At 39.6% G+C, this 71120-nt stretch overlaps 5 protein-coding genes across 7 annotated transcripts; 3 read left to right on the plus strand and 2 right to left on the minus strand.

Moving 5' to 3' along the window:
- The first annotated feature begins 3416 nt into the window (after nucleotides 1-3416).
- On the plus strand, nucleotides 3417-7069 carry LOC116040999 (vesicular inhibitory amino acid transporter-like). The gene is made up of 2 exons (XM_031286772.2): nucleotides 3417-4239; nucleotides 5042-7069. The coding sequence occupies exons 1-2, from the start codon at nucleotides 3859-3861 to the stop codon at nucleotides 6227-6229; spliced, it is 1569 nt and encodes a 522-aa protein (XP_031142632.1). The 5' UTR covers nucleotides 3417-3858; the 3' UTR covers nucleotides 6230-7069.
- A 613-nt stretch (nucleotides 7070-7682) lies between these two features.
- Nucleotides 7683-15844, plus strand: bpifcl (BPI fold containing family C, like). Its single transcript, XM_031286400.2, has 16 exons — nucleotides 7683-7852; nucleotides 8016-8128; nucleotides 8316-8427; nucleotides 8560-8691; nucleotides 9883-10038; nucleotides 10125-10188; nucleotides 10331-10391; nucleotides 10554-10645; nucleotides 10858-11034; nucleotides 11553-11612; nucleotides 12749-12916; nucleotides 13485-13552; nucleotides 13644-13686; nucleotides 13789-13849; nucleotides 14934-15010; nucleotides 15159-15844. The coding sequence occupies exons 2-16, from the start codon at nucleotides 8029-8031 to the stop codon at nucleotides 15198-15200; spliced, it is 1413 nt and encodes a 470-aa protein (XP_031142260.1). The 5' UTR covers nucleotides 7683-7852; nucleotides 8016-8028; the 3' UTR covers nucleotides 15201-15844.
- A 249-nt stretch (nucleotides 15845-16093) lies between these two features.
- On the minus strand, nucleotides 16094-22757 carry LOC116040771 (PRELI domain containing protein 3B). Its single transcript, XM_031286401.2, has 6 exons — nucleotides 22506-22757; nucleotides 21329-21497; nucleotides 20812-20901; nucleotides 18608-18678; nucleotides 18257-18359; nucleotides 16094-18146 (listed from the first exon to the last, which is right to left on the minus strand). The coding sequence occupies exons 1-6, from the start codon at nucleotides 22535-22537 to the stop codon at nucleotides 18030-18032; spliced, it is 582 nt and encodes a 193-aa protein (XP_031142261.1). The 5' UTR covers nucleotides 22538-22757; the 3' UTR covers nucleotides 16094-18029.
- Nucleotides 22758-23054: 297 nt separating this feature from the next.
- Nucleotides 23055-24848, plus strand: atp5f1e (ATP synthase F1 subunit epsilon). Its single transcript, XM_031286145.2, has 3 exons — nucleotides 23055-23263; nucleotides 23613-23737; nucleotides 24671-24848. Coding segments are annotated over exons 1-3 (159 nt in total). The 5' UTR covers nucleotides 23055-23231; the 3' UTR covers nucleotides 24673-24848.
- A 908-nt stretch (nucleotides 24849-25756) lies between these two features.
- si:dkey-11f4.7 (piezo-type mechanosensitive ion channel component 2) lies at nucleotides 25757-57956 on the minus strand. 3 transcript variants are annotated; one of them, XM_031286140.2, is made up of 45 exons: nucleotides 57808-57956; nucleotides 57181-57447; nucleotides 56288-56396; nucleotides 55971-56092; nucleotides 55178-55237; nucleotides 54139-54287; nucleotides 53829-53993; nucleotides 52625-52666; nucleotides 52328-52360; nucleotides 51502-51614; nucleotides 51064-51239; nucleotides 50595-50771; nucleotides 50316-50480; nucleotides 49561-49761; nucleotides 49260-49464; nucleotides 48169-48270; nucleotides 47892-48057; nucleotides 44775-45018; nucleotides 44553-44649; nucleotides 42936-43095; nucleotides 41646-41735; nucleotides 41374-41462; nucleotides 39965-40030; nucleotides 39599-39711; nucleotides 39319-39439; nucleotides 38360-38434; nucleotides 37357-37523; nucleotides 36671-36870; nucleotides 35794-35955; nucleotides 35103-35438; nucleotides 34700-34958; nucleotides 33228-33416; nucleotides 32892-33099; nucleotides 32577-32709; nucleotides 32286-32433; nucleotides 31970-32184; nucleotides 31213-31371; nucleotides 30869-31016; nucleotides 30255-30443; nucleotides 28496-28588; nucleotides 27703-27872; nucleotides 26939-27055; nucleotides 26557-26636; nucleotides 26134-26359; nucleotides 25757-26012 (listed from the first exon to the last, which is right to left on the minus strand). In XM_031286140.2, exons 2-45 carry the CDS (start codon nucleotides 57379-57381, stop codon nucleotides 25757-25759), a joined length of 6696 nt encoding a protein of 2231 aa, XP_031142000.1. In that variant the 5' UTR covers nucleotides 57382-57447; nucleotides 57808-57956. The 3 variants fall into 3 exon arrangements, 2 of the variants coding, with proteins under 2 accessions (XP_031142000.1, XP_035864213.1); XR_004102724.2 differs by having other exon boundaries at nucleotides 25778-26012; nucleotides 26561-26636; XM_036008320.1 differs by lacking the exon at nucleotides 57808-57956 and having other exon boundaries at nucleotides 57181-57490.
- Nucleotides 57957-71120: the final 13164 nt, after the last annotated feature.

Here is a 71120-nt window from a genome sequence, read left to right on the forward strand (position 1 = left end):
TACATTCTTTTGTTTTGTTTATTTATAATAGCCTATCACCTTGGTTTCCTTTAAGCATGGCCTAGCAGGACTTTTTCACAGCAGACATTTTGATTTGTCACATTGGGAAAAGCATAGGTGTTACTAATAACAGAAATGATGGCTCAGTTCTATTCAAGAGAGTCATGACAGTGAGCCAGCATGCACAACAGCAGGACCCTGAAACTGAAGCAACTAAACGGAATTCATTTATCATTTTATCATTTATACCTGTTCTTTTTCTGCTGTGACAAATCAAAGTGTCTGCTGTGAAAAATGTAGGAAGACATTTTAAAACTAAATTCAGCTTACATGTGCACCAGCGATCCTGCAAAATGTTATTCTATTTTTTTTTTTTTATTATTTCTTTGGTGCATTTCAGCCTTTAATGGAAATAACAGCTAGATACAAAAGGTGAGAGAGAGGGGGATGACATGCTGTAAATCATCTCAGGTTGGACTTGAACCCTAGACCTTCTGCGTCAAGGAATACTCCTCTATATATGTGCCTATTCTACCAACTGAGCTAACCCAGCCACGCGTTATTCTATTTAACCTATACAGTAGGTGGCGCAACCATGAATCAGTGGTCAGGAGTCTGATTTGCTTGAAATGTTCTATTCATTCAGTAATAGGTACTCTCCAAACAGCCAATCATCATTATCTGATGCAGATCCGGATGCAGATGTGCATATAAAAATTATATTTAAAAAAATGGATTCCTCACGACTGTGTGCCTTGGAAACGTGCAACCTGACTGTTCTGTAGTTTGTATTTTGCCTTTTCTTTTGTCACTCACTATAGACAGACAAAAGGTTTAGTATTGGCTTAAATGTTTTAATTCTGCTTCTAACCAGGCAGTCAAGGCTTTCAGACACAAACAGCCTAACAAGTAACCTATGCTGAGAAAAAAAATCTCTTTTTGCTAAAATCTCAACATACACACACATGCACACACCCTGTCCAATTATTGTGACCATGGCAACTATCAGAGATTATTGCTTCCAGTCAGCACTGCACGGCTGTAAGCCCCTCCATATCTCAGGCCTCCACACACACGCACGCACACACACACACACACACACACACACATTAATCCTTCTCTTTGTAGCCGTAGAAGCTAAAACGGTCGCCCCAGCAACCAATCTTAAAGCCCTTTAAAAGAAAAAAGGCAAACTAAAAATCCATTTTGTCATGAGGAAGTAGAAATGCATCTATCGTGTTGAATAGAATTCAATATTGAGTTTATTATATTTCAGATTTGCAAACCTATTTTATATTTGTGCAGCAGTATTTCTTTCTACATGTCTTTCTTTCACATTTCTCCATATAGATGTAGAAGCAGTAGACCAATTTTTTTTTCAGATTTAGGGTGAGGCAGAATAGCATGTGTGTGTGTGTGTGTGTGTGTGTGTGTGTGTGTGTGTGTGTGTGTGTGCGTGCGTGCGTGCGTGCGTGCGTGTGTGTGTGTGTATGCGCGCGCGCTCGTGCGTGCGTGTGTGTGTGTGTGTGTGTGTGTGTGTGTGTGTGTGTGTGTGTGTGTGTGTGTGTGTGTGTGTGTGTGTGACATTTGCAGCCAATCCTCTGTCCCAGCGTTAGCCCAGGGATTGTGCATGTGATGGGGGAGGGAGAGATGCCTCAAGGACTCTTCCTATTTCTGTCCTACACACACACACACACACACACACACAGACATTGATGACACACACACACAAACAAACACTATGTTGGCCTGAGCACAAATGGCAGCTGGCAAAGCAGCCCAAGCCAAGCATGAAAATATGAGGAACTTTCTCTGTCCTCTGGCTGGTTTCTGAATTTAGACCTCTCATCCAGGTTGCATTTTTTTGTTTTGCAATGCTGCTCGTAAACTATTGTCTTGGATTTACCATACTTGTCTTTGTGTGACAATTTCAATCAGCCTTGAAAAAAAAATCAACTATGTTTGCTTTATCCGTAATTAACAGAAACGTTCAATTTTCTTCTTTTTTTTTTAAGATCGAAAATCGCGGTGAGATAAATGCCTTGATTTTTCAGCCTTCCTGCCACAGCGGGTTACATTCAGCAGGCTGCAAAAATGTGATGACACTTTTGCTCAGCCGTGTCACTGCAGATTATGGAGGCAAAGACGAAGTGCTTCGTATTCTTGAGGATCAGAGCTGAAGTGGAGAAGAAATAACCTAACTCCCTCCCGAGATTGTTTTCACTGTGCAGCTATTTAGTAAATGTAGCCCACTACAAGACAATAACTAATATAGCTATTAGATAAAGTGCATGGTGTGTTAAATGGGCGGACTCTTATTTTTTCACTCTTTAATTCTGGGAAAGAAAAAAAGGCCAAGGAGTAGTCTGACCTGTTTTGTCTTTTGTATCTCAGGAGCTGTCCGTGGTGCTGTCTGTGCTCTGCACCATGGCAGCTGCACGATACGTTCATCATATCAGCAACGAGTTGCATCCCTTCACAGCCTGCTGAACATGCTCATCTGGAATCAAGCTGTTAAATGAGCTAGAAACTTGAAATCTGTACACGTATGCGTTCGTGAGAAATTCAAGCACACAGGTCTGAATAAATAGTGCAATTATTTAAATGTTTTCATACGGCCTATTTTGTATAGAAATACTTGAATTGTTTTTGACGTCTGTTTTTAAAATGAAAATGTGTGAGAACAATAATAAAACAATATTGGAAGATGCATTACAACATTTTATGTTGGGAAAAGGTTACATGTATATTTTAGAAAGACAATGACATCATTCCTTAAAAAGATTAGCCTACCCGTGGAATATTAGGCCTTTTATCTTACGGAAAATACGACTCTCGAATAGGCCTATGTGATTGCACGCTATCTCGGAGTGTAGGATATGCTGCAGTCCGCGTGCTTCATTTCACAAATGTAATTTGCTTTCACATGTTAAAACACAGTTGAGAATGTCAGGCGGAACAGGTAAAACAATTTCTAACGAAAGAAATTAGATCATTGTTGCACTAATAGGCATATGGCGTTAATTGTATTTGCGGCATATATCGCAGATACAGCTGCAGATAAATGTAAATAATTATAAATATATTTTTCTAATTCAATAAATCTTAATAAGTTGACGCAGGGGTCTTGTTAGATATTTATTAAGCTGCATCACGCGCGTTGTTTGTTGATGTCAGTGCCTCTCCACCTGTTGACAGAAAGCAGGTGAAATGTTTGATCTCTTCATTCATGCATAATGTCACGAGCAATTCTACTTAAATGACCTGTCCGTTTTCTTTTCGTGATCACTCTGCCGGTGAATTAAAGTCTCTCTCTCTCTCTCTCTCTCTCTCTCTCTCTCTCTCTCTCTCTCTCTCTGCCATCCGTGACAGTTCTGCTGTGCGCGAGATGTTGCACTGGCACTCTATGCGCGGACACGTGCACGCTCCTCTCTCTCTCTCTTCTCTTTCGGTGATGCAGTCATAGATTCCAGCACTCGCGCTGTCACCAACAAGACCCCCAACTGACAAAAAAAATGCTAAATTGTCTTTTTTAACGACAAATGAGGACACATTTTCGTTTTTGTCTCTGTTTTTTGGGCGGTTCCTCATTGAGGCAGATGCCAGGGAGTGTTTTTCGAGGGAGTAATATGGATGGGCAAACCAAGAAAAGCGGCTGAGGATTGTTAACGGTTTGGGTGAAACGGTTGCCTTTAGAGGGCTGGTTACTTTGCGACGACATCGAAGAGGAAACAGGCATGACTTTACAGTAGCAGTTATAAAAAAACAAAAACAAATCATCACCCTGCACGCATCTGCCTCTGCTTTTTACTCAGCAATAACATTTTCTGTTGAAGAACGTATTTTACTCGGGTAAAGATGGCTCACCTAATACGACACAAGATCACCAACAAGCTGACCAATGCGGCCCACACGGTGTCCAACAAATCTCAGGCCAAGGTCAGTGGGGTGTTCGCCCGAATGGGCTTCCAGGCCGCGACGGACGAGGAGGGTTTGGGTTTCGCCGAGTGCGACGACTTGGATTATGATTACAGGCAAGGGATGAAAATGGATGTTATTCAAGGAGAAGAGGAAGGGGGGCCCACGGAGGGAGAGGGGGAGCTGGATGGAGACAGCCACTACCAGAGAGACGGCACCGGACCCAGGCCCTCGACCCTGAAGATTGGAGGCTCTCTGGATGAGGATAAGCCAAAAATCACGTCATGGGAAGCTGGCTGGAACGTCACCAATGCCATTCAGGTACACTGTGATTACTGTCATCTTGCATGAGTGCATGCAAAAAATACCATGTGCTGCACGGTTCAGGCCTGCAACTGGTCCAAAAGTCACCTTGAAGATTTTCATATTTATATTTTAGATTTTATCTAGAGTAGGCTGGTCTGGGGATGCGCAGAATTTCAGTCCAAGATATGAATAAAGCAATATGTTCAATATTGTCGAAACAATTATGTTGAGCTTTAAATGTAGGCTATTTAAAAGTGCTAAATGTTACCATAATTAAATGCAGGCTTCACTGTGTATTTCATGGTTTTGAGAGTGAATTCATTGCAGCCAATGGGTGTTAGAATTTATTTATTCAAATCTTTTTATCAGTGGAGCTGCAGGCAGGGCCTGTGCGACTTTGATAGCCCTGAGGCTGAATAGCGCCCACGTGCTTATCAGCGTCTCCATCAAATTTAAATTGTGATCAAATTAATTTAAAATTTCGTTTTTTAAATTGTCTTTTTAATGCCTTAATTCGAAGTCTATAGCCGATGAGCGAACGAAAGGCCTTTTTCAAGGGCGAGGCGAATGAGAAAATAATTGTGAGGCAGACATTGGAAATTAATCAGCTGGGATAAATCAAACACTTAGGCTATGCATTGCATTGTTATCTTAATGTGCAAAAAAAAATAATAATAATAAAAATAAAGTGTTTTGTTCCTGTTATTGTGTAAGATGTGAGCTGTGTGAGCCAGTCATTGCATGCCTGGGCTGGCTCTGCCTGTCACTGCGATGTGGGCCTCGTCCATCACCCCTCAATGCGCTTCTCTGTCCGCAGGGTATGTTCGTCCTCGGCCTGCCGTACGCCATCCTCCACGGTGGCTACCTCGGTCTCTTCCTCATTATCTTCGCGGCTGTGGTGTGCTGCTACACAGGGAAAATCCTCATCGCGTGTCTGTACGAGGAGAACGAGGACGGCATAAAGGTGCGCGTGAGGGACACCTACGTGGACATCGCCAATGCCTGCTGCGCGCCCCGCTTCCCAGCGCTGGGCGGGCACATTGTGAACGTGGCTCAGATCATCGAGCTGGTCATGACCTGTATTCTTTACGTTGTGGTCAGCGGCAACCTGATGGTCAACAGTTTCCCGGGGTTCCCCGTCTCCCAGAAAGCTTGGTCTGTGGTGGCCACGGTCGCGCTCCTGCCTTGCGCGTTCCTGAAGAACCTCAAGGCCGTGTCCAAGTTCAGCATGCTCTGCACTCTGGCGCACTTCGTCATCAACATCCTCGTGGTGGCCTACTGCCTCTCCAGGGCACGCGACTGGGCCTGGGACAAGGTCAAGTTTTACATCGATGTGAAGAAGTTCCCCATTTCAATTGGCATCATCGTGTTCAGCTACACCTCCCAGATCTTCCTCCCCTCCCTGGAGGGAAACATGCAGAAGCCCAACGAGTTCCACTGTATGATGGAGTGGACTCACATCGCAGCCTGCGTCCTCAAGGGCCTCTTCGCTCTCGTGGCCTACTTGACTTGGGCAGACGCCACCAAAGAGGTCATCACGGATAACCTGCCTTCAACCATCCGGGCCGTGGTCAACCTCTTCCTCGTCGCCAAGGCGCTGCTGTCTTACCCGCTGCCGTTTTTTGCTGCAGTTGAGGTTCTGGAGAAAAGTTTTTTCCAGGACGGCGGGAGAGCCCTCTTCCCTGACTGCTACGGGCCTACTGGGCAGTTGAAATCATGGGGTCTGGGCCTTCGAATTGCCCTGGTAGTCTTCACCTTGCTTATGGCCGTCTTTGTCCCCCATTTCGCCCTCCTTATGGGTTTAACTGGGAGCCTCACCGGCGCTGGCCTATGTTTCCTCCTGCCAAGCCTCTTCCACCTGAAGCTCCAGTGGAGGAATCTCCTGTGGCACCACGTCTTCTTCGACGTTGCCATTTTTGTTATCGGGGGCATATGCGCCATATCTGGCCTAATTCACTCGGTTGAAGGGCTCATAGAGGCGTATAGGTACAATATCCACGAATGAGAGCTTCAGAGATGACCTTTTTCGAATGGTGATGATGATGTCCTAAAATGCCGCACTCTGGCAGGTTGTCGTGACGCAGACCTTATCAAAACATCATGTTAACCACTTGACAAATAAGCTCATGGGGAGGATTATTTGTGTGAAATGTAGCCTACATCTTTTATTTTGCCTTCGTGATAATGTGCAATAATAAACTCTACAGTCATAGTGTAAAGTAGTCATTCCAGAAAACATGGTTCATTAACTGGACAGAGGAACATAACCTCCGCATGGAAGGGGGTGATTAAATATGCGGGCATTAACCAGCCTGCCCAGGTATCAGTCTTCATGCAAAGTTGTCAAAGATCCAGTGAAAATGTCCGCCATGGGTCTTACTGTCAGTGTGTACGTGTTTATATCTGGGGAATTAAATATGTGAAAAACAATGAAGTGAATATGTTATTATTGGTTTTTGAGCTGCTCATTAATCCCACTTCAGACAAAATACAAGGCACCCATCAGATCATATAGTGCTCTGTGGATTATAATAAACCATGAATAACTAATGTGTAGTTGTTTGAACAGATTTTTTTTTTTTAAACTTATTTTGTGTTTTATCTTCCATCTTATGCCTATAGTAGTCCTCATTGGCTCGTTTGTTTTCTTGGTGTTTCAAGTGTCATTCTGGATGAAGTGAATTTAAAGTGCAAGCAAGTGGGTCCTAATTGTGTTATATGAAAAATGTCCATCTGATAATATTCTCTTCCTATTGAACTTGTTAATTGTGATTTAATGGTGTGTGAGACAAAGAGTATTTGTTGAATTAAGAGATAAATAAATCAAATATTTTATGGCTGGTGATTCTAATGTTTCCTTGAAATGTAGCCAGGGATGACTGAGAAGCCTTAACCAATTTTACTTTCTCTTTTATTTTTGTTGTTCTGGTCTCTGTTTAACTTCCTCTTAAAAAGGTTAATTAGGCTTCCCCTTTCTTAAAAGTGATAGCATGCAGCTACATTTGCCTTTTTAAACAATTCATGACAGGGTGCGGAGTCCTCCAAAAAAGCATATAGCAGACTGCGTGAAAACCTGGCACTGTTGATATCAACGATATCATCGTAGTCAGATTGGCACCTCCAAGCACACCTATGACTTCAGAATGTCAGTCAGCAGATCCTTTTCACTTCCTTTTTTCTGTTAGTCAGCCATGACAGGCATTTATTCTAAGTATAAGGATGTTGTTCAAAAAACATATTTCTTATAAAATTAATTATTAATTATCAATCTACCTTCGAAAACACTGATAATGGCTATTGTACTTCAGACTGTATGCATATGTATTCCAACACTGTATCTCCTATGACATTGACTCTGTTTAGAATGTGTTTTTCTACACACTAACAATTATTTGATTAATGCAGACAGAGCAAACAATAGTTTCCTCTTTTTCACACACAAACACACACACACACAAACCAATGCAGCAGTCTTATTCAAGGTTATAGTCAGAGCTCAGGAAGTTTCACTTCTCAGTACAACAGGAAGCTGCAGAAGACTAAATGGCAAAGAAACAGTAAAGACGCTTGTTCAGGAGCTGACATTCAACTTGGCAAATACCGTACACTTCATCCTGCAGTATTTCAGGTATGCTACATAATATCACTACGACAAGTTTACTGAGAATAACGTTTTATTATAATTTATATTTTACACTAAAATGTGAATGCCTCAGTAGTTCTTTGACTGTGCAGTTGTGTCAAGACATTCATGCTAAGATGTTGTATTTGGTGTATTGCTTGCACCACAGGGGACCCAGGAAAATGCTTCCACCTGTGATAGTAATGTTCATGCTCGTCTCTTTTACCTGTGGAGAAAATCCTGCAATTCAAGTCACCCTGACTGACAAAGGACTTCAGTACGGTAAGGCTATGTGAGATGGTGTTATTCACTCAGTTAAGTTTATTTAAACACAAATGAACTGCTTCATGGGGTGTTAGATTGCTTTGTAGCTACATTAGTCTTTTCCTAAAGAACCCAACAAAAGTCTACATGAGACATGTTTCATTAACAACTGTTTAAAACTGTACACATGTGCTGTTCGTCCCAGGAAAGAATGTAGGTACAGGATGGGTTCAGGAGAAGCTGCCGCTTGTCACTCTTCCTGACATCAATGGTAAAATCGGCTACGGCATCATTGTCATAGACTACACACTAACAGGGTAGGATTACATTTGACATTCTTGAATATGGAGGTGTCTTTTCTTTAACAGGCTACTTGATTTAATTTATTAAACAATTTAGCATTACTGTGTCCTCACACCTATCTACATTTTGCTCCCCATTTGCACTAGCATCACCATAACAAAGTGTGACCTGCCAGAGCCATCTGTTCAGTTCTATCAGGACATCGGAGGATTCAAGACATCCATCTCTGGCCTCAGTGTGGCATTAACTGGCGGGTGGTTGACAAACTTTGGCATAATGTGAGTTTTCCCAGATCTCTGCCCTACATGTAAACTCCTGTTCAATCAAGGTCTTTAGTGATATTTGTCAGGTTTTCCATTTGGGCAAAAGACAAATCTTCAGCACCTGAAATAATCTAATTATCCTAAAGTGAGTACTTAGGTTACTTCAGTTTGAAATGTTGAAAGAGAACTTTACATTAAGGCTAAATGAGGAAGTGATATTAAAATTCAAAATACCCTTTGTGCTTTGTCTGATGTCAATTAGAGAAGTGTGTTTCTTTCAAAAGGTATCATGTCAATGTTTCCATTGCCGTATTGTTTAACTCCTGTGCTCTTGTGTAGAACATCATTGGCTATTTTCTTACAGATGAGAAATCCACCTGTTCACTTATGCCACACGTCCTCCTTGCTTTTTACAGTAAATTAAAGTTGAAGACTTATAGACCGACTTATAAGTCACAAAATAATCATTACACTGTAGTGTAGTAGTGTATAGTGTAGTGTGAGTCAGATTAGTTAGGTGGTGTTAGCAATGTAGACAGTGATCAGTGGTGTGTGTGATCAATATACCATGCATCTTAAAAACTGGCACAAAATGTGTTGCGCACATTCACACTCCAAAAGGAAGAAACTAGTGATTTTGGTATCTTCCTTTTCTTTCGCCCAGCACCATGAGACCACTTTGGGTATCAATATATAACTACACTGTCCCAGTTCATGTTGAGTGTGAAAGTAACAGCTAACTGGGGATATTATTAGGCCAGTTTGAACATGCAGTTTATATCAAAGTATATAGAATTAAGGAATAAAGTGAACAAGGTATATGGACTACAAAACTATGGCCATTTTTTAATTGGCATTTGAATGTAACTTTTTTTTACTCCAGATTTATTATTTGGTCACTAATGATTGAAGTGTTAGTAAGTTGCTATGCCAGCAATGATACATTGCCATTTAAATGTACTGTAAACAAGAAAGCAAGGGAGGGAAACAACACAAAAGAAAAAACAAACAGGGAATATTACTTTCATAATAAAGGTAGATTTTGCAGGTGTTATTTAAAATGCATAATATGTTGTAACTTGGACAAGTCACTGAGGTTAGTCTGCTGATTTCATGTGTTTATGTGTATGTACACACACATGCAGGGGCATTGGAGATGTATGTTGCATGTATAAATGTTCACCAATTTGTACTCTGTCTTTTCAGACATGACGGGGGATCATTCAACATGGCTATATTTAATATGGATTTGACCTCTGTAGTGGAGCTGGGGAAAGATGCTAACGGGCATCTGTCCATCACCAGTGTCCACTGTGATGCTCAGATTGGAGATGAGAACATACAATTTCACGGTGGAGCTAGGTACAGTAGAACAGAGATATTACGAGAGAAGAGAAGGGGTGATACTGATGCCGTGATATAAGCCTTGCCTTTTTATTTGTCAATAGTTGGATGTTCCAGAAGTTTGTGGATTATTTCAAGGGGCATATCAAGGGCGAAATAGAGGGCACAGTAAGTGTTTCTCTATATCTTTGTCACATTTATCAGTGGATGCTCTGTATATGCTGTATGGTCATCAGATCAGGTAAAACCTATTGTACAGAGTTTTAGTGGTGAGCATTGCAGGATATTTGCCTTGTTGTTTCCTCCATAGATCTGCCCTTATGTGAAGGAATCCATTGAAACCTTGGAGTACCACCTACAGGCCATGAACGGTATTGAAGAAGTCTACATCTAATATAACAATAAAATAGAATGTAGGCCCTGCATGTTCATAGCAGTTACATAGTCTTTACTTTAAGCCAAAACTAGCACTAACAGTCAGTGGAATCTATAAATAGATAATTCAGTCTACAAATGATTTCTACTCTTATCAGTTTCCTTTGATGTGGCTGAAGCCTTGACTTTTGACCTCTCTCTCACCGGCGTACCCCTCATTAATGCTTCAAGTATGAATCTGGGTCTTAAGGTAAGAAACACACAATCTACAATCTACTGTGCAAGTCCCCTGACATTTGGCAACATCATGTATAAACACACACCTATACGTTTGTCCAACCCGCTTTGGCAACCATCATCTATAATGAGGGCTTGTGCCAAAACCTGTGAAAAGAAATTATAACAACAACAACAATTGATCAAAAGCTGTAATTGATCATTTGCAACTCTCTTTATTTAAAGGGAGAGTTGAAAGATATCAAAACTCACACAGACCCCCCCTTTGAGGCCCAGCCTTTCACCCTGCCTGAGCAGCCTGGCTACATGTTGTCAATGGGCCTGTCTGAATTCACTCTGAACTCTGCCTCATATGGACTCTACTCAGCTGGATGGCTTAAGGCCCTAATCACTGACAGCATGGTAAGTGCACCTGAAACTCAAGCATTGATCAAAGTTACAAAAAAAAGTTAGGTAAGGTTACATCTTCATCATTCTTTATCAACATTGTTTTTAATCACTTTTGACCTGTTTGTGGGCATTTGCCCTTTAATGATGATTAATGAGTGTAGCACCTTGGTTGAGATGGGTGTATCTTCACGTAGCCAACGCCCCTTTTACGCACAATCACACCTGTTGATGATTCTTATTAAGGGCTTCATTGCCCATTCTCTCCAAGGACTCTGATGAAGATGTAACCTTACATCGAAACGTTAGTCACTGTTATGCACCTTAAAAACTAAAACTATAAAGTAAGAAGACAATTGTGTTGCACCAGCAATTCTTTTTTTTACTTTACACTGTTTTGTCCTGCCTTGGTTGCACCGGATTAATGTGGTCTGCAGAAGTGCAGAGAACTCACTCTTTTTTTACTCAAGCATTGATCACTTTCTGCCCTAATACTATGTCTGTGTTTAAGAAATGTTGTTTCATTGTCTCAGATACCTTCACACTTCCCTGTGCACCTAAATACCAGCTCAATGGGGCCTTACATTCCTCAGGTATGTGTCAATCTGTATCAAGGCAACACTGACGAGTTTTATTAACTCACAGTATGAATAGGTTTATGTCAGTCAGCATGCATCTAGTGTCACAGATCGGGATCAACTCAGTTTTCTTTCTTAAAATGTGGCTTCTATAGGGAGTAAATGTGTTAAATAAAAAATGCAGGGCACATTGTATCTGAGAATTAAGTTCTTTTATAGGTATGATTATTTAACATTTGATTTGCTGTTTGCATTATATTATACTTATGATATCAACATTTATCAACTGACTAGGTGAAAAAGTTGCTGTAATGCCAAAGCCACCAAGAACACCCAACTCTGCTAAAACTGCATTTATATTTAGTATTCAGAAAGCAGTGCTGCTTCTAAAATGTATTATCATACCTCTAAAACACATCAAATCTATTTACATTCATGGAATCGTTATATTATGTAAAAAGCATATATAATGTCAATTACATTCAGTGATCAAAAATGACATTTGGTGTTTAAACACTGTCATTCACACTGTTATGTGCCATATTCCTCTTTATCTTGACCTGAGTTACTGATTACTTGCACTTGTTAAACTGACATGTTCCTCCCGTACTAGTCTACTTTGCAACCAGCGCTCAAATTAGGATGTCCCATTGACGGGACACTAAAACTTGGGACACAAAGATACAGTGTCTGGGACAATTCCCGGACAGTAGAGAAACTCATTACAAATGCAATTATTACTGTATGTGTCATGGAATACATATTTTAATTACTATCAAAGACTGTGATGCAGAGAAGGCAGTCACCAAGAAAAGTGTTTTTGCAGAATATTATGATGTCACAGTGAAGTTGACCTTTGACTTTTTTTTTTATATAAAATGGCGCAGAGGAATACAAAATCATTGTGTTTGATTCTTTGGGTCAAAGTGGTCTACAAATAGTCAACCCGGTTGGGATCTAAATCGTGGCTGCACATAGACCCTGTAAAAGAAATGAAACTACATTTTTATTTAGCATGTGTCTATTTTAAACTTCCAGATAATTTCAACTGTTCACAACAATTCACTCTGTACTGTTCATGAAAACATGTTCTTTAAGTTGTCATAATAATACAGTAATTAATGTTTACCACCCCCTTTTTCATACTGCAGCTTCCCAAGATGTTTCCTGGTCTGCTAATGAATCTGCAGATTTATGCCAGAGAGTTGCCGATGTTTTCCTTCCATCCCGGTGTTGTTAAACTGGGCTTTCAGGGCGCTGCTAAAGCTTTCGCCATCCAGCCAAATGGTACCCAGACCCCACTGTTCAAACTCAATGTTGTGAGTACTTTTGTGTTCTCAATATGCAAGTGTCTTTGTTTTTACTATGTATGTCAAAAATGCATCAAAGTAGTTGTAGTGGATATTAAATAAGTATATTAACACCTTATAGGAGCCTAGTATGGTGTTATATTTGTGCCGTAACACATTTTTTGCAAGCACATCAATTTTATTTTGTAGAGAAATTTTTAGAACTCAAAGAATCATTTCATTTGAGCAAACACAATTCTAGACAAAATGAATACATGCAGGTGTTTGTGTGTTCTGGACAACAAGTCACTTCATTGTAATGTTGATGTCATCATTCAGTCCAGTGTAGATTACATTAGTCATCTGGTACAACTAAGAAGCTGTGCACTGTCCCTGGGAAATAAACAATAAATAAATAAATACAATTATATATCAAGCAACAATGCTAAACATTTCCTGGTTCCAGTTCTCAAATGGGAGATTTCTGACATGCCATAGACTAAACAATGAATTGATCAACTAGGAAAAACAACTGACAGTTTAATGGTAATTAAAATAATGATTGGTTGCAGCTGTAATTTAAACCTCTTTCTTTCAGGACTCAGAATTCAGCGGTAAAGTGCAGATTGTTGGTGGAAGACTGAACGGCTCCATATCATTGGATAAGTGAGCATCACCACGTTTTAAAACACACACCTGTGCATGAGTTCACAAACTCAAACTTAAAGTAATAATGATATTTCCTTCTTATAAACAGTTATACACTGACGCTGGCGGCGAGTGAAGTGGGAGCTTTTAAGGTGCATAACTAAATCACATATGTTAGTCACAGGCAGCCTTATGTGTGCACAAACTGAGGAGAATCAAACAGTGACTGTATGGAATCACGTTTCTCTTTGCAGACTGATGCTTTAGAACGCTTTACGAGGGCGGGGATGATGATGGCCTTATCAAAACTGAACGGTAAGTCACAGTTACATGTTTTTGCGTTCAGTTTTCTGAGAGCGTGACATGAAAGATTAGTAGCTCCACTCCAGTCATCACTATTGCTCCGAAGATATATTAAAGCAGCCATATTATGCTCATTTTCAGGTTCATAATTGTATTTTAAGGTTGTACCAGAATAGGTTTACATGGTTTAATTTTCAAAAAACACCATATTTGTGTTGTACTGCAGTGCTCTCTCTCACTGCTGCAGATCCTCTTTTCACCTGGTCTCTGTTTTAGCTACAGAGTGAGACCTCTTTTCTTCTTCTTCTTCTTCTGTACTATCTTTGATTGCACTGCACATGTGCAGTAGCTCAGATGTAGATCATGTCAGCTAGCTAGCTCCATAGACAGTAAAAGAAAGGCTGTTTCTACAACTTTGCTCAGTTACAAGGCAGGATTAGCTGGGAGACTTCTAAATGAGGGCGCACATGGAAGTAGTTCCTTTTGTAGATTATGGTGAACTTGTGTGTGTTGTAGCAGTGCTTTGCTATTGAGAACGAGGTAGCATGCTAGCGTTAGCATTAGCGTTAGCATGCTAACGAGCTAATGGTTGCGGTTAGCCTGCTCGTTTCGGCTTGTGACGTCACAAGCCCTGCCGATTTTGAACAGCTCACCCAGAGACTGAAGGCAGGACACATTCAGAAACCGTATCTCACTCTAAACAGCATGGATGGATTTTTTTCAAAGTTTGTATGTGTGTGGAAGCACCAGAGACACAACATAACACCCCAAATCCCAGAAAAAGTGATTTTTTCATAATATGGGCACTTTGTTTTTTTTCTTCTTCTGTCTGCTTTGCTCGAGGACATCTGTACAGAAATTGGCAGTGTAGGCTTGTTTTATTATTCCACTCATCTTGGGGCAACTAAATGCTTATAATGTTCACCATGAATCTATTTGTTATCTTCATCACAATAAACTACAGTAACACAGAGGAATACAACACATTTTGATCTTTAGAATATGCCCATACAATACTGTACTGATCCAACATACTGAACATAATGTATGTGTGCTCTACATTGTCCTTGTTTTGACATATACGTTTCTGTTTCAGGATCACTGCGCAAAGGTGTTGATTTACCCAGAATGAGACACGCACAGCTGGTTAACACAGTTCTGAGTGTGAAAGAGGTCAGTGTTAGTGAAAATATTACATAATAGTAGTTATTACGTAATATTATATTATATTATATAGTTAGGTTAATGTTTGCCTTTTGGAGGACATCTTAATTAGAGCAGAAAGTGTTGTTGGGCTGACCATTGTCTTTATTCCTAACAGGGATTCATAGCCGTCTTTTCAGATGCTCAGGTGCTGATCTGATAGACGGAGGCTTCAACTGACAAACATCGATGCTCTTCATCTCAGTTAGGATTCTTAAACTTTAAACAAGTAAACAACCTGGATTTGTTTACATCTACAGCCTTCACGTCAACAGTGATTAAGCCTGCAGTTCATTTTTTAGAAATGCTTATAAAGTGGTATTCAGCCTCAAATCATTTAGCCTTAATGTAAAGTTCTAACCTTTTTTAACACAATGTACTAACATTAAATATATTTTTGTGTGTGTGCATTCCGACATAGCTAATTAAAGGGGTTGAAAATCTTATACATAATTTCCACTAATAGTAAATTTGATTTTAAAGCCACTTTTTATAGGATTTGTATTTCATTATTTTGTCTTTCAAATTCCTCTCATGGCTCAAGGTTTTGTTTGTAGAAAAATTAGACATGGTCTATTACAGCATGCTATAACAAATGGGCCATTGTTCATACTACCACCAGAGGGCACCACATTTGAAATATACAGAAATGTGTAGAAATACAGGGTTAGGATTCTACAGAACAGCAGTACTGCATGGGGAAATAATTAAAATGTTATGCAATCTTTGACCCCCAGGAATAAGAATCTTCTTTTATCTGCATTTTTCATTTAAGAACCAATTTAGTGGTATTGTGAAATAAATGAAATATAAATGTTTTTGTTTTATACATTTCTCACATAGCTATCATGGTAGACTCATCAATAACTGCCAGGAGCCAATTACCTGTTACAATAAATAAATGCTTCAGAGAAATATTACCAATTGAACTTAATGCCTCTCCTTGCACACTGGACAGGTTGCTTAAAAGGGTCCACTTTTTTAGGTTTGGGAAAAACACCTCCAGAGTTCAAGGGGATGTTTTACTTTTTACAAAACAGCATAACCACCATATTCATGAAACAATTACATCTCTTTATTTTGAAACTTTTCATTCTTTAGATTCTGTTACATGTTCACATTCTTGGAATGTTAACACCACCAAAATATAAATAAGCCTATTTACAGCCACTATTCCTAAAATGTTCCCCATAGAAAAACATCACTTTCCAGTCATACGAGACACTGAGGATACGGACTGGCAAATGGGTCAGTTAGGCAGCAGACCGGACTTAAACGAGCTGAACATAAGTTAAATTATGAAATAGCTTTTTAAAATGAAGCAGGTGTGACTATGAGATCTATTTAACTAATTGAGACAATCACAGTCGAGCAGGATACCAACTGCTGAGCATCTCGGAGGACCATTAACAGATACTTTGAATTAGCTTTCGTTGTACCACAAACCCTATTGATGTAAACTTTAGTTTGCAAACCGGTTTAAATGTTACGAGAAGAAAAGGGAAGAACGAAGAGTTATAAAGTTATGTTTTCATCTCAATGTGGTCTTTATGAAGGAAACAAACTGGGAAACTGAACCAAAGTCAACTATGTAGCAGAGAGTCCAATGTGGGATAATGCAATGTAGCATAAAAATACCACAAGCTAACCGATTTTAAAATCAATTTAGGAGCCTTTGTCAATGTTCACTAATATACTATAAATAACACCATCTATAGACAGTACGAAAATAAATGGACAGAGCATACAGAGTGGGTTTGTTCATGATCATAGAAGTGTTTTGGGGTATTAAATCTGTAGTTATTTTAATCTTCCCATTTTATGTTGGCACACCGATTCTGAACATAACCCTGCAGAGCTCCTCCTGTAACACTTGTGAATGTTCACAACACATCAAAACACCGTGGTCAAATGCCTACATGTTGCACAGTACTCATACACTTATTTTGCAGCTGTGCACTTTTTAAGGACTTCCTGCCTTTTAAGTGTATTTAAGTACACATGCTGAAAATAAGTTAATATTCAAGTTTGCACATTCTTATATTTTAACACTTAACTTTATAGCACATCATTAGTTTAAGAGAAAATACTAACAAAGGCAAGAGAGACTTTAAGAAATCAAGTCATTTGTACCCAGAACAAGACCAGAACATCTGAAGACCAGTCCACCATGCTGGTAGACTTCCACCAGATGGAACACAAAATCTAATTTTAAGTCGGTTGTACCAGATTTGGACAAATACAATTTGTTACAGCACCGTGTAACTACACCCACAAACTGGCTTTCCTGTCTTGCGACTTCACCTGAACTGTGATTCCTCTGAGCTGCGCCACTTTTCACTACTAACTGATCGGACTGCAGCTCGCCGTAAATCCACCTGTGAGAAAGTCCAGGTGGGACAAAAACCAACAGACTCAGGGCAGTGGAGAATAGAAGGCTCGAGCTTTGATATCACAAGACAACTGAAGCAGAGTTAACTTTCATACTTTGTTGCAGCCTGTTCGCATTGATTTTTTTTTTTTTAAATATAAATATTTTGGTCAGTTCTGTTGTACAAATCAAGGTCAGCTAATCCAGGAAAATGTTAGTGGTAAAGTGACTTCATTTTAGGATTTAGATTTTGACTTCAACATGCTTGCAAGGATTTGGAAACAATAAAAAGAGATGAAAAGTTCAAGATGAAGGGGAGAAAGAAGTAATTGATGAGATGATGTGAAGGCACAGTGTAAATTTTAAAAGAGCTTTAACATCACAAGACCGAGTCCTATGAGCTTCAAGTGCAATGTTTTTTTTTTTTAAACTGTCAGCAGCGGTGAGCATCAAACTCGTTGACGCAGACTGCTGAGGAGGGACAAACACACATACAAACAAACGTAGGGCCAAAGGATGGGGCTGTGGTTATTAGGGTGTGCTGGCAGATTAGGTGAGAGGAAGTCTGAGAGGTCCATCGGTTCATGATGGTGGAGAAAGCAGCGGGGGAGGCTGGGATCATTTGTCTGCAACAGCGGCCGCCATTGGAGCGCGTATAGTACCACGAGCGGTTGCCGCCAACTCCTCGATTTCTGTGTTTAATCGTCTGATGACCCACTCCATTGCCTCCCGACCCTGAGATAGACCGATGGGAGAACATTAGAAAACATAATGTGTAGTGACGGGCATATTGTTATGAAAATATATCACGATAAGGGTAATCGGGAGATTTTCAGGAGCTTCACCTTCCCAGCGTTGACAGAGATGGTCTTGGCCATGAGACCTTCGAGGTAGCTGCTCAGACTGATACCTTTCACACTGATCAGAGCCTCTTGTGTCAGCACCGTCCTGAACACACAGTCATACAAAGGTCACAGTCAGCACAATGTTAAATCTGTTTTGAAGCCATTTTATAATCTTCCAAATAAAACTACAAAACACTTTTGCAGACAAAAGGCATCAATCATTTTTAGCTAATAAACTTCAAACCAAAATACACATTGAAGGACAGAACTGGAAAAAAATAATTCTGACAATAATCATAGTAAATATCACAAGTGACATTTGACATTTATAAAAGAAAATCAGTCATTTACTTTTCAGGATCCTGCGGATGTGGCTTGTACGTCAACTTCTCGTCCACAGATACCAGGTTAGTGAAGGAGATCTGGATAGACAAAATAAAGTGCGCATCAGTCTTTGTCTCGGGCTTAAAATATTGACATTGTCTACAGGCGTTACAGTAACAGCAAATTAATAGGCTTATAATATCACTGCACTGCATAATGGAATGTAGCAGCATGCACCGCTCCAAATTGAAGTGTGATTGTATCGGATGCACTTATAAAAAAGGGGGGAAACTCATACCCTTACTAAATAGTCTCTCTTAATTTGACAAAATGAACGCGTTTTGTGTGAAACGCATTCGTTTTTGAGCAAAGTAAATATAAAACTTCTGTTTTTGTCTTATTATAGTGTACTTGTTTTTTGTGGGCAAAAACAAATGCATTTCAGATGAAATAAAAAGATGATAAACTATTTATCTGTGAGTGCTGGAGTTTTGTTTCTTTTATAATATTACTGCCCATCTAGGACACGAGTAGATCCGACTATAATTACATTTGTGAGTTTTATTAAATGTATGTGTTGCTTAAAAATATAATGGGGGGGGGTTATACATGGCATGCGTGACAATTTTAGCCATATTCTTTCAGCTGCAACCCCTGTGAGATTGGGGGCAAATAAAGATAAAACTTAAAGACGTAATTCAAAGCAGTAAGTAGGCTTTCTTTTATATCTTATAAGTATAACAAGTACATTGCTTTAGTCCTTTAACCAGTCTCTGTTGTCTGTACACACACACACACACACACACACACACACACACACACACACTTCTATGAATGGTGATGCCCTTATCTAAGAGAATTAATTGGTCAGTAGGCGGTGCTTTATGCAGGTTGATCCGTTGTCTTGAACATAATCTGTTGTTCAGCACAAGTTAACGCGTTTATCCCAGTTAAAAAGTGAACCAGCGTAACCCAGGGTTAACCCTGAAGTTACCTCACCAACCCCAAATCCTGCTTCGTAGTAGAGGCCCCCAGGTCATGTGTACGTAAAGACATTACACAAGTCAAACTTTTGTCAAAGAAATGTGTAGCGTAGGTAAATGGATTTCTAAATAAGCAATTCACCGAAACCGATACATTGTTGCTACTAACATTAAACAAACTTTAACAATCAGGAAGTAAAAGGTCAGAAGGCTGGTATGTGAATGGCTACTTCATTATAGTCAGGTGATGTGGCTGACTGAGGAAACGACTACAGCTTAAGAGGACTTAATCAGTGGACCGTTTTAACAGATATAAAAGCTCCACTAGAAACACTACCTGAAAAGTCCACAGATACAATGATATGTTGTTAACCAAAACAATTTCCCAACCATACATGATAAAGAAGAGTCTATGAATTTGTTAATTAACGAGGAAAATATTATTTATGTTCTTAAAAATGTGAACGGAGCTGCTGTCGGACAGCCTCATTTGTAAGTGCGTCCCCAGAGAGACGCTCAAGACACAGCAGCTTAACTTAATTGTGATTATGTCAGAAGCTTATGGTTTAGTTCTGTTTCCTCTGTTAGTTAGTTTTGCTGCTGAAAAGTCCTGATGATATCAGCTGCAGTGTAATTACTGCACGCATGGAAACGTTTACAAGCAGCCTCTCTAATCGTTAAAGTAAACCCTCATACACTAATACAATACATCATTTAAAAAGCAACGCAGCCTACAGGCACTGCCCAGGGGCAGGCAAATGTCCATGTGGGTCTCTAAATCTGAGAAAATAATTCATTCAGGTGGGTGCAGGGTGGATGGTTTTAAACCTACACGTGGATTTGGATTAAAGAGCCGATCCATGCATCAATAATAGATAGTGCGTTTGTGTAGGCTATATAATACTGCATATATTTGTATAGTTCTTTTCATACAAACATTTGTAGTGTTTTGCATTAAAATAGCCTATCAAGGCTATTTATATAGCCATACTGTGTATGTAGCCTATAGTATAAATATATAAATATGTACGTGTGTGTGTGTGTGTGTGTGTGTGTAAAATACAAATAAAAAAGTACAACATCCGTACAAAAAAAATAGATACGGAAGAGTCTGTGTATTTGTTTTCTGTCCTACTAAATACTGGCACTCACGCTACTGTACCTAAGATAAAGTATCACTCTGTATCACTTCAGCAGTTCTTACTGAAAGTGTATTTATTAACAATGCTCCCTGTCAACACTACTTACATTTGTAGATTTTAGCTCAAAGCTCTTCTCTTTGGGGTCCACCACTGAATGTTCCTGAACATAAGTGCACGTTCTTGTTACCCCGATGATCTGCAAGAAAGAAAAAAAAAATCCTTACATTAAGCTGTTTAAGATAAGTCAGGCACAAAACTTTTGCTAAAAAGTGGGATGTAAGGAATCTTAAATTAACATCCGTGTTGATGTTGAGACCTGTCTTAATATCTCACAGAACAAGAATGAAAAGTATTGTCTTGTATTTCTTTCCTATGCCTATACAGAGTATTTTAACTATGGAGTCATGTGTTTTGAATTGATTTAGCTTGAGAGGGACAGCAGGTCCAACAATCAAATCTGGGCAGACAATTTATTTATATCGGCAATCGGAGGAGGTCAAATCATAAACGCTGTCATGATGATCACAGATCAGGGCATGCGCAGTTCATCTCGAACAAGCCCATTATCGATCAAAATTAAAGCATCACTGCAGCTTAAGCATTTCTCTCATCATCTAACTTACAGACTTGGCCATAGAGGGGAGCCCCCACTCTGTGCTGAGCAGTCGTGTGCTGTGTAACCGTCCCTCTGTGTCCACGCTTCTGTCCAGAACATCCACACCAAACACACCGGGGTTCATGGGGTTGGGGTACTTTTGCATTGCTGCCTTGGTCACCGTCTCCCATGGGTGGCTGTTAAAACCAACAGTAACTTTAGAAACAGCAAGCTCCTTAAGGCCAGTTTACACTCTGGCAAGGCCCTGCAGATTGTCAATGTTAGCAAAAATCTGAAATATTTCCATTATATTACATGTGGTTATGTCTGAACTTTGTCTGGACCCACCAATAAAAAAAATTGCAAACTGTCAATATTAAAGAGTGGTGCTCTCTCTCTGAGAGTCTGACAGTCACACTGACAGGAGGAGGAACGCCCCCTCCTCCTGTCAGTGGTGATCATCTTTCATCATCATCATCAGGGATTTTAAGTAGAAACTTCTGGAAATGGACAAACATGTTCGGACCATTGTTATAAGCGTATTACAGTCTGATGGGCAAACATAAACAAACAATAGACAGATCATTGTATTTTCATCGCAGGGACTGTCGTCTTCAGCCAGACACTGTTATGTAACTTATCGCTCATGATGATCGCGGTACATAATATAAAATTCAGCGGCAGATTTTGTCCCAGCGATTAAGACTAGACGCATGGGAACCACACGAATCCTTTTCCCTTATAGTAACTCGTAGCTGAAACGTTTAAATAACCTTTAACTTGTAATATGACGCACACGGTTGAGCAACATCTGATAGCCAACGGTAAGTTTAAGGCTAACAGCGAAAAGCTAGCTAGCTAGCTAGCTAAAGCAGTTTACTTCTAGGGCACCAAAACCAACAAGTGTAACGTTAGATAGCTAGCTATTTGTTGAAAGAACTTAGAACATAAGGCGAATAGAGGTCACATTTACTAAATGTGGTCACTAACATAAACGACAAACAGTTAGGTAACTTAGCCTCAGGATCTTTGTTTGAAGTTACCGTTAACTTATGTGCAACCTTATCAGCTAAGGAGGCTAACGTTAGCAGCTGCGCCCCAGCGGACATTACGGGAAACCCACAAAAACTTATCACACGAAAGGAAACCAGTTACTAAACAGACAAACGTGTATACGACATCATCACGAACAGAACGCTACTCACTCGAAAATGTGCTCTGACGCCCAGATCTTCATTTTGTTAGGCTTTTCTGTCAAGGCTCGGGAGCCGGCCGAGCGCCTAATAACAGCGTGACAGAGGTTAGGAAGGAAGGAGCAGCTGAAGGAGAAAACCTTTAATGGACGACACTCCCCTGGTGGCAGAGACAAGTGCTGCACTCTGACATCCAGAACATGTTTAATTTATTCACAGCTGTTACAGTACCAGTTATTTTACAACAATTACAAATAAATTGACAAATTCAAAGTAATTCAAAGTCTAATGATACCAAAAGGTGGACCTGTAAAATAGCATAGATGCAGGACTAAGTGACATCATACTACCAACAAACCAACAAACCAGATATAGTAAAAAAAAATCATTAAATCACCCAGGTCAAGCATCCAAATCAATAATTATTTAAAAAACAAACAAACAAAAAAAAACAGACAGACAATATTATTAGCTACATGCCCAATTTCCCCCCAACGTCTTTTTAATCTATTTTTTTTTTTTTTTAACTTATCAAATATGGTATGATGTGCATTTACAATCAACCGACTGCAGATATATCACCAAACACAAAAAAGAAACACTGGGGGCGGGACAAGCGACCGCGAAAGCTGTCAATCATGATAAAGTACCGTTCTGGGTGGGAAAACGACCATCGTATCTCAAATTACGTCATCACGCACATATCCGACCTGTCCTTGAAGCCACAACACAGGCAAGATGGTCGCATACTGGAGACAGGCAGGCCTCAGGTAAAAATTATATACAAATGTAGCTATATCTTCATAGGTAGCTTTGTGGTCAGTGCTGACTAGGTTTTTGCAAATACGTATTTGTTGTTATAACGGAATACTTACACAAAGTCCTTGTTATTCCGTCGATTAAATCGCTCAGGGGGCGATATACAGCTAGCTAGCTAACCCATGCTTTTAACTTACAGCGCCAACGTTAAGTTAGCTGATAACCGTCCAAGATGTGACTGTTTCTGATAATGCATGTGATACATTGTTTGTTGTTAAAAAAAACAGTTGGTTTTTTCACTGTCAGTATTGTTTGTCCTTTAGCTTTAGCATGCGGCTAACAAGTGTGTCCTCTCTGCAGCTACATCCGCTTCTCCGCTATCTGTGCTAGCGTGGTGCGGGCTGCGATGAAGCCGCAGTTCAAAGCCGAAGCATTAAAGGCCGCAGAAGCCAACGTCAAAGTCCTGAAACCCAAAGCAACTGCATGTAAGTTAATCAAATATTATAAGTTACCAGCACTCGAGAGAAACTCTGATCACATTAGCACATAAATGCATCATCCCCTGACTTGTTTCAAGGAGAGGCAGCTGTGACATTGAGTGGTGACAGAGTGCAGGTTTTCAGCGGTGGGAGAAATATTCCGAGCATTTAGATAGCAATAAAAGAACAGAAGAATTATCAGCTACATTTATATACATTTAGTATGTAAGTATCAACAGTGACCTTACTTATTTAGCAGAATGTCCTAGTTTAGAGTGCTGTATTGTTAAATAGGAATAGTATTTCATGTAAGCAGCCTTTTATTTTGTACCTAATCAAGGTGGAGATCATTTGTACAGTAACTAATTCATGTACTATTGAGTAGTTACATCTGCAATGCATCATCTTTTCTAGATGAGTTTTCTGGAAACATGAATGACACGTTTTGTATGCAAAATGTTAATCTCCAAAGTACTTAATAATTAGTTGATTGCAGGTTTTGGTTTGAATGAAACTGGCACACAGCAGTCCTTGGTACATGGTTACCTGTCAACCAAAATTTGTGTAAAAGTATTCTAGATCAATGATCCCTATACCTTTTTCATACCTTCTAAACTGATGCACAATACTTAACTGACCCCATGTATGGTGTATGGAGATGGCGTTTTATGATGTTGCACCACTGTAGGTGTCTGCACATTACTGCTGCTCATAACCCATTTTTGCACCCCTACTGTGCAAAGTTGGACTTTGGGAGTCTTTCCAATTTTTCGTCATCCAAATTAATATCACAAGTTGAAAGTTTACTGTCCAAGTGGACAAACTCTAAACCTGTAGTTACTGATATGAATAATTCTCTTGTTCTGTTTGGCATGCAATATAATTTTCATGAGGACATTTTCAGTAATGTTTTTATCCTTTTTCTCTATTTCCCTCCAGGATTTGAGAACAAGATGTAGATAGTTTTTCCTTGAGTTGTGAGGTCCTGTCACTGTCCTGTCCTGCACACCGTGGAGAAGAGAAAAAGGATCACATCAAGATGACCTGAATGAAATTGCAGTTATTTTCCCTTTCATTTGTTATTAAAATTGTATTAAAGATGGATATCGTAAATACATTTTGTTCCCTTGTTGAATATAGTATTCACAGCACTGCAGAACGAGACACTGAAACATTTTTGTCTGTGACAACAATTTTATTTTGGTATAAATGAATCAGTGCAGTAGTCTACATAGTCATATACAGAACCATGGTATTTACAGAGGTATGTGTGTTGATCCATGAGTAAATCGGTAGTTTGTTGACTTCATTGATCCTGATATAATCTAAAGTTGGGGGAATAGGGTGTTGTGTACAGTACATACACCGGTAAAAACCTGAATCCAAAACTATTAGAAATGCATGCATTGCCCAGTGGGCTGGAAATCATATAAACTATAGCAAATAACTGGCAGGCACTTAATTTGTTTAACTGCAGTTCACATTACTTGGTGTTGTCTGGTTTAGTGCCTTCTAAATTACTGTAAAATGTCATTGTTGGTATTCTGAATGATAGAGGCAAATAATAGAAAATTACTCATTTTGCTTTTTGCTAGAAGTTGAAGTGTCCGTAACAATAACATAAGTGTCAGACAAGTAAATCTCACATTGATGACCTCTTTGAAACTAATCAAAAAAATCAGGGATCATGTTTTTGTCGGTATGAATACTAGTAAAGGTATCATGAAAACTATGATTCATTTTTATATAAGCCCTGACTGCTTTAGAAGAATTCTCTGCTTGCCCTTTCCATGAAGGTCAGAGCTCAAGATAAGTAGTCAGAAAGGGACCCAAACTTCAGCAGGGTTCTTGATTACAACTGGATCATTAATCACAAGTTCCCCCTGCTGAATGAAATGACTACTGCACCAAATATTATTTGCTCTAATACATACATTTTGAGTGATGGTAGTTGAGTGTGGACACATCCACAGGCGGTGTTTCACCCTCCACGTCCCATACTAACAGATGGTATGCCACCAAACACTAGCTGTCTTTTTTCTCTCTGGTCATCTTGATCATGGTCTCCGGCGATCGGTAGAGGAAGATGAGTTTCTCAAACAGCGTCTCCTCCAGCTCCATCTCTCCCGTCTCTCGGACCACGAAAATGTCCGTGCAGAGCTTCAGGACCCGGTCCACACATGGGAGGTCCTCAAACATGATGGACCTGGAGATCCCGTTGAAGAACTCCCTGACAAACTTTCCGATGACCAGCACCACTGACATGTACAGGCCTACGATGCTGTGGTGAAGAGAAGAGGAGCAGAGAGAGTGGACAATTAGTCTCTGTGAGAGAAATACAACAGCTGAGTAGGTGGGAGAGTTTTACCGTCATAATGCAGGCGAGATGTCCTGTTACCTACCCATGTCCAGCCAGAAAGCCCAGACTGGAGGGGCTAACTTTATCACTGAATACCACTATCTCTATGCTGTGACACTTGTGGTTGGAGAAGGCGAGAACTGGGGAGCACTCTTCCACCACCCACCACTGGCCTGCCTTTTTCTCTGACCCTCCGTTGACCTGCTGAAGTTTGACTGACATGGGCCTGAAGAAAGCCAGCGCCTGGAGGTCTGGGCGGTCTGAGTGCTCTGAGGAAAGACATGCTGGGATTAAATTAAACTGCATGTTTTAAACAAGAGATGGGTACAGGACAGATCACTCGGATAAGATCGGCAGGTGATCCTTAACCAAGATGGATTCCTTTGGATATTTTAAGTACAATGCTGTTATAATTTATAAAAGAAAAATCTGTAGTATGGTCAATTTATAATAAACTGTGACTAACCTACTTTCATCCTTGTTGCCATTTTGGACTCTGGTCCTTTGGGACCCCTGAGGAACTTAGGCAGCAGAGAATGAATGAGCCTAAAGGAAAGAATAACATAGTTTAACACCTTTTGAGCTCAAGTGGAGAAAATACTCCTGCGATGTTGCACAATGCATGTCTGGATTGCAAAATGAGAAATAGTTTATGACAAACATTATTTCAGCTCATGTAGTGCCATGCTTACTAAAGTATTTTTAGAGTTGATGTTTGTTTTATTTAATTCTCCAACATTAACATCTCTAGTATAGACAGAAATTGTATTTCAACACCAGAAGAAGACAAGCAGTTATAGTACAACCAAGTAAAAACCAACTGGTTGTGTGTGTTAACGGCAACTCACACAGGTTTGCTGCTGTTGCCATTGAGCATGTGGACTATCCCTTCCCTCAAGGCCTCGTCCTCAAACTTCACAGTGTGTTCTCCCACCGTCTCTACAACCATTGATATGGACGCATTCCTGAGAAGGGAAGGAGAGCAGCGTTAAGTTAACAGTTTGTTCAGTGCTATATGCATCTGTGCAAAATGCAGCCAAATGATTTTAAAATGGAGTTACCGAACAGTTTAATTAAGAGATCTGCATAAAGCATTGAACGTCTCAGATCTCTTTATTAATTTCAAATTAAACTTGATACATTTTTGAATCCCCAAGAAATGAATATGACATTATATAAATGTAATGCACAGATACAGATGCTCTATGTGTAACTGTACATCCATTCACACATAATGGAGTCTGTATCTTAATGAGTTGAAGTACTTTTAAGAAAATTTTTTTTTTTTAATATGTAAAAGAAATGAAGAGCTCACAAACTGAGCAAAATACAAAGAAAAATAAATAAATAAAAACAGAAATTCATAAAAAAATACATTTATCAGTGCTTGTCCATACTTGGGAATGTATTTCAAGCCAGTACACCCATGAAAACCCACAAAGACATAAGCCCACTGGATCTGCATTGCACTATGACACACACACACACACACACACACACACACACACACACACACACACACACACACACACACACACACACACACACACACACACACACACACACACACACACACACACACACACACACACACACACACACACAGACAGACCTGAGCAGTGTCCAGCGTAAGGTCATGTATATATGAGAGGAGTTGCTGAGCTCCTGGATCATGGCAGCTCGACTGGCCGGGCTGATGCTCCACAGCAGACTGGCATCACTCTTGATCTTAGCGACAACAATATCGTCCGCCTCATAGTTCATTATGAACTGCATGGCGGACTGGGAGAGAGAGCAATATTGTGTTTTATCAGTGTTGTAAAATGAATTGAAGCCTCATCTCTCTATTTATGTGTCTGTTTCTTTTCTCAATGTCTTTTATATCTTATGTAAAGCATTTTGAATTGCCTTGTTGTTAAAAGGTGCATTATTGTTGTTAAAAGGTGCATTACTAATAAACTTGCCTTGCCTATGCATCATAACCATTTGTCCACCAGGAGGCTCCAAAACAATAACTTCTGTATGCATCATACTGCAACTCTTGACATCCTGACATCCACATTAAAATACTGAATACTAATATTCAACATACACTAACACTTGAGCTTCCTGGTGTCCCAACACAATAAACATGATGTAGTATAGCAGTTATGCTACCCTTTAATTTGGAGAAACAAAAAACATTCTCACAAAAATCATTAAAAAACATATATAGATAAGAAAAGACACAAGTATATATCTACATGCATACAAAGAGAATAAGAGGTGCTCCTATCATGGCCATAGGCAGTAATTGGTTAAGACAATTATTGCTTTGACATATACAATAGAAACATGATACAGTTTTATTAATTATTGTCTCCATTACTGGTGCTCTCAGTTTTGTGTTTACAGTCAAATCTTACTGGATGGGTTGCATAGATTTTGGTGAGTCGGTTGAATCCAGCTTCTGTGTACGGAACCAAGTTCTGCTCCTGGGCGCTCATGGTGAACAGAGGCTGTGGAAACACACTCGAGAGTAAAACATTTATATTACACGTACACTAGAGATGAACAATGACTAGCGCCTGAACTGCACAGTTAGAGGGCAAGTTAATCACTGGTATAAACCATGATGGTACTGCAGGGAAGTGGTTGTTCAGGTCGCTGTCTTTGGCTCTAGTGATGGCAATGTCGGTCAGTCAGTCGCTCGGTCTGCTCCTTTGGTCTAGACTGAAATATATTAACAACTACTGGATGAATTGCCATGCAATTTTGTTCAGACATTCATGGTCCCCAGAGGATGTATCCTACTGACTTTGGTGATCCTCTGACTCATCCTCTAGTGCAGAGATCTTCAACAGGGGATCCGGGGCCCCTAGGGGATCCTCAGAGTTACTGCAGGGGGGCCTCCAAATTATTGTTATTTTTTTTTAAAGTTTTTTTCAGTACAGAAAAATACTTTGCACATCTATAACGTGAGACAGGTGTCTCGAAAGGGGATAAGTAGGTCAAAAGTTGCAAAGAAACTTGCAAAAAATGTCTAGTTATAGTAATTAAATAGTAGGAAACATTTTCGGTACTAGACCATTATCTGGCAAAATCAATGAAGGGAGTTGCTTTGCAACTTTTGAAAGTTTAAAAAAAAAATTAAAATGTCTTAACATGAATCCAACATATTATTATAAATCAGCCTATTTGTAAAAAAAAAAAAAAAAAGACATTGATGATAGGCTTACTGGCCTATAGGTAATGTAGTCACTAAGATCCACAGATACAATTCATCCTAAGGATTCACTGTCACATGTTTAACACTAAAACATGATTTATAAAATCATACCAACAATTATTTTAATAGCTTAGTTTTCTATGCACTAAAAATGTATGTATTAAAGCTTTAGGCTTTTATTGTAGGCCCAGTTTAATATGCAACTAAATTTGATAAAATATGTAGTAGGGGGTCCCTGCTCCGTCCCTCTCTCAGATAATAGGTCCTTGGCTTAAAAAACTTTGAAGACCCCTGCTCCAGTGCCACCACGAAGTTAAAATTTGTGGTTTTGAGTGAGATTATTTAATAACTATTGGATGGATTATCATGAAACGGCATTTCGTAAGAACATTCAAGTTCCCCTGAGTATTCATCTAGCACCATCATCTGGTCAAAATGTCAGTTTGTCCAACACTTTGGTTTATAACTAAAAAAAACTCATTACATTCCCATTAGCCTCAGCTTTACTTTGTGTTTAGAGCTAATTAACCAATGTTAGCATACTAACACGCTAAAATAAGATGGTGACCATGTTAGACATTACACTTGCTAAACATTAGCATTGTTATTGTCATTGTAAGCATGTTGATGTTAGCATTTAGCTCAAAGCAGTAAAACCTAATGAGATACAAGCATGGCTGTAGACTCTTAGGAAGAAGGATTAGGGCAAAAGAAAAAGTGGTTGTCTTGTTAAATGATGGTGATGTGTAATACTGGTGACTTTTATCCACAAGACACCACACCTGCATTTCTTTTACTGTAGCACTTCAAGTAAGAGACTTTGTAGTTTCACCTTTTACAAGCAAAAAATATTCACTGAATATTAGCAGCCAGCTAGCTACAGTGTTTTAGAACATAAGCATACAAACACTAAAAGTTGAAAGTTAGCACACAGTTTAATGTACTCCCATCCTGACCTCATATCCTGCGATGCTAAGCTGGATGGAGACGTCCACCGGCCGATTGGTCACTCCGGCTGCTGACTGCACCAGTGACATGAAGAGGAGCGGGAACCAGATGATGCCGATGAGAGCAAAGATAATGAATCCTCCCATCCCGTATTTCACCACCTTCTTCTTCTTCTGCCCTGGAGGGTGGGGGTATTTCTGGAAGAATTACAATTAAATTACTCAGACTAGACTCAGACTTAGTTCTCAGACTATTAAATCTAAATTTAAAAAATTGCATATTTTGTCTGACCAGCAGTCATAAATTAAAATGTGTTTAATCGATACCTCCTCTTATTTTAGAAGCTCTAAGCAGAATGAATTCAGCATTCTTACCTGATAAATGACTAAAATGATTAACATTAACTGGTCAGAAGAATAGTCATTAATAAATGATCTGTCGATAAGGTAAGGTGGGGAGAACATGGATGAGTATAGGAGTAAGAATACAAGTGTTATTGTCATTTGTAAAGCCCAAGGCAGATAATTAAGTACTTAATGCACCTTTCATATTATTTAAATAAAACTGTGGTACTGTAGTAATAGCGCAGCAGGCAGTATGTGTACTACACGCTCTCAATTACTTTCTCGGACTCCCTCCAGCACTTGAGGATGAATATATTTGCATAGATGTCTTCAACACAAATCCAACTGGAGAGAGACAGAGTGGTGTCAGTCCAAACCCAATCCATCACCGCTCTCAACTCTGTCAGGAAGGGAACTAAACGAAACCTGGAGGAGGATAATTTATTAGGAAATTAGGAAATTTATATATTTTTATTTTGTAATATGCACCATAAAAACTATTCTAAAAATGAAATACCAGACAGAAAAGAAATTATACTTTAACACTCAATCACAAGTGTAGAACGTGTGTCTTGTTAGTGGAGATATTTGTATTTATCAAAACCAGTAAATGTTTTCTTACCCTTGGAAGAGGAAGAGGTTCAAGTAATTGTAGTTCTTGGTGAGGAAGTTGCCCAGGATGCGGTTTGGGTAGCCACATTTGATCTGGTAGGCAGACAGGCCGAAGTAGATGCACTTTACAAAGTACCAGAGCTGAGCAACAGGGTTCCTGTTGAACCTCCTGTGGAGCAAAAAAGACATGCTGAGAGAAGGAGATATCCATGAAATTATCTAAGATTTTTAGCATGTCTTTCTTCTTTTTTCCCCTCAATGATTTTTGATTCAAATTCTAAAAAGAGAGTCTTATAATACTATAACCATAACTGGAATTAGGGATGGATGTTTTATTAGATCAATGTGTGCGTGGGTTCGTTTTGTCAAGTTAATATATTTCAAAACAGTCTAGATCAATTGATCGATTTACTATCCTGAAATTGAATAGAAGATGGTAATGAGGACGAAAACATGCACACTCAATGTGAGCTTTCATAATGTTTCATGAAAAAAATTTGATCTGTTTTTGCCCATTCTTTGATATTACTTTTGGAAATAATTTTCTATCTAGTCTTTTCTATCACACAAGTTTTTATAAAGCCTGTAGAGTAGGATAATTAGTTGTCTTGTACTGTACTGTATTTTAAACACTTATACTTCTTTTGATCTCTGTCTCCTTGTAGTCACTCTTTATTATTCTTTAAATTGTTAACTCCACAGTCTAGGATGAGTTTATTTAACGACTGAGTGAACAAATGAGGAGAATAATAAACTTAGTTGATGACCTCTCTGTGACCCCGGGGAGGATGAAGAACATCCAGAAGTGTATGCCGAACACCAGCACCACCTGGAAAACACACTTTCCCAGCAGGGACTTCTTCAGGTATAGGGCCCGGTCTACTATCATGGTGCCGAACTGCATGAGCAGCATGACCAGGAAGGCCTCTGGAACCTGGTCCTCTGACAGAGACTCTGTGATGTCGGCTGCTGCAGAATATTTCTACAGAGAGACAAAGACCAACGTGATTGTGTTTGTGATTGTGTGATTGCATTTTAAGTGTGCATACTGTTGGTGTGATTAGAGGCAGGGCAGACTCTTACCCCAAAAGCCCAGTATCCATATATAGTGACAATGAAGTTGACTACATCGATGAGAAACATGAGAGCGTAGACGTCACACACAGGACTGTAGTCTGGGTGGATGATGTCATAGAAAAACTGTCTTATGGGTAGGTAAATGTTAAGCGCGCTGTAGAAAAAAAACAGAATATACAGCATCAAAACACACTTTTCTCCAAGCTGTCAGATTCACAAGCTCTATATTTTAGATTGTTAAGGGGAAATAATCTGTAATATAATGGTAAAATGTGAGCTTTGTCTGCAACAACGCACACTTCTACGATGGCAGCTTTGGCCTGTAGCATCCACTCTTTGATCTGCTGTCTGATCCTCTGCTTCCTGGTCAGCGGAGCCTTGTTTTGTTGCCGTCTCTTCTTCTTGCTGTGCTGCTTCTTGGACTTCACCTCTCCGGTAAAAAAAAGATGAAACGTGAAATGTTAGGTATGGTGATTAATGTCATACAGCAACTATCAGTGACAAAAAAAAAGAACAAAAGACAACAGACAAGAAAGAAGAAGTAGAAGTCTCCCATCCAAACGGTTGGGTCAGACTTGAATCAAAATATATCAAGCTCTTCTGAATATTCACCATCAGATTCTGCTGAGTCGCCTCTCTTTCGTCTACAGAATATGGAGGTGGTGGAGGCTTGGAGAGGGAGGAACTTCAGCCGACGTTGAGTTTTCTCTTTGCTGCCCATCTTATCTCCTCCTGTCATCTTGTTCTTGTCAACTTTCCTCTTCATTTTCTTGAAAAAATCAGGCATCTCAACTTCTTTGTTGTCCCATAGCCCATGGCACTGTGTAGTCACGGACACAAACAGAATTTTAACTTGCAAAACTAGATGCATGGCGACAATGCTGGTGGTTCCTTATCAGACATACAGGTGGGTGTATTTGAATGAGCAGGGTGACTTTTCATGGTTACCTTGAGAATAGACCGATGGAAGAACAGAGCGAGCAGCTGAATGAGGTCGAAGAGGACGTAGCCGTCTTTCTTCTCCACCCCAAGGATGTTTGGGAGGGCGAAGGGCCGCTCGGCGTTGATGCCTCGGTACGCAGACGTGGTCCAGGGGAAGAAACCAAACTGGAAAAAGTACTTCACCACGACAGTCAGCTGAGAGAAACAGAGAAGAGAGTTCTGGATTATGCATCAGCTGGAACCATAAATAAACATCAGACATTTTCTCCAGAAATAATTTATGGTCTTTTTTCTGTACTAGGTGACATCACTTGAGGCAATTCATCAGACTTCACTCAAAAGGCTTTATACTGCAAGTATGCAGTAGGACTTCCAGAGACCTGTAAAACCAGTGGGGTAGGACTACATTAACCATACAGAATTTTTATGGGGGGACATCCACCATCTATCAACTTGACTCAGAAATGTTATCAATGTGTGGCCCGGTTGGTTCAGTGGGTAGAGCAGGCGCACATATATTTAGAGGTTTATGCCTCGACGCAGAGGTCCAGGGTTCGACTCCGACCTGTGATAATTTCCTGCATGTCTTCCCCCTCTCTCTCCCCTTTCTCACCTATCCTGTCCATTAAAGGCGGAAAAAGCCCAAAAATAATCTTTAAAAAAAAGAAACGTTATCAATGTCAGCATTTCTTAAAAAAACATTAATTTTAAGGGGTCATAAAAGAAAAAAAAGAAAAACATGTTACCGTCATATCTGTTTAAGAGTAATAAACACTTTGGGTTAATTTGCAAACACAATTACAGAAGATGTTTCCTCATGATGTCGCCTTTCGTTAAGCCCTTTGGTGTTTTTTTTTGGTGAGTTTAAATCAACTAAACATAAACATTTGATAATATTGAGCTACTGTTTCACATTTGAATGGTGCAGCATTATGAAAAATATGAGCACAGAAACAATATCAGCTGCCAAATAAATATATAAGATATGCAGAATTGCTAACAGCCATCCCTATGTACTACATTGTAACCCATTGTTTAGTTTTGATTTTGTCTGTTCAGTATTCTTCCAATGAGGAATGAATTATTTATTAAACACAAAACTGATCGCAGCCCCTGGTGTCTAAAATGTGTTCTAAAATAAATATTAATACCGCAATGAAATTCACATTTACAAATGATGTCAAACACACTACAGGGTTCAACAATGAGGGTTGCCCGATGGCCTGCGGTTCGGGCATCATCGTATCATAATCATTTGATTTGAATGTGCCGTTGGCCAATCAAGAACTGAGTTGGCGCTTGTTGCTTTTGACGTTTTTTTTTCACTTTTGATGCTTTCAACGTTAGACTTTTTTTCGGCATTTTTTTGACGTTTTTGTTTACATTTTTGACGTTTTTTTTATGTTTTTTTTTTTTTTTTTTTTACACTTTTTTGACACGTTTCCTTCATTTCACCACAAAATGCTGTTATGACTTACCTCTGTGTAGATTATGGCGGTCATCCAGAAGCGTTTGGTCGGCCGGGGCACAGACAGCATGGCCCAGAGGAAGATGAGAATGGGCAGGATGAGGGAGAGGAGCGACGCCGTCACAATGTGGTTAAGGATGATGACAAAGTAGCACAGCATCTCTGACTTGGACACCATGGTGTTATAGAGGGCAAACACCAGCTTCAATGGCCTCGGCAACGTCACGAAAAACTTATCTGACTCTGAGATCTCGTCATGTTCAAACATACTACAGAAAGGATGGGGGGGGGGGGGGGGAGAAGACAGAAATAGTAATAATAATAAGTCACATTATGTCACGCAGCAGCTTGTCTCTCTTTGGCAAAAGATAAAAACATGCTTTAAACTAAAAACGTTTCTTGTGTGTACTGACTTGTTAAGCAGCAGCTCACTGGCAGTGAGGTTCCTCGTTTCCTGACTGAGAGGTCTGGGAGATTCTGTGAGGTCGAGGCTCTTCTCTCCATCGCTCTCCCTGAAGCCCAACGAGGTGCATTCTGGGTAATCAGCGCATTCATCTTCTTCTCTCTGCTCTGCTTCCTCGTCTAGCTCTTCTCTCTCCACCTCACGATCCTCCTCTGGCTGTTCCTCTACTTCCTCCTCTTCCCCTGTCTCTTCTGGTCCTTGCTCACTTTTCGTCTCACCCTCCGTGTCCTCGTCATCACCCTCGTCTTTTTTGTGGTCTTCTTTTTGAGGGGTGCCATCTTCACAGCTTTTGAGACAAGGATAGGGACATTTTCACATCAAGAATCAAGGAAATGTTGATATGCAAAGGTGTAAAGAGCTGAGGGAAGTCTAGATTTACCATAGACACATCATGTGCATCTTATTTTCACATATGTACATATATTTACTTACATGTATAATTTAAACCAGAGACAAAGGTGCACTATCTATCATCACTATGTATCAGTGAAGTTATGCACACATGTCACCCAGTGCATATAGTAAACAAGTTTTGTCGGTGTTATGATATACAGTAGTCCAGTCCAGGATTCTCTCCTAAACCCCATAGCATATCTGTGTGACTAAGTTTTACGGCCTGTAACCAAAGATTTCTCCCTCACCTTGGTGATAGATCAACAGTTTCAAAGAAGGACAGGTCGATGTTGGCTGTTTTCAGGAGTCTCCGTCTGAGCTGGTCAGCAGCAGGAGACACAGCGGGAGGCTCGTCCAGCTCTTCCTGGGTCGGCTGCCGGGAGCCCAGCATCGTCTCATCTGTCATACAGCTGAAGGTGAGGAGGAGAGAGCAGATGAGTAAAACAGGGTCTAAAGGAGGGGTAGACTGTGTATATTAGGGGTGGGGGGGGGAAATAATCGAAAATCGTATGTATCGTGATTCTTTTGCGACAACATTTAAATTTGATTCTTTTCCCTTTTTTTTAACCAATGATTCCCCAAAATATGTTCTGTTTATATGGTATTGCTGACAGCGAGTACATCATATCCGTTTCCAACAAAACAAAGCGAAAGCAGAAAATGCAGAAAATACATGTTCTTACTTCTTTACAAATGAAATAAATGTCAGACTGACCGACTGACATGTGATGTGCATTCTTCTTAGAAAACAATTAGTTTTTAGAAATGTCTCATGATATATTGTCTCTAGAAGTGTATTATTCAACTTTTGTTTTTGTTAAAGAAGGAAAAGAAAATTGCAATACCCAATACTATCGAATCACAATACTTCTAAAATCTCAATAATTGAACTGCAATACAAATCGATTCGGCACCCATGTATCGTAAAAGAATCTAATCGGGACAAAAGCATATCGTCCCAGCCCTAGTGTATATTTCAACAGTAATAATGCTATGCATGTCTTAAATATGTCAACAGTTCTAACTTTTAACACACAGTACATGTATGCACACATGGGAAGAAATACAGTAGAAGCAGGAAAGAGAATGAAAACATGAGAGGTAAATATGGGACCAGCAGCCTACCTGGAAACGCTGCTGCCCCAGGACACTTTGGAGGCTTGGTTTTTCAGCTTGGCATAGGTGTGGTGTGAGGAGGGGACATCGGGCGGGGAGGGGGGGGGGAGCAGGGAGTCATCTAGGGTGTCTTGGGATGAAAGTGTGTTCTGACGGGATATCCAGTTTTCATAAAACTGCTTCACGCTCTCCTGGCTCACCTCTCTACCCTGTAGAGCAAGGGAGAGAGAGGCTGTAGCTGACCCAAACATAGTGTATGAGGGAAGTGTATACTGTACTTCATGTTTGTCCATTAAGTGTCCCTGTAGGCCAGTGGTTCCCAAACTGGTCTTATCAGCCAGAACTGATAACACCTGTGTAATAATCAACTTTAATAATTGAACAATTAAATGAATAAATAAAATACGCAAAGAAAAAAATAGCCGGATGAAATTTTTTTGTAAATAGAGCACATCTTTCAACGTAAGATATGACAGATAGTTTGTCACTATAAATCTCATAATGGTACACACATAAAAGTCATAATGACATAAAAATAATAGTTGGGGTTGAATTTGTTTATATGTTTACATTTGTTTATATTGTCCATATTGAAGGATAAAATGTTTTTTTTTTTGTGCCTCACCTTGAGACTAAAACCCAGACATACAGTATCTTTAATTTACAATGATCAACTTGACATCCTTTCCTCTCACCTTCTTTTGCTGTTGGCTGAGTAACGCACGCTCAAAGAGCAGAACCTTGGAAATGTCCAGGCTTTCTTTGCAGAACACGTTCAGACCCTCCGTCAGGTCGTCAAGAAGGGACTGAATGAACACCCAGCTGAACTTCAAGGTGTTAATGACGCGCTGCAGAATGTTTTCTGTAAGGAGAGGACAAGTACCTAAGTGAGCACGAATGTGTTGATATATTAAAGCTTTTCCCTGCTGCTGTAGGGAAAACTTGTTCATGTTACAGCAAAAACAAACAGAGGGCCCTATCTTGCACCCGGCGCAGCGCAGCAACAAGTGATGCAGTTGTCAATATCCCGTCCAGCGCCCACGTCGTTTAAATAGCAAATGCACCTGCGTCCATCTGTGCGCCCATGGGCGTGCTGGTCTCACAGGGAGGTGTGTTCAGGTGCATTCTTGGCGTATTCCTATCTTGAGGCAGCGGGAAGTCATCGCGCCATTGACCAACAAAAACCTGGTCTAAAGTCAATAACGCAGTATTTCATTGTTATTTTAACAGCGCATTAGTAAAATGCGCCTAGGCTCGTGCACAGTGTGCACACTATGCTTGTTACACACACAGGGACGCACAGCAGAACACAAACACGCAAAAGATTAAAAATACAAATATTACAATGTGAAATAGTATTATGATATGATACTTATTATTTCACTTCACGCACAAGCAAATCAGTTTCTTCTCCTGCAAATCTCTCCTTCCTGCTTAGCAAATCCGCCATCATAATAGCAATGCACCAAGGTACAAACGCGCCTGGCTTTTAGGGAGATGACACTGATGACAAGATTGGTTTATCCGTACACGCCCTAAACGCACCTGTGCCAGGCGCTTCACGCCGTGCGCTTAGATCATTAAAATAGGGCCCAGAAAGTCATTCAATAATACAATATTACTTTCACACAGAAGTTTACTTGTGGTAGAATCCAGTTGTTTGTTGTGAGTGTAATGCAGTGACTCATGTTTGTTTACCTTTTTCCTCCTCTCCCTCTTCCTCCACAGTGCTTTCCACCAGTTCATCCTCACTAGAGTCCGTTCTATCAATGCCTGGAAGAAAGAAGATTTTATTTTTAAATCATTTTAGCAGTCGGGCCATCTGTCCAACAGCAACAGGACGTCTGGCCAGACCTGACCCAGGGTTTCTGCAGGTTTTACCAAGTCAAATTTAAGACTTTTTAAGACCATTATAAATTAAATTGAAGACCTTTATCACAACATCAACTAAGCCCTAAATTCAGTTTTTTTCAAGCCTCCCCAAAGATGAAGAATAAAATCCACTTTATGTCTGTGGTACAATCCGAAAAAGACTTGTGCCAATAACACGAAAGCTGATTGGCTGCAATATAAGTTGCATGTTGGGCTCTTTTGTAGTCATAATACAGCAAAATTATATTTGGACTAGCGAAAAAAAGAACTACAACACCACAGAATGTGGAAAATAATGAGCATAATGAGGTAGCATTGCATGGACATAGGAAAATTAAGACCAGTTTAAAATTAGACCTAGAACACAATACTTAAGCAAATTTAAGACTTTTTAAGGCCTAAAATTTAGATTTTTAAATTGTAGACTTTTTAAGACCCCTGCGAAAAAACCCTGCTGACCTTTCCTCAGGTGCCATAATGTCCTCCTTCACACAAGAAATATTTAAATCTGATGGACAGATGTACCAAGCACATTAATGCTCCGCAGAGGGTAAACCTTTGGATTGTAATGACCCTCTATCAAACCTGGGACCTTCCAGTCTCGGAATTGTCACTAAATGTTTAAATCCTCACCAAATCACTTCATATAATTTATAACTACATGAAACATGCTGTGGTTCGTAGTAGCCAATCTGACATTTGAATTCAAAGACTGACTGAAATTAAGACGGACTACAGAGGAGGATTAGACGCTGTTACATAAACACCACATGTCCCTCTCTCACCCTGCTGTCTCTGCAGCTCTCTCTTTGCTCTCTTCTTCTCCTCTTTCTTTAATTTTTTCTTCTCCTTCTTCAGGTCCTTCAGTGCCGACTTGGAGCTGGTGATCCAGGCGTCGTAGGCCAACTGGATATCAAAGACACAGACACACATCTCAACTGATGAGGTTACAACATAGCAACAAATCTGTTCTAAAGTATGACCCTTGAACATATGGAAAACATGAAATGTATCCTTTTCATTCGTCATTAGTTTTTGCGTTTCAGGGGTTTTCCTGGCTCTCACCTGGAAAGCAGATTTCTTCTTCGGTGGTGGTTCCTCTTCTTTCTTCTCTGTAACTTCCTCCTCTTCCTCCTCGCTGTCACTCTCAAACAGGTGGTAGCCACAGTTGTTTTCCACTGCATAAAACAGAGCAGTGTCACAAATGAATCACTATGCATACTGTTGAGCTTCTGAGCAAGCCATCTGATCCAAAGCTGCTCCAGTACCAGCAGCTCAGTGGCTGTATTTACTGTTTTCTTACATAACCTGGGTTACAAAACGTCTCTCTGACAAGATTCAAGGAGCTGGAACTTTAGGAAATAGCAGAGCATTCTTCATTCACTCTGAAAGCACTGAGCAGTTTTTTGGTTGTGTGATGTTGCTGCTCACCTCCTGGCTGAGACACCCAAGGCTTCCACCATTTTCCAGCGTCTCTCTTTGCCTTCTCATCATCACCTGGAAAACACAGATCTTAGAGTTTAGACCTTGCAGATATTTGCTGATTGTCTCCCTTTTAATGATAAAGATTGAAGAGTTTCATAAAGTAAACACTTTTACACAAATAGATCTCAGTGAAAAGTGCATCATAAAACATCACGTTTACACAAAATTATCTTTCATCATAAAAAAAAACTATGTGTCTCAAACTTATAAGGATTAGGGCAGAGATCTTCAACAGGGGGCCCAGGAGCCCTAGGGGGTCCTCAGAGTTACTGCAGAGGGGGGGCCACCAAATTATTGAAGAGTTTTTTTGTTTTTTTTCAATAATTATAATGTCTTAACATGGATCCAACATATTATTAGCAAATATAATTCAGCCTATTTGTGAAAAAAATGATGATAGGCGTACTGGCCTATAGGTAAGGTAGTCACTGAGATAGCCATCCACAGATACAGTTAATTCTAAGGATTCACTGTCACATGTATGTTTAACATTAAAACATGATTTATAAAAGCATGTCAACAATTCATATTTTAATAGCTTAGTACTCTATGGCCAAAAAAGGTATGTAGGCATGTATAAAGGCTTTAGGCCGCCCTACACGTTATTGCAGGCCCAGTTTAATATGCAACTTAATTTTATACAATATTTGTAATAGGGGGTCCCTGCTCCACCTCTCTCTTGAATACCCCTGGATTAGAGCTTTAATAAGAGATCTAAATTTTCTCATTAGATTGCTCCTGTAACAAAAGAGAACCGTATACATTTTTTTAATCTATTTATCTATTTTTGGTAGGGTTGGGTATCATTTGGATTTTTCACGATTCCAATGCCGAACCGGTACTTTTAAAACGATTCCGATTCCTAAACCGATTCTTGAAAAACTGAAAACTGACATCAAAGATATAATATGTTTACTAGCGATCACGTGCAGTGAAAGGTTAATATGCTTTTACGTCCATTTTGGTGAGCCCAGAGGGAAAATATGGCATTTTAAAAGTAGCTTACATTTACGTTAGCTAGCTAACGGTAGACTACAGAGAAAGTGTGATATTTTTGCATCCGTTTTGGAGCGACAGAGGGAAAATATTTCAATTGATACATAAAATGGAACCGAAATGAGGAATCGAAATTTGCATTCTAATCCGGTCCGAGTACTACCGATTGCATAGGAACCGGTTCCATAGTGTAACTGGGTTTCGGTACCCAACCCTAATTTTTGGTTAGTATACGTGAAATAAAACGGACTTTGTCCTAAAAATATTTTTCATGGATGTGCCTATGAAATTGTAAATGTGTGCTCATACTTTGCTGGTTTATTAACAGTAGAAACAGAAAATAGATTCACTTGTGTTACCCAGTGTCACCTGCTCTGGATCAGCAGGAAGTGCTGGTTTGTCTGCTGCTGCAGGCCCACTCTTCTGTTTAGATTTGATCTTCTCCATCCTACAGGAAGAGGGTGGAAAGGCAAGTTAGTTGCTCACTGTTCACTTTTTTTCCAGACAGGATAAAATGGGAGATTGAGAGGGAAAAATTCTGTTGGTCGTCATTAAAACTGTGTCAATGTATTCATACATTCGTAGTTGAGCTGAAATGTTGTAAATGTACTTTATGGTTAACATGTCTTACTGTTTCTTCAGAGTCTCCACAGATTTCTTCTCCATCTCCAGTCTGGCTGCTACCTGCTTCTTCACTCTGGCCTCAAACAGCTCAGCGCCCCTTGGAGGTAGAGAGAGGTAGAGGAAAAGAGCACGACTTAAATTGTTGTGGGCACCATTTCGTCATTTCATCACCGCTACATGTGGTTATTTTTACTACTTTGTTTAGGGGTTAATGATCTCTTATTATAATTATTGTGACAACTACAACAAAACTGATTGTAACGCAACATCAGACAAAAAAAACTGAGGCTCCATTAGAGAGTCAGGGAATGGATCGGTCATACAATTAGGAAGGATCCGAGGAACATAGCAAGACAAGCTCTGGACTATAATCCCTAAGGCAAGAGGAAGCTGGGGAGACCTAAATCTAACTGGAGGTGGTCCACTCTTGATGAACTGACCAAGACGGGGACCTCCTGGCAAGAAGTAAAGACCTTAGCGCAGAGGAGAGTGAGGTGGAGATCCATGGTGGACGCCCTATGCTCCCAAGGGGGCCAAGATGATTAAATGAATGAATTAGAGAGTAAGTTTCCTTCCTCGCTAAATGCGACACTAGATCCACAAACAAAATCATATTCTGGTGTCAGCTACAGTCACTCTGCAGAAATGTTTCAATTATTTTACAGGTTTAACTTTTCAGAATAGTTTCCTAATTTTCGAGATGTTTCCTAAATGGTACTAATGATAGGCAAAACAGAGGCAGAATTTAAATGCAACATTGTCCATTATTTCCAACTAATTGCAAGCATAACATTGAGAGAGTCTTTAAGTGAGTTCACAGCAGGTCAGCTGAACATGCCAAAATGTGTGCAGAATAAAGTTTCCATTAAATTCATAAAGAATGAATATTTACTTGGGTTTAAATGAAGCTCTCTGTCTAGGAAATTACAATTTTCCTTACAATTAGAACCAAACTCTTCTTACCATGAAACATCTTTGAAATGATTGAAATTATCAATAATTACCCATAAAATAGAGCGCTACAAAAATGTCCCCTCAACAGCTGTGAGTGAGTGCTGCTTCATCCAAAGCAAGTTGGACTCTTTTGCCTATCACGTCCCTTTGGTTTCCCTTTATAAACTGTATGCAGACATGTTAGGTTGGGTTTAATTTATCAAACAAAATTTCAAGTTTAAATTTTCAAACATTTACCCCTCGTTGTCATTGGTACCCCCTCACCCTAATTGTAAAGTTCACTTGCTGCTGCTTTGTGTATGTAGTGGGGGACCTAAACAGGAGGTTTGTGTGAAGTACAGACCTGGAGGCCAATATCTTAGAAGACTTAAGGTCAGACACCACGTAGAGGAAGTAGTAGCTGAGGAAGACCCTCCTCTGTGCCAGGAGGAAAGTGAAACAGATCGCATCCCAGACGATGCCCGCCTCACCCTCTGGCAGCTCACACTCATCGTCAGGAGCAGCTGCATGATGGAAGAAATATTTTTTTGTTTTTTTACTTGTATTGCCGTCATTTAACAGGACAGATTAAGATAGGAAAGTGGGAGAGAGAGAGAGAGAGAGAGAGAGAGAGAGAGAGAGAGAGAGAGAAAGAGAGGTGGGGGGATGACATGCAGCAAAGGGCCACGGGTCAGAATTGAACTCGTTGCCACTGTGGTGAAGACTGAGCCTTTGTACATGGGCCGCACGCACGCAGAAAGAAATATTTTAACAAAATTATTAAGGGACATCAAAAGGTGCTCAATAAAGTCTCAGTTCCCTGTTTTCTTTATCCTCTACAGACTATAACTCTGACTTTTGTGACATGAATTCAAGTTTATTTTTAATATTAATATCAACCAAATGTGATAAGAAAAGATATGGAAAACACAGATCTTAGAGTTTAGACCTTGCAGATATTTGCTGATTGTCTCCCTTTTAATGATAAAGATTGAAGAGTTTCATAAAGTAAACACTTTTACACAAATAGATCTCAGTGAAAAGTGCATCATAAAACATCACGTTTACACAAAATTATCTTTCATCATAAAAAAAAACTATGTGTCTCAAACTTATAAGGATTAGAGCAGAGATCTTCAACAGGGGGCCCAGGAGCCCTAGGGGGTCCTCAGAGTTACTGCAGAGGGGGGGCCGCCAAATTATTGAAAAGTTTTTTTTTTTTTCAATAATTATAATGTCTTAACATGGATCCAACATATTATTAGCAAATATAATTCAGCCTATTTGTGAAAAAAAGACAATGATGATAGACGTACTGACCTATAGGTAAGGTAGTCACTGAGATAGCCATCCACAGATACAGTTAATTCTAAGGATTCACTGTCACATGTATGTTTAACATTAAAACATGATTTATAAAAGCATGTCAACAATTCATATTTTAATAGCTTAGTACTCTATGGCCAAAAAGGTATGTAGGCATGTATAAAGGCTTTAGGCCGCCCTACACATTATTGCAGGCCCAGTTTAATATGCAACTTAATTTTATACAATATTTGTAATAGGGGGTCTCTGCTCCGCCTCTCTCTTGAATACACCTGGATTAGAGCTTTAATAAGAGATCTAAATTTTGTCATTAGATTGCTCCTGTAACAAAAGAGAACCGTATACATTTTTTTAAATCTATTTATCTATTTTTGGTAGGGTTGGGTATCATTTGGATTTTTACGATTCCAATGCCGAAACGGTACTTTTAAAACGATTCTGATTCCTAAACCGAAACTGCAATCGAAATATTTTTTAGTTTTTTTACTTGTATTGCCGTCATTTAACAGGACAGATTAAGATAGGAAAGTGGAAAGCTACACCTTTATTGTTCCCCGGCGGGGAAATCGGTTGATCATGACCTGTATACTTTACAAACACAAGAATGTACTAAGATTTAAGATATCCTTTATCATCATCTGTTACAGACACTTACGGACGTCGTAGCCTTTGATGGTGCAGAACATGCTGAAAGCCTGAATTAACCAGCAGCCGTTCTTCAACAGGCTGTCCAGGTAGGCACAAGAACCGAGCTGGTCACAAAAAAAACACAGGAATGGCAAAAAGAGGCTATAATTGACAGGATAGAGTCAAAAAGCTAACAAATTCAGTGATGCGTGTCTTAACTACTGCACTCGCTTGCAGTGCGGTAACTCACAGACAGCAGGTTCTTCATGGCGATCACAAAGCAGGTATAACCGATGAGCCAGTCCCACAGTCGTAGGATGTATCTGACAGGCTGCATCAACACGCTGCCTCCAAACAACATGAAGTAGAAACAGGCCACCAGGTAGCCCAGACAGAAGATATTGATCCGTGTGGTGCCAGTGATGAAGATGAGGCACAGCACCAGCCAGAAGAAATAGCTGAAAACAAACACCTTCACCATGTCGAGGTAGCACCTGAGGACCAGACAGAGAGGGACACTGAGAAAGAGAAGCATAAAAAAATGCTGCCAGAACACATAAAAACAGACAAAGAGTTCTTTCTTGGATAACTGTGAAAAATATATGACAGTAACCCAATACCTCTAAAAAGGTACTAAAAAAACCTTAAATATCGTATAAAATTGCTTTCTTGCCAAGCTAGCTGTTTCCCTCTGTTTTCAGTCTTTATGCTAAGCTAAGCTAACTGTCTCCTGGTTGTAGCTTCATATTTAGTGTACAGAGTAGAGTGCGGATCGGGCCGCATTTTTCTGTCCGAGCCCAGCCCGCGTCCGACAGAGCAGTAACCGAGCCCGGCCTGAGCCCGACAGGCATTAAGATATTTACTGTATGTCCGAGCCCGACCCGAGCCCGACACAGTTAAAATCTCATAATCTCTTTTTCTCATACTAAAGACACATGTACGTTTGTTTAACTGTGGAAAGACCGCTTTTATTAAGCAACTGTAGGGCATTCGGAAATGTCAACAGATGAGCGCATCAGCGCACATGGGGCAACAAGCGCACGTTAATAAGCTGTTTAATTTAAAATGTTCAATGCCTTATCACGCTGATGTGACCGAGCCCGACCCGAACCTCATTTCTAAATATCTGTCCGAACCCGGCCTGGCCCGTCGGGTACCGCCGGGTCCTGACGGGTCCTGACGGGTCCTGACGGGCTCGGTTCGGGTATCAATCCTCTAGTACAGAGACAAGAGTGGTATCAATCTTCGGTAACACTTTACTTGAAGGTATCTACATAAGAGTGACATGACACATGAACCTTAACCCTAACTCTAACCCTAATCTTAACCATAACTTGTCATGACAAAAACCGAATGACACTTGCGGACAGAAGCGTTATGTCATAAACGTTTATGACTTGTTTATAATGTTTATGACACGTTCATGACAGTGTCATGTCACGCTTATGTAGATACCTTCAAGTAAAGTGTAACCCAATCTTCTCATCAAACTCTCGGCAAGAAAGCAATCAAGGGTATTTCCAACACTTGTGTTAATAAATGTTTGTTGTTTTATATTTGTTGCAGGCTATATATACATCTCATGCTTATTTTTGTTGTTGATTAATCTATAGATTCTTCTTAATTAATTGATTATTTAAAAGGCCAACTCAAGTCTGACTCAAACACGAACTTCCTCAGCCAATGAAATAACACAGCTTCTTTGCATTGTCTGTGAATCTGGTGAAGGCTAGTAGCAGAAAGTGAAATAAAGCCTATAAACGAAATGGGAGACGTCCATGAGTGCTTATTCAGCAGTTTCAGTTTACCAGAACAGCTTTTATGAGTTTGAACACACACATAAATGAATGATCTAACTCGACCCCTTAATGCTCCTTAAACGACCACAAACCAGCGAGATGGGCTCACAATATTCTCCACCTGCAGTTTAATTTACAGAGCAGGAAGAGATGTTCGAAGAGATTAAGTGCTGGATTATGGAGTTCGGGCTATTTCCTGTTCTTATCTCAGGTCTATAAATGTAGTCTTTGAGGGTGAGTCACGTTCAGGGAAAGGAGAAAATAAATCAAACATCAATAAAATTACTCGTATGTTTGACGATATAAAAAGATGTGAAAAATTGTAATCGACATATAGAACAAGACAAGTCTGATATATAATAGAAATGGAACCAAGACTCTACTCCTGGTAAAAAAAAATACTTAAGACAAAAAGGATTTTTCTTTTTTACAGGAAAGAGGTTTACATGCCTGTAAAAATAGCAGGACAGTTGCGTACTATCTGGTAAAGTCAGTTGAATATATGAAGATCAGCCTACTGGTTACAAACAGGCTTTGGTAGTGAACGACACAGTGCTGCAGATCCGGTGTTTTTAGCTGAGCTGGACAGTGATGATGCTGTTTTGCCCTCATTGTTTAATGTGAAGTTAGCTGGAGGCAAGGGCGTAGGTTTTGGGGGGAACACATAACTCCCCCACAAAAAGTTGAGCGTCAGACACTTCATTTCCTGAATTCTGGGGAATTTTTATGCAACAATTTGTGTAGCACAAGCAGACTTTATATTCCTGAAACTGTTTTCCGCAGATCATTTATAGACATTTCCGACCGCACTTGAATGCAGCTTCATTTCACAGAGAAAGAGAGAAAGAAAAGAGTTGTGCGCTACAAGGTAAAGATGGTATGTTCCACTATAGGGGGGTCTGAAATCATTGGGAAACATATTTACAGGTAAGAAGGATATATACATGTTTTGAGCCCCCTGAACAGTTATTTTTGACCTCTTTGGGGAGTGGGTTTTCTTTCATATTTTTTGAAGAGGGACAAATCTACCTCTTCTAAATATTGGGGGGACATATCCCCTGCATCCCCCACAAAATCTATGCCTATGGCTGGAGGGAATGTAGCCCCAATGTGTTTTATTTTAAAGATTATTTTTTGGGGCATTTTAAGCCTTTATTTTATAGGACAGATGAAGACATGAAAGGGGAGAGAGAGGGGGAATGACATGCAGCAAAGGGCCGCAGGTCAGAGTCAAACCCATGGCCGCTGCGTCGAGGAGTAAACCTCTATATATGGGCGCACGCTCTACCAGGTGAGCTACCCAGACTTTTGTTTTAATGAAAACTCAACTCCTGGCTGTTTTGGAAATAGGAAATAACGACAGTAACAGGTGAACTAGCTTTAAAAGTGAGTTGTCTTTAAGTGCTGTGAATGGAGACTTTAAAGTAGTAAAAGACTTTCATTTAACTGTTAAATTTGTACATTTAGAACTGATTAAAAAATGTGCAATTCATTTGGACTATGGACAATCATGCGATTAATCGCACAACCCTAGAAAAAACGAAATATAAAAAAGACATGTTTCTGACCTGCAGTGAAGGAAGTTATTGACAGGTATGAACTGGTTGAAGGAACAAGGATCCAAACTACGGCTGATCTCAACGTTGTCTCCAGCCAGCAGTCGCACCGCCGCTCGGTTCTCCTCCTCAAACACCTGCCACTGCAGAGACGAGCAGAGCAACAGGAGGTGGTCATCTGCAGAACACAGGAGAGAGAGGAGGGAGTCAAAACCGGACGTGAGGAATTACAGAGGAGGAAAAGGTTCAAAGTCAGGACAGAAAAGAAAGAGAGTAGAGCTAAACTCACAGAATATGAATGAAGGATCGGGTCTCATGGCGAAGTCAGGCAGGTAAAACCACTTAATAACATTAGAGGTCAAAGGCTGAACTGCGGTTCTCCAGGGGTAATCTGATGAGAAAAAAAAGAAGAGTAAAGTGGAATAGCAAACAATGAGACTTAAATGCAGGACTTTTGCAAGCAGTGACATTTAATCATTTTAACATTTCTGTTAATTAATCAGCAATTATTTTGATAATTGATTGATTGTTTCAGTAATTTTTCTGAACAAAAGCACCAAACATTTGCTGGTTCCAGCTTCTCAAATGTGAGAGTTGGAAGCTTTTCTTAGTCATATACAGTACGGTAGTACTGTAAACTGAATATTCTTGGGTTTCGGACTTATGATTGAATAAAAAAAATCAATTTGAAGATTTTAACTTGGATCCTAATTATGAGATCTTTATTTCTATGTATTCTGACATTTCATACACCAAACAATGAATTACTTTTCTCTGTTTTCTATCATTATAAACTTAATATATAGAAGGAACTCTTTTGATGACTTTTGTGGGGCTTCATGTCAACAAAAATGCGACAAAAAGCATACAAAAATGTCGGGAAAAGCAACAAATTTACAAAAAGGTGACAAATGTCTGAGAAAGCTACAAAAACATTGGAACAAAAATGAGGAAAAAAGCTACCAAAATGTTTTAAAAAAGTGACATGCAGTAACAAAAGCACGTCGATAAACTCTACATGTCTGGCCCTTGGAGTGATCCTCTTTTTCCAGTGTGGCCCTTAGTGAAAATCAGTTTGACACCCCTGGTGTACATGGTACTAAAGCTTTTTTTCCATTTGATTTTCTGTTTGAGTTACACTTTCGGTGTCACTCTTTTCTTTATCACTGCTCATGCTATCCAGTTCCTCATATGTTTTTTGTTTTTTTAAAGCAAACTGCTGTCGCTTTTTTTTTTTTTTAAATGCATTATTTTCTGCATGCTAGTGGCCATTACACACACCAGCAAATGTTAAAGTTTTTAGGAACTAGATATAAATTATATATAATAATATCAATAGTTTATTTCTACAAAAATCACAGTTATTCAAAAAGCCCATACCAACACAGACAGCGGGAGGGATGCCAATGCAAAGCAGGTACTGCAGCACCATGAGCCCGGCAGTAAAGCAGCAGTATTTAGGCCACACCTCCCCGATGGCCTTCCTGCGTCGCCGTGACAGAACAGCCAATAAGGCGCAAGAATGGAGCAGGGCATAGAAATCCATCCTTTGACCAATCACGTTGACCGCCACGATTAAACTGATCTAAGAAGTGTTGAGAAAATGTTAAGAAGTCAGTGTCAGGTTCGTTAAACAGTTCAGATACACACAGACACACACACCTCAGCCCCTAAAAAGTACCTCCAGTCCAAATTTGTAGAAGCAGAAGTTGACAAAGTACTTGATGCAGGGCAGGACGCCGTAATCCAGGTGCTGCCTTGTGATGCCCTGGAAGATGATGCTGAAGGGCGGGGCATTCAAATCGTTATGGAGACGGAAGTAGAGCTGGTGCCGATGGACAGTCGCCTCAAACAACAGCAGCCCGAGCACCATCAGATGGTTCTACAACACAGAACACGCTTTTTAGAGAAAAGCTGATCCGGGACACAATACAAAAGTGAAACTGTGGGATGATTGTCAGTGACTTCAAAAAACAATTAAATCTTGACGTGTGTCTCTGGACTTCAGTTGTATATCTTCGTATCACTGAGGTTGTTTGGTCCAGCTGTTCTGTCTGCATCTTATTCACAAAAAACAGGGAGCTTACTTTCCCTTGTTACAAAAAGCTATTATAAGAATGTGCAGTTTTACCTCCAGTAAATGCAGTCAAGTGTCGAGTGTGTTAGAGCCTAAACCTGGTTGAGTGTACTTGATATTATATAATGGAATGCAATAATGGAATGGGGGGTGGGGGGTGCTTTTCACTTTATTAGACAGTGACAGTGGACAGACAGGACCGCTGCAAAGGACTCAGCCTACGTGGGGCGCACACTCTACTAGGTGGGCTAGAGGTCGTCCTATGCAAAAGCAGCTTTGTATGATGGTTGTGATTTAAAAGAAATGTCAAAGATAGAAAGCTGTATGTTTTTAAGACTCTGGCAGGTGTGTCACCGTACCCTGAGGCAGGGGAGGATCCTGCCCTCACATTTACGCAGCGCTCCACACCAGTAGACTGGGTCCACAGGCTCAATGTAGAGAATAGACCTCCTGAGCAGCTCCACCATGTTCCCCCTCAGCTCTGCTCCATCATCCAGGCCCGAGCTGTTGGACGGCACCAGGCCCTGAGATACAAACAACGTTAAAGCCCACTGACAGGTGATCAAGCTGTGCAGCTGTCAGAGCATTATATACATTTTAGGTAGCTGTTGCAAACACACACAGTTTTGGATACTCACAGCTGTGCAGTTGGAGGAGTAATCGAGGGGTTTGATGACTTTGAGCTGGTAAAACATCTTGCACACCACCATGACACAGGCCCACACAGCAGAGATGCTGGATGCCGCAGGTCGTAACCGTGGGAACGGGACCGCAAACACCCACAGAACCAGGAAGAGCAAGTTCATTAAAGAAACCTGTGAAAAATCACATTGTTTTACTTTTTTTCCTGAAAGTCGTGAGTAAGCACAGAACACCACATTTGACCAGAGCAAAATAACTTCTGGTTACAGTGATTCTTTCCACAGAATATGTCAACAGAGTTACTTTAGGCTAAAAAGTCTTTTATTGATTGATTTTACCTCCACTTCTTGCATTAAGGAAAGGTGTAGATAAAGAGAAATAAACTAATTTTATAACTATCAAACCAGCACTGAGTAAACCAATATCAAGGGATTGTTCTTTGACAATTTGTATCAAACATCCCACCTCTTGCAGTGACACCCAGATGATGCCGGTGGACACGATTTTGAGGCTGTGGAGCTCCAGCAGCCTCCAGCTCTGCTCCTGGAGCCTCTGGAGTCCTGAAAGAGCCTGAATGAGCAGCAGGCTTGCCCGGTCCACAATCACAACCCACTTGTCCTCAGGACTGCTGGGGACAGTTTCTGGGAGGAAGAGAAGGAAGCAAGGGTAGAGAAGGACATCAGACATAATTTGAACATCATCTCTCATACAGCTCAGACAGCTAGACAATCGTGTATGATACATTGCGATATCTGTGTAACTGAAGAAAAAACACAACACTAGATGAAATACATATTGTTGTAAGAGAGCCCATTGTTATATAATGCCAGATCAATAATTTGTCCCAGTCCTAATTGACCAACACAAAAGAAGAGCCATATTTTTGTCTTGAGCTATAGTTACCCTCCTCTGTTGTCTCCTCCTGCTCCACAGCTCCTTTCTCTGAGGAAGTTTGTAGTCCGACGCTGTCCAGTGTCTCCTGACTTTTCCCATTTCCCATTTGCTCCTTCACAAGCCTGGAGGACAACAGAAAATATCTTAAAGTGCTCATATTATGCTTTTTGGCTTTTTCCCTTTCCTTTATTGTGTTATATGTCTTTTTTGTGTATGTAATAGGTTTACAAAGTGAAAAAGCCCAAAGTCCACCCCAAAGGAACTTACCATCTTCAACAGAAAACACTGTTTTTACTTCTGTGACGAACGTGCGTCACTTTGTAACACATGTTATAATGCTCGCCTAGCTGCTAGCGTGGCACACCCTCATACTCTGCTTCTGACTGGCTTGTAGTCCTTACCTAGGTACTGCGCATGTGCGACTCCCAACAAAGATGGAAAAGAAGTGTGATGCCTCACTCTGTAGCTAAAACGGAGAGCTCAACACACAGAGTGAAAAGAGGAGCTGCAGCAATGTGCAGTACAACAAAAATATGGTGTTTTTTTGAAAATTAAACCATGTAAACCTATTTTGATATAAACTCTAAATACAATTATGAACCTGAAAATTAGCATAATATGAGCACTTTAAATATTTACACAATTACTGCATCCTACTACTTACAAAGACTGAGTAGACATCAGTTGTCATAGGAAATAATTTTTTTTATACCTCACCCCAAAATACACAAAATATGTATGAATATGAATTAAATATGAAACACGTATAATACAGTATGTACTGTAGACACAATTGCTGATCCGTAGACTAAACAACAAGAATCAACAGCCTTACCTTTTCTGGAACTTTGCAATGTTTTCTTTAATGCTGGGAATTAAAGTAAAAAGAGAGTTGTGTTAACATTCCAATACCGTCACGTCACTAATTACCTCATTGTTTAATTATTTTAACACAACCTAAGCAGGACTTATTAGTCTGCCTATACAATTCAATACATTTACACCAAATGTGGTCAGCTCACTGATGAAACAGTGATTATATCTACAGGCAATAAATCAACTGCGTGAGATAGAGTTAATTGTGATCTGAAATGTGAATACACATTTTTGGAGGAATAAATGCAGCTCTTACGTCTCAGATATCACACTGACTGAACTCCTGAGCTCTTCTTCTCTGGGTGGAGAGAAGGATGGAATAGATAAATGAGACAAATGGAGATATTCAACATGTTTAGCAGTCAACCACAACTTATATAACGTACATACAGACACAACAGTAAGTGCTTGTTTTATAATCCAAGAAAGAATTGCACTTCCTTAATGGTACTGGTTTATATGAAGCAGGCTCTGTAATTCATTTCTTTACTTGTACTGTTTAGCATATAAGAACAGTAAAAGTGCTTTCATATATATACACATTTTGCCACATTAGCTGTTTTATAATGGCCAGATGTAACTAACTCAGAGTAGTATTTTGTGGAGACATTTACTGTAATATAAGTTATATGTTATATCTATGTTATTTCTACTTGCCAGATATATTTAGCGATATCAATCAATTAATCAATCACATTTTATGTGTGAAATCACCATTAAACATGGTCTCAGTGCACTTTACAATTAAAGGAACACAGAAATAACAGGCAGCAACAAAACAATTGAAAAGCATTAAAGCAGTAATAATAAACAATACAAAACCAGCAACAAAAGAGAATAAGTGAAAAAGGTTTGTTTGTGAAGGATGCAGAAAGGATGGTGTGTTATAGTTGGCTATAGTATAATGAATAGAGGTGGGTTTTCAAACTAGATTTAAAAATGTCAACCGAGTGAGCTTCTTTAACATGTAGTGGGAGGCCATTCCAAAGATGAAGGGCACGGTAGGAGAATGCTCTATAACCAACTGATTTTTTTTGTTTGCTAGGGGAATGACCAGGAGACCAGTATCAAGAGAGTGGATAGTGCATGCCGGTGTATGTGGTGTAATAAACTCAGATAAATAAGGCGGTGCGAGTCCATGCAGGGCCTTATATGTCAAAAGAAGAACCTTAAAGTCAGCTCTAGCTTGCACTTGGAGCCAGTGAAGAGAGGCCAGAAAGGGTGTTATGTGATCATATTTTCTAGTTTTTGTCAGGATTCTGGCTGAAGTGTTCTAAGCAAATTGAAGGCCTCTAGTGGCACAATTTGGAAGACCAGAAAAAATGGACAATGCAGTAATCAAGTCGGGAAGACACAAATGCATGGATTACAGTTTCAGCATCACAAAATGAAAAGATACTGTCACTTGACACTTGAGTAGGACATTCTTTCCCTGCCAGCGCATATTCTTGCCATCTCACCTGGAAGCCTGTCTGACAGGTACGTTGTCGAGGTCAGTGAGAGTCAGAAAGTCTGAGTTGAAGTAGTGCAGCTGGAGGATACAAGCCAATAGGAACATAGCAGGAAGCAGGATACGTGCAAACAGCTCCACTGTGTCGTACCGTTCCAAACCCAGGTCACGAAGACTGAAAAGTAAGACAGGTGTAATGATATGATAACTTGCTAGAAGGGTCAAGTCTGCTGTCTGACAAAATTCAACATTAAACACAATGAATTTTCTTGCTTAATTCCCCAAAAGACTCACAAACTTGCACACGCACGGAAACTCACCCTTCCTCCGACATGCCCATGATCTGTCTAAACAGCCCAGACACACTTTTGAACTGGTACATGTAGATGGCTATCAACACCACCATGGAGTAACCGACCACCACCGCCCAGAATGTCTTCAGGACCCGACGCCACACGTCATAACGGATCTGAGGGGAGAGAAACCAGATAGACCGATGCAGTACCTTTTCTCTGTAGCTTCAGATCTTATTTTCACAGCTTATTCTACTGTTAGACTCATTGTTTTATAATTCCCTTGGTGCCAGTAATGAGAAAAAAACACTGTAAAACACAGTTTGTCCTGAATATTCTGCATCTTCCCAACAAGTTATATCTAAACACCATTAACAAAAACAGTGTTGCCTATATTCCTTTCATCACACTCCAGTATGTAAAAACACCGAGGTGTTGCTGATGTTGTCCAAACAGACAAGTGGTCCTCCACAGCCATTAGGTCTTCCTGTTAAGTGCCTACCGTGATTCTAAAAGGTCAGCAGAAACATAAGGTGGGGGAGAAAAACTCGAAAACAGCAGCAAAAAAATGACTGTGTATGTGTCTATGAGTCACAATCAATACTTTTAACTGTAAAATAGTATTGACGAGCGACAGAGTTTATATGAGAGCCAAGCGTTTTTTATGCACAAACAACAGCCTAATGATTCACTGATGATAATTTAGGTTCAACCCATTTCAGTATAAGATGAACCTGAAGCTATAGTGACTTTGTATTTTATGCAATAACTTCTAAACTTTAAAAGCAGGGTTCCTCTCCACTTATTGAGCCCTGCAATCTCAATAGCAAATTTCCACCTGTCATCTACTCAGAGAATAAATATATACATAATAGTCAATTTTCACACCAAGGTGTACCGTACATGTAGAGTACTTACTATACGAGAGTGTACGCAGTGTGTTCTATAAGAAACAGCTTCACTGAAGAAGCTGGATAACTAAATCCTACATCTCTTAACTTCATTTCAAAAGGCAGACAAACTAAATGTTTGCTAGTTTACCAGCCAGATCACTAAAATCACTTACTTGGTAGAGGACAACACAGAAGAGGAAGAGGACAATGTAAAGGATCTTGTAGACAACCACCTAAGCAAGTGAAACATGATTAGGTACATTTAAATCAAATCAAATATGATGGGCAGTTATTTGCTTGAAATCTACCAAATGTTACAGGGACCTCTGGACCCAAAACGTCCTAAGAGACTGCATGCAGATATTATTTTTTGTAAAGGCACAATTTTTTGTAATTAACTTTATATTAGTGGTTCCCACATACATATATTATGCTTATACATTATTTACAGTATTTGAAAAAAGACACAACATATGAAACAAAAGTAAAAACATACTAAACATTTTTCTTCACCTCAGATTTTTTCCAACTATACAATCATGTAGACTATCTCAATTACTGTACATGTAAAAGTTTTGTGATGAATTATTTACCTAATCTACAGAAGATTATAGAGTGTAATTTTCTCTAGTGTTTGACAGAGCAAATGCACATTGTATAAAGTGGAATGGTGACTGATTGCATTACAGGAACTTTACATAATCACTGTGGGAAATTTTGTTTACCACAGCAGAGATTTAAAATGGTGGCAATAATGGGGAAAGATTATCAAAACAAATAACTAGGCTACATGTTTGCCCTGAAGCCCTTAGCAGGATAATTCATGCATGCAGTTATAATTCCATTACTATTGCAGTGACATTCACAGTAGTTTCTTGACTTCATATCATGCCCTCAGAGCATGAGTGCTTGGAAAAGTTTATTAGACATGTCATGAACATGACTTCTTTGTTTGTTAATAGATACCTTTCCAGAGAAGCTAATCACAAAGAACATGGAGCAGCAGAAGAGGATCCAGTATTTCACCAGCGTCCCTTTCACTCCTGATATGAGCATCGCTACCAGAGGTGATGGTGGACTTTCCTCCGCTAATATGAAGGAAACCAAGAAGAGAAGAACGAGGAGGAGAAGGCCGAGGAGAGACAGGGAGGAATTGATTGATGAAGACAAAATTGGAATAGGATGAGAAGAAGAGAAGGGATACATTTATTTTACTCTAAACTAAATGTTATTCTCTAACACAGTAGCTGTAATTTTGTAAAAGCAATTTGAAAAGAAATTACGTGGCACGACTTTGACTTCATCGAGAGATTCCTCCTTTAAGCTCTGCTCCTCCTCTCTCTCCTTTAGCTGCTGACGAAACATCAACCAAAAGCTGAAGCTGTAGAAGACCTGCACACACAGTGTATTATGAGTACAAAACATAAAGTGTACACACATTTTTACAATCTGCTATAGTAAACATAGTTAGGTTACAATTAATATGTGTGTAAGTTACCAGACTTTGAATTAATTGATCTGAAAGTGTTTTATTGTCAGTCATGTTAAGAATTGGTCAATTTCTGTAAATGCTAAGCCCTACCTATCCCATCTGCTTTAAAGACCCTGAAAGCCCATTTTCTTAATCATCTTCTTACTATAAACGATGGGATCCTACATGTACACACCTGACATCATTTGAACAATCCTGGTTTATTCCACATGGGATATTTCTGTTTCTGTATTCTTCCTGTTTTTGTCACTGGTCCAATATATGTGTGGTATTTCCATGCACCAATCTAAATTTAACAATATAGAAATGTAAATCATAATCTGATGACAGTAGCTGGTATAAATGCTCATGCTGCCAGAAAGATGCAACTTTTGATCAAATAAAAACACTCCTACAATAAGATTGGCCATATGTTAAACAACTAGTAATTTATAAGTAAAACAATTTGTATAATTTTAAAAATGTGCTGTTTATTTAATGTCATAACATACTTTCTTTAGGTGCTTTTAACATGAGCTTTATCTGTGGAAAGAGCATAAAGACTCCTTAATAAATAGGTGTAGTGAGATTGAGTTAGAGTCTTTTCCATACTCAGGCTTTCTCTTTCTAATCTTTCGCTGACCTCATACCGTTTTGAATTAATGTCAATACAAAGTGTTTTCATGTCCTCTTTCTCCGCCTCACCTTTGCTCCCAGGTGAACACAGGGCGCAGGGTGATAACCGTTCAGGTCGAAGTCCATTATGACAGCCGGGGGGAGACCAGGGTACAGCTCGGCCCGGCTCAGACGCAGCCCGCTCAGGAAGCCCAGCACCAGCAGGACGGTGCCGTAGACAGCCAGGAACGGGGCGGACATCATGGCGTAGCGGCGCCGGTCTCGCATCATCCAAATCACACAGGACCACACCAGCAGGGCGAAAGTCAGCCAGTTGTTGTAGGTGATACTCCACACCTAATATCACATATTTTAGATATGGTGACATTGTTGCAGCCAAACAGCTATTCATGTCTTTTCTTTGCACTATTATTGCATTTTCTAACTTTAGCTAACTTAACGATCTTAATGTTCTTACTCAACACAATATTTTAACGTTAAGGCTATTTATTGAATTTTTGTTCAGATATTGTCAGCTGGTTAGCTAAACTAGCAAACAAGTTGTAAAAAAAAAAGAAAAAATGACATTGTTTTAAATCTACTCAATTAGCTAGCTAAGCCTGCTGATGCTACCAGAGTGTGTTGTGGCTGTAATTAGCCTGCTGACAAGTTAACCGTAGGTAACGTTAGCTAACATTAACCTTTAACGTTACTCACCCTAAAGTTAGTCAATCAGTTAAAGAAAGCGAACACCAACTATTATGATGATCATTAAGTCAACAACATTGTCTGGTTCCAGCTCCTCCTGTATATCATTGTAAATTGATCATGAATAAGCAATTTGAAGACCACCTTTGGCTCTAGAAAATTTCCTTTCACTATAATAAAAAATAATTGAAAGACTACCCAATAATGAAAAGACAAGTACATACTATTTATAAACACATTTAAACAATAGTGGTCTTTTTTGGGGATTTTTAAATTTTGGTTTACATTTTTATAGTATTTTATACTCATCTGTACCAGCCTCTCTGGTCAGTTAATCGTTTAGCTGTGAGCAACACACACACACACACACACACACACACACACACACACACACACACACACACACACACACACACACACACATGCACACACACACACACACACACACACACACACACACACACACACACACACACATAAATATATATTATCTTATTTACAGTACTGAGCTGACCTATGCTACACCTAGACCAGAACAATGTTTCCTTTTCTGATATTTGTTCTTTCCTGTCGACCTCCATGATGGCACTAGTCATGGTTGCTGAAAGACTCGCCACAAAAAGTAAAACAATGTCAGTATAGTTTACCATCATGATGATAAGGGCGCTGACATAGCTGTGTTTTTGCACCAGATGTCCAAAGATGACCAGGCCACTCGGGCCTGAGGGGGGAGGTGAAGTCTCTGTTAGAGTCTTCAGGTCATCTTCACACTTTCCCCCCATTTCTCCCTCACTTTCTGTCTCTAGCACAAGGAAGGGAAGGAGTTAAGGATGAAATGAAAGATATTGGCAAGACTAATGTATTGCTGAGGTTCTGAGGACAACCACACATGTAGTCGATCTATACAAATTAATGAAAGCAGTTGTTGCTGAGGTCATGTATTTAGAGGTTCGAGTGTGATGATTACCATGTGATGGGAAGTCTTCGCCTTCATACTGTGGTGGAGAGTAACAGTTTGTGTACCCTGCGCCTCCTAACAGAGATCCCAGTTGATTTCTATGGACATCTTGCCAGGAACTCCCCGCTATTAAAATCATTGGCTAAGCGAAGAGCACATCATAACTGTAAATTTAGACGAGTATTCACATGACTCACCTTATTATGAGTCAAAAACATGATTAATCTTGAAAACAGGATTTATCAATAAAACAACTTACCTCGTCAGGTAGATAGGTTTCATCATCCGTGCTGCTCAGCAGCTGATAATTCAGAGAATCTTAGGTTGGTTATGAATAATTGTAGGATGCTAATTTTGAAATGCTAACTTGTAGACTAGAGGTGAATAGCAGTAAAAACATGAGTATGTACAGATATGTACCTGATATTATTATCCAGTACTCCTAACAATGAGCAAAACAGTAGAATACTGAAACAATATTCAAGTGACCCAACAGTACAATTAAGGAGAAACATATCCATGTTTGTAGGTTACCTCCTGCTTATCTCTTGAGATGTAGATGACCCTGGAGAAACTTGGAGGAGGCTCTGGACTTTCTACTGGACTCTCACACTCCTCCTCATCATCAACAACAGTATCCTGAGAAACACAACAGCTATTCAAAGCCTGCCAGGTAAGTTTATATACTGGTTATACGACTACGTCTAAATACTGGGTGAAGTGTATGCACCTGCGTGTTTAGCACTGGAAGTAATGCTAAGAAAATTTCCAGTTGTGCCAGTGGTAGTAGCCGTAGCATTAGTAGTAGTATTTAGCATTGCCAACCCTCCAGCATTAGCTAGAAGACTCTGGAAATTAGCCTTTGTCTCCCTGGAAGAAAATGAGCTTTTTGAACCCGCAAAAAATCTATTGAAAATGAAAAATAGAATAAAACAGAAGAGGGGAAAAAAAAGCAAATTCAAATATGTGGGTTCTGCTGACTGCTGCTGGACCTTTTGAATGTATTTTGAACCCCGTAGTTGGAGCAGAGGTTGCAGTTTTATGATACAGTAGCGGTGTGGTACCAGTAGGCGTTGTAGCCACAGTAGTGCTACTAGTAGCAGTAATGTTTGCACAAGTCGTAGCGATACATACTAGTAATATACTATAAGAGGCCAATATCATATTAGCAGTAGTAGAGTAGTGACTAGCCCATGGATGCGTAACCCTATATAAAATATCCTGTGAAACACCAACGTCACACGCATACAATATCTAACAGGATATAATTCCCGCAAATACTCTCACACAAACCTCCTCCGTGATATGGACCCATTTGTGCAGCAGAGCCAACAGTGTGTAGTAGAGCAGCAGTAGAACAAAAGGGTTGATGAAGTCAGGCCAGCTGACGTGTGGGTGCAGACCAAGAGTGTGTAGGTCTGAGCTGTTGGTTCTGACCACTCCTGTCATACCAAACAACCTGGGACAGGTGGAGGGGAAGGAGTGCAGGATGGAGATGGAAAGGAAGAATGAAAGGAGAGATGGTGGAAGTGAGAGTTAGAGTGTAGAGAGGAATAAGAATACATGTGAGCTTGTGTATAGTCAAACTTTAAGGAGAGTGAAAAAGAGATAAATCAACCTGGAAGAAGGTAAAGGACTAAATCTTTTTTTACCTGGCAAAAATATGTGCTCTTTCTCATCTCCACACCATATATATGACGTAAATGCAAACATAAAAAAGCCAAAGTGAATGATGCAAAGTGAATTTTAATGGTAATACTTCCACATTTAAATTGAAGCAGGTGCAGAGACCAAAATGATTAACTAAATGACCTGATTCTGATGAAGATGCACCTTGTATTGAAATATTTGTCCTCAGTAATTCACAGAAAAACTGGGAGCCCATAATTTGTATTTGTGTGGCATAAGATTGAAACCAGCTGATATTGCTGATACCTAATGTTTAATAAAAAAACACCAGATCAATCCAATATATCAGTGTAATCCTACTTTTTAATGACTTCTGTACCTGGCGTAGATATCTTCTGGTGGCACAAGCTGCTGGGACAGAGGCAGCTGGTAGAGGTACAGAGCCAGCAGATGTCCTCCGCTGAAGATGGCCATCATCACACACAGGGAGCTGAAGAGCAACAGGCTGATGGAGCGGCTGAACACCCACCACCACACCAGCCCGAGAAACACCCCGAAATACACACCTGAGGTGAGGGATGGCAGCGTGATACCTGTGTACCACACACACACACACACACACACACACACACAGTATGAGAAGCCAAGAGAAAAAAGTGAAATAGACAAAACTTCTTAACACTTTACAGTAAAACTACTATAATACAGCTGCATGCTCACACCAGCTGCTGTATTGTACCTGCCAGCCCCAGCAGTAAAGTCACCACCACTTTCCCTGCTGTGTTCATGATTGCTGACATCAGCAGCCGCAGTCCAGCTGCAAACACTATCAGCTTCTGGACAAACTGTGGCGGACTCGACTGAACCGGCACCGTAGTCTCATCTGAGCTGTCAAAGGACAAGCCCTCTGTGTCACTTCCTCCCTCAGACTCTGTTTCAGAGATTTCCACTTCCTGCCAGACCCATGAAACAATGAGATTGATATCAATGTGGTATTTTAGAGTAAAGCAATGTAAAGTTACAGTCATAGTTGATGTGTGCCCGCACTTACCTCGGGGTCAGATGGCGGTATTCCGTTCTCATGCAGGCTTACTTGGGGCACAGGGTGCAGTCGTTTTTTGCACAGCCTCAGTATGAAGAGGGAAGAGAAGAGGAGGCCCACATCTGGGGCCAGGAGACGCACAATGTTCCCCGCATCAACCGAGCTGAATCTGGAAACACACAAGCATTATCATAGGTTTAATCTCCACTGATCTCCATTCATACCAGAAAGGTATGTAAATCAAATCGCTAAGACTTTCTCCAGATAGTAAAACATGTAGTTTAACAATGACAACAAAACAAAAATGCGTAACTTGTTATGTAATTCACATTTCAAGCCTTAATATGTTGATTTTAATACCGCACTGAAAACAAACTGAACCAGAAGGCTGTCTGAAAGATAGGAAAGCAATCTAAAATGATTAGAAGTAATGTTTCGTAGATGTTATTTGAAGTTTTTCGATATCTATAAAACTGCATAACCACTGATACATTCCTTGAAAATATAAATGTCAAGTGTGCTCCCATACCTTATAATGCCCAAATGGTAGAGGACATCTTCCCAGTGGCCGCTAACTGTTAAAAAAAAACACATGGTCATCAAACTGGGAACAAATCTGTTTTTCTTAATTCCTGAAAGTTTTACATTTTACATGACAAAAGGGATTTGATACAGATTACATGTATGTCTTTGTGCTTTTTCACAGTCAATTCAACCAATATTTCCTTAAAGTCCACTCACAGGACTGGTGACATTTTATTTTACAAGAACAATGTTAGTCTGTGAAGTGTCACAAGCTTGTTTTACCATGTGGAGGGATGTAGGCGAAGGGGATCTGCATGAAGCACTGCAGGGTCAGGAATGTCAAACTAGTATAGATGATCAGCCGCAAGAACTGACCCGTTTTACCTGAATAGAGCAGCAAATGAGAGAGACCAGGAGGAATTGAATAACAAGTATTTTAAGCATGTTTTAAGCATTTTAAAAGTTGTTTTATGTAGTTGCTGTAACTCGTGTGTTTGTGGTCTCCCATTCTACTCAAATAGAATTATTCTCCTGACTAAATGTCTTAAAGGAGATTATAACCTTTGATAAAATAAATCATACTACTTTGTATACTTAGAGAGAGACAGCAGCACCACCACATATAAGAGTTTTGGCTGAGATCTGATGGCACACACACACACACACACACACACACACACACACACACACACACACACACAAATTGATGGACCCCGTACTTCTCTTAAAGACATTTTTCAGTTAAATATTGTCTCCTAGACAGTTGGCAGTATTTTACATTGAAATGGTTCAGTGGTTAAAGTGAGATATGTGTGTCTAGGTATCCAAGTGCGTTATAGTTATGCTATATCTAGTAGGTTCCTTAGATGAACCGTTCCTACAAACTCCACTTTGTTTCAAACCACGGCAGGTGCTGATTGTTAAAGCCATTTCAGAAGTGGCCACAAGTGCCTCCAGATGATGCTTGGTGACTACATGGAAACAAGTCCCATTTCAACATTTGCTGTAGTAGCCTCACTGTTTATTTGACAAGACTACAGCTGTGCTAGTGGCTCTGTGAGGCTGCACTTAGGCACAGTGGTGGCTTGAGCTAAATGCTAATATCAGCATGCTAACCTGCTCACAATAATAATACTAACATGCTGATGTTAAGCAGGTTTAAAGTCACAAGATCTGTTTATCTTGAATGCACATACATGTCTGTACCAAATTTCTCGATAATCCAGCCTATAGTTTTCAAATATTTCACACTCAGCCAAAACTGACAGACCGATCAATAGACTGTCAGTCATACCTAGAGCCATGATGCTAGCACGACTAAAAATGGGGAAAACCCCTTAATGTTTCTCAAAATACAAAGGCGAGTAGATCAAATCAAAAGAAGTTAGGGTCAAAACAGATCAATTTTACTTCCTGTTATTTCTGTCTGGGTAGTGATTTGGAAAATTATTTTCAGGTTAAGTAGATTACAAGGCTTAGAAAAGAGCACATTTAGGTTCATGATTGTTTAAATGACCGACGTCTCATCTTATCACACCAAGCCTTGGGGGTTGTTGCTCCTGATAATTGGTTAAAAAAAAAGTTTTAATGGTTTAACCTGATTTAGTAAATCTGAAACTAGCTCACAGTTACTAAGAACATAGCAAGGACTTTGCACACAAACTTAGTCATGGATTTACGAATGGTCCCAATCCAGAAGTGTTACTACCCATAATGTTTAAATAAAAAAAAAAACACCAAATTTAAATTGTGATTTGATAAAATAATAAATAATATTCCTCTTTGATAGACTGTACCTATCCAAACAAAATTAATTTTTGCAATGATTAATTAATGACATTAAATATGAGAATGGAATGCAGTAAATGGGTAGCTTAACAATGAATTTGTTTGTTTTCAAACAAATGTACCAGTTCATAATCTCAGTCTTGAGTTTGACACGTGTGATCAAAAGGTTGGAGATACAAAAGCATTAATAGCTGATGTGGCTCAACATGAGCTGAGCCTGCAAATGTGCTGTTGATGTTCAGGATTTTTACTAAAAGCTTAGTTTCCCAATAAGGAATACACACATACACTCTCCCAAGTATAGCTGGATGTACAAAAAAAAACATGAAACAAATGCACACAGGATGTACACACACTTGACCACTTAGCCCAAGGAGAGTGAGATCATATTAGGGAGATGAAGATAAATGTGGGATCTATGAAGCTTTCAAAGACAAGCTGAAAGGCAAACAGTTTTTTAGATGGAGGGATGGAAAGTGAAAGAAAGAAAACAAATGCTGTCAAAATGCTGACATTCACATCTTTTAATTCCTCACTGTAATTACCAGGCTATGTATAATTGATTTGACCGTTCCAACCGCATCCCCTTTACAAAGTACTTTGAGGGAGGGGTACAGATACTTTAATTCATCAGAATGTTGTGATCAATACAGAGAAAGTGCACACACATGCAGCAAGCACACACACACACACACACTTCCACAATATTATCTCTTGTGCTTAATCTCCGCTTCTCTCCCTCTTTTGTTTTTCCACATCAAAATATGACAGAACATTTACAAGTTTATTTAATAATTTAAGAGTTTACAGTTCAGCTAAGTTTCCAAATTGATATTACGTTCAAATAGTTTTTTATGGATTTAGATCAGTGTCTTGCATTACAGTTAAACACATGCAGATGCAGAAAGGACAATGCTATCCAAAATATACACAACCTTGAATTTAATATAGAGTATCACAGGAAATGTTTCCTCTACATAACTTGAAATACTTTGAAAAATTACTATTACTATACTTCATTATTTATAGAGGAATTTAACAGTGGCCTCTGTTTCAATAAATATTACTTGTATCATGGTGGAATGATCTTATTTTAACGTGATCATCTTTAATTGCAGACACAAATGACTGAAACTCGGGAACGATCATATATGAATTTCAAGCTTAGTAGGTTTACTGTAGACGTTTGCATCAAGATGTTGACACTTTTTAACTGGGTCAGAGCAAACCCCTGTAAAATTATAAATATATTGTAATTTGTCTCTGGTGCCCCTCTCACCTTTCATAGTGACCAGGCTTGGGTTCGGCAGCAGTGGCAAGGTGAGCAAAAACAGGAAATACACCACTGACAGACCATTGTAGCGGAACGAAGAGGCTGAGGTACAGAAGAAAAGAACACACGTACTTTATCTGTTAGACAGAAATGGTCTGAATCAATTCATTTGTAGACATTTCTTCCGTAATCTGTTCTTTATATCACAAACAGGTCACATTAACCAAAAAACACCAAAAAGAAAACAAAGAAGCAAATAACCTGTGTAAGTGTTATTGTGAGTGTTTGTAGACGTATACATTCTAAAATGAAATTACCACAGTTCATCTTACCTCCGAAGTGCTGTGTCTCAGCATTAACAATGAAAGAACATGGAATAAAGACACCTGTGCCTAGAGTGAGATTTCAGCAGTGGTGGAAGAAGTACTCAGATATTTTAATTAAAGGGGCTGTACTCAGCATTTAGAACATTAATATAGTGTAAACAACAATTTGCGATGTGAAGATATAGTGGAGTAATGGTGTCCTAATCAGAGAATGAAGTCACACTCCCTCTGTGTGTGTGTGTGTGTGTGTGTGTGTGTGTGTGTTGTAATCCGAGTTTCTCTGTTCTTTGTTTTAATAGCCGGTCCGGCTGTGCGTGCATATTAGTGCATAGTGTGTTTTAATATATATTTATAATTTATCTTTTAATGTAAAGCACTTTGAGTTTACATGTAATGAAAGGTGCTTTATAAATAAAATTGCCTTTGCCATTATGGTGAATACAAGAAAGGAAATGAAAGTGATCTATTTATTCATTTATCACAACAACATAACTGCAACAAATAACTTGTCTGATGTTCTGAAAACATTTTGCCCATTAGCAAATCAAATGTAATATTGTTTAATACTTCCACATTTTCAAATTATCATCACCTTATGGGAGGTTAAACAGCGGGTTCGTAAGACCCCACATAGTGCCCAGCAGTCAAAGGTACACAGTATACTTCACAATTCAAATCAGAGTAGATAGAAAAATACTGCTCAGGTAAATCTTCTGTGGTCAGCGTGGTCTGTCTCACACCTGAATTGCTTCTTGCAAAACGCTGGCTCAATAGCAATACTCAAGACTCGTATATCATAAGATATGAATGCACCTAGAAAGCCATATTAATCCCTGAAACTGAATCAGTGTTGTGCATTTCCTCAATACCATTAAGCAAAAAGCCAGCTGTCTGCAACAGTAAGCACACATGTACTAGCTTTACTACAATAACTCCAACTCATTGTGTGTGTGGACGGGTTAGCTCAGTTGGTAGCGCAGGCGCACACATATAGAGGTTTACTCCTTGACGCAGCGGCGACGGGTTCAACTCCGACCTCGGGCCTTTTGCTGCATGTCATTCCCCCTCTCTCTCCCCTTTCATGTCTTCATCTGTCCTGTGAAAATAAAGGCCTTAAAATGCCCCAAAAAATTATCTTTCAAAATCTTTTTAAAAATAACTCCCAACTCATCGATATGCCCCCTTCAATATAACCTGTTTCCACTAAAGGGAGGAATTATAACCAATATATTTCAAATATACCTAATGCTGATTCCATACAGAAATAACAGCCACCACAGAAAGCAGTTTGCGTGAAATTAATTCAAGATTATTTGATTTAGTAGAATTTTTCAGCATCTCCATGAGACACCTAAAGACTCAAAACTCAAGACCTGAACTTGCTGGAGAAATACTGTTTGCAGATTTAAACCTAATATGACCTTGTTCCTTTCTAACTGAACCCTGGAGAGGAGCACATCAGAAATGTAATTTCTATCAGCATAAATGCATATGAATAGAACCATTAAACAGACGGCAACTCACCAGTCAGCAGGAGCAGTGGTAGTAATAAGTTATAGAGCATCCCAACCACGAGGTCCCCTGCCATGTCTCCTTCTTTGTGTCAGAGACACCCACACAGCTCCTTTAGATACTATCTCCCTCTACAGTAAATGTCCGCACAAATGAGAAGCAATGTGGAGGGAAACTCCAACCTGCTCACACATTTCTCAGAAGAACATGTATGCAGCCTCGGTCAAAGCATCCTCCAATACAGCAGTGAAAATACAGGAAATATAGTTTGAATCCAACACACTCAAACTATAACAAGACAGCGATAATGGCAGTCCAGTGACGAGCAGCACTGAAAGAAAGCAGTGAATCTTTTAAAATCATGTGAAGATAATGACTCCCTCCACTCTTTGCATGTCTCTGTCACATCCTCCTTTCCCTCCCTCACCTTTTCTCTCTCTCTCTCTCTCTCTCTCTCTCTCTCTCTCTCTCTCTCTCTCTCCCCGAAATAATGGTTTGTAACCGAGCATCTCTGTTGATATGCTCATATTGAAGTTAATCTCACTCAGGAGAGTATCCTATATCACTACATGACTGCAAAACACGCTTCCAAATATACATAAAACTAGGCCGACAAAACAGCAACAGCAGAGACAAACAATGACTTTGGACACAATATTAAAACGGAATTGAGCTTCTTTTGTTTCTACGTGTGCATGCAGGCATCTTTGCATTAATTCATACATTATGGTAAAACCACAGCCTGATTCATTCTTTTTTTTTTTTAAACCCAGACGGATACTCATACAGCACTGTTAGTTTCCGTCAGGCTGGCTCATCATATTTGTGCTATGGGGTGAAGGGAAGTGTATCTAATATTCATGGCTGCGAGGCCATTAAGAGCTGGTGTAACTACAGAGGAATGATCAATGCGAGGACTGAGACAAGCAAAAACATTAACTTTACTCCAAAATAGAGAGAAAACATTGCACCATCCTCCAAGGAAAATCGAATATGATGTTTTTGTGATGTTTTTGTGATGTTTTTTTTTTTTTTTCCACAGCATAAACTAACAACAGAAACCTGCTTCAATAGCAGCTGTGACTGTGTCTGCAGTGAGTGAGTTGGGGAAATCGATTAATTACTGTTTTATTAGCAGTGACACACATTCTTTTAAACTAATCGCCATTTCGAGCAGGGATTTTATGCACTGGATGCTGTAAAATCTATTTTATTTTAAGAAAGGGAACTGATGATTATTCTTTGTAGTGTTTAGTGTTACTGTAATTTCATAATGTGAACCACATCAATAAAGGGTCAAAACCCCATGCTGCTAAGCTCAATTCACACAGGACTAGTATTACCGGTGGACCTCATGTGATTTAGAAGTTACCCCACGTCTGTGTTTTGTGCAGCACATTTGCACGGGATAAGCAAAGTCTCTAGATACAGATTTGCATGGGACTAATATCACATGACCTCTGTGTTTGGAGAAATATGTTACTTTACTTGTGGTGGAATTTTTACTTGACAAATTATGGACATGGCAGATTGGCACAGGATTAAGATCACAGACAACCACTGTAATTAGGTCCCCAGGTAATACTAGTGCCGTGCGAATAGGGCTAAATGAAACCAAAAAAAAAACCGCTTAAAACGTTGAAATTAAATGAGATAAGTATTGTGTCTTTAATTGTACAATCACTTAGTAGTGCCCTCAAATCTCCAAATGATTGACCTCTGCTTATTGATTCAGTTTTTCCGGTGCATTGCATCTTCTCTCGCTTTAATGTAAAGCACTTAGTAAAGTTGAGTTTTAGAAAAAATTATCTTATTTTTTTATTCTCACTGAAGTTTGGATTCAGACTCATTCAGAAACTTTATACTAAAGTGTTGGGTGGGTGTATACAGCTGAGTTGTGGTATTAATATTTACTGTATAGGGTCACCACATAAAGTACAGCAATATTTCTATGCAGAAATAACACTTTCAACTCCCCAGTAGCTGATGTTCTGCATCAGCTACTGGGGATCCTAATAAAATCAAATCAAACTAGAGCTGCAACAATTAGCTGATTGATTAATTAAGTTCTCAAGCAAAAATGCCAAACTTACCCAAGTTCCAGCTTGTTATTTTTGAGGATTTGCTGCTTTTCTTACGTTTTAAGTGATAGTAAATCGAAATCGAATCGAAGTAAGTTGGGTTTAGGAGATGGTGACATATTTCACATTTTTGGCATTTATCCCTATTTTCTGGCATTTTGTAGATTAAACGATTAATCGATAATGAAAGTAATTGTTCGTTGGAACACTACTTGAGACTACTATATTTAATGACAAACTATTTTGTGAACATAGTGGTGTTAAAAGAAGCTACTTTGGGTTTACACTGCTGAAAATACCAAGGGGAACCAGATAGGAGGAGCTTCAGTTGTTTTCTTTTTTTTTTTTTTTTTTTTACAGTTTTTCAAAATGCACAGAGTACCATAACATCTACTTCATTAATCTCCATTCAATCATTTTAACACCACAAACAATCCAGGTGATCCTAACCTTGTTAACTAAACCAAAACTAAGCTAATAAATTCACATTATTATCACAGATGTTGTTCCTCTGTGGACAGATAAACCCTCTGACTCAATGAGAGGAAAAAACACACTCAATTACTCCTCAGCAGTAGATCTAAATTGATTATGATTAGAATGATTGCTGAGTAGGCAGCTAACATTTCATGACAGTGCAGTTAAAAAGAGCTGCAGCTGGACATGCTGAAAAAGGGTCTTGGGTGGTGAGGTAGGTGGAGAAAGTGTGTGCGTGGGTGCGTGCGTGTGTGTTTGACTCTTTAGACATGGAGGATAGATGGATGAGGGAAACTCTTCTGTGAAGTACTCACTTGTCTCAGGATTATGGTCCCAATTTTTAGTTTTAAGATCAGAATTTGTTGTAGTTCACTTTTATTTTGGCAAAAATGGCACGCCGACGCATGATTGGGAAATTCTTACACAACATCAGTTCCTCTAACATTTACATATTGTCCAACCTCCATCACTGTTGCAGTTCTCCCCACTATCTTCTACAACGCAAAACTGTCAAAACTATTGATACTACACACTCACAGTATGCAAATTGTAGTATATGCACTACTAGTATGCATATTTATTGAGTGAAAAGTGTATAAATGCAAAGGACACAGAAGAAAAGGTGGAAGAGCAGTAGCCAGTATTGGGAAATTTAAATTCAAATGCATGTTTTGTCTTAGCACATTAATGATAAAAGGCTTGTTTAGCACAACAAAAAGATAAATAGGAAGCAACCACATTCTACAAAGGGGAACTGCAATTAGCATTTTTACATGGTATTCCTAGACTGTGTATGTAACACACTGACATACCTAATGTTTACAAAACAAGCACAGAAGTGGAGTGATGGTATGTTGATTAACAGCATAGTGTCATTTAAAGCTTGGTTTTGTGACTTGGCTCCAGGTTTAACATTAGGTAGGTTTTTCAGAGTTGTGCATATGCAAAGAAAGATAAACCTTTCTATTTGTGTGTCTTGTCTTTCCATCTATTAATTAGGGGTGTAACGGTACGTGTATTCGTACCGGACCGTTTCGGTACAGGGCTTTCGGTACGGTGCACGTGTGCACCGAACGGCCGAACGCAATCTTTTGTGTGCGGAACATAGGTCAATTTTCGTGTTTCCACACGAACATATTAAGTGGCGGAAGGCTCCGCGTTCAGCGCAAATCCCGCCCTGCAGCTGATTCTAAAGTTTTCATTGGTCATGTCAATATGTCAATCACTGTACAGATTGCCTACACCAAACACTGATCTCTAAACCTACCCGCCGTCACTGTAACCTAAACCAATGAAATCGACTGCAGGGCGGGATTTCCGCTGAAGTGGTTTGGGGAAAAAAATAAAAATCACACACCGCGTGCTGTACAGCAACATACACGGCACGCTTTAGCCCCCCTCTCGCTAGCTAGCATCATGGCCAATGCAGACAAGCCCATAGACAGTACGGACAAGCCGGAGCTTGAAGAGCCACCCATATCATTAAGGTCTCCTGTTTGGGAACACTTCGGTTTCCCAGTGAAATACGTCAACGGACAAAGACTAGTCGATAAGACGAAAGCAGTGTGCCGACGTTGCTAACGCACTTGAAAAGGCATCACGCGAGTGTGAACATCACTACTACAAGGAAAAAAACGACTGTAATTCAAACGCAGCTCCCGTTGGCATTTAAAAAGACCTTTGCTGGTAATTCCGATCGGGCCAACGCAAT

Source organism: Sander lucioperca, chromosome 12, assembly GCF_008315115.2.
Source record: "Sander lucioperca isolate FBNREF2018 chromosome 12, SLUC_FBN_1.2, whole genome shotgun sequence".
Classification (NCBI taxonomy): Eukaryota; Metazoa; Chordata; class Actinopteri; order Perciformes; family Percidae; genus Sander; species Sander lucioperca.

Excerpts from the sequence above, each read along its gene's own strand:
- bpifcl (XM_031286400.2), top strand. The coding sequence starts at position 8,029 with ATGCTTCCACCTGTGATAGTAATGTTCATGCTCGTCTCTTTTACCTGT. Across the intron at positions 11,035-11,552 it reads CCCTAATCACTGACAGCATG|ATACCTTCACACTTCCCTGT; the intron begins GTAAGTGCACCT and ends TCATTGTCTCAG. Across the intron at positions 13,687-13,788 it reads GTGAAGTGGGAGCTTTTAAG|ACTGATGCTTTAGAACGCTT; the intron begins GTGCATAACTAA and ends TTCTCTTTGCAG.
- LOC116040999 (XM_031286772.2), top strand. The coding sequence starts at position 3,859 with ATGGCTCACCTAATACGACACAAGATCACCAACAAGCTGACCAATGCG. Across the intron at positions 4,240-5,041 it reads ACGTCACCAATGCCATTCAG|GGTATGTTCGTCCTCGGCCT; the intron begins GTACACTGTGAT and ends CTCTGTCCGCAG.
- si:dkey-11f4.7 (XM_031286140.2), bottom strand. The coding sequence starts at position 57,381 with ATGATGCGAGACCGGCGCCGCTACGCCATGATGTCCGCCCCGTTCCTG. Across the intron at positions 38,435-39,318 it reads AGAGCTGCAGAGACAGCAGG|GCATTGATAGAACGGACTCT; the intron begins GTGAGAGAGGGA and ends TCTTTCTTCCAG. Across the intron at positions 31,017-31,212 it reads AACCTCTTCCTCTTCCAAGG|GTTTCGTTTAGTTCCCTTCC; the intron begins GTAAGAAAACAT and ends ATCCTCCTCCAG.
- atp5f1e (XM_031286145.2), top strand. The coding sequence starts at position 23,232 with ATGGTCGCATACTGGAGACAGGCAGGCCTCAG. Across the intron at positions 23,264-23,612 it reads TGGAGACAGGCAGGCCTCAG|CTACATCCGCTTCTCCGCTA; the intron begins GTAAAAATTATA and ends TCCTCTCTGCAG.
- LOC116040771 (XM_031286401.2), bottom strand. The coding sequence starts at position 22,537 with ATGAAGATCTGGGCGTCAGAGCACATTTTCGA. Across the intron at positions 20,902-21,328 it reads TCCCCTCTATGGCCAAGTCT|ATCATCGGGGTAACAAGAAC; the intron begins GTAAGTTAGATG and ends TCTTTCTTGCAG. Across the intron at positions 18,360-18,607 it reads CATCCGCAGGATCCTGAAAA|GACGGTGCTGACACAAGAGG; the intron begins GTAAATGACTGA and ends CTGTGTGTTCAG.